This window comes from Protomyctophum bolini (genome assembly GCF_963924005.1).
Source record: "Protomyctophum bolini genome assembly, chromosome: 2".
In the NCBI taxonomy this organism is placed as follows: Eukaryota; Metazoa; Chordata; class Actinopteri; order Myctophiformes; family Myctophidae; genus Protomyctophum; species Protomyctophum bolini.
In genome coordinates, this window is record NC_137863.1 from 8,815,379 (window position 1) to 8,867,686 (window position 52,308).

The following is a 52,308-nucleotide window of genomic DNA, read 5'->3' on the forward strand; positions in this document are numbered from 1 at the left end:
GAAAAGAAATGAGTTGCTTGTGTTGAACAAAGATCAAAGTGATAACCCATCATCATCAGTGTTGTAAAAACTAACATTTCCGATCCCAATCTACCATAATCAACCAAATCCTCTCTTGGTAAGTAAAGGTTTCCATTGTCATCTTTATTTATCTATAGTTCACTGTCATCTGCAGATTCTCCAAAGCCACAAATCCAGATATTAGGCTAATTACAGAAATCCCAGATGTCTTGGAGTAAAGTGAGTTATACGTTCCAATATTTGACCCTCACTGAAAAAAACATTTTATAGACATAAACCACACATCAAGGTAGTGATGTAGGCACACTTATGGTGACAATTTCCTTGGATCAACACAGCTATTAAGGTATAGTGAAATTTACCACTCACACACTTCAAACGTTGGTTATGAGAAGGTATCATAAACCTGGGATCAGTGTGCAATCCACTGTGTCAGAACCAATGACATGTATCAGATCAGGCGTTGGCACACTGTGTCAGGTACTGTCAAAGTACAGTGAAGCGCAGTCTGCAGAGGTAGCGGAATGCCGTGTTCTTAGAACTGAGCTATTGCATTAGAAACATCAACAGAATTCTGCAGCCAGCTTCAAAGTGGTGTGCTTTCACATTGAATCAATCCCTTCTTCCATTAGATTAGATGACCTTACCAAAGCTACATTGCACTAACGTTTCTTTATGGTTTCTCTAATCCTTCGCTCTGGTTTTGGTTCCCCCTGTGAAGCCACTTCAAACAGCTGCTGCCATGGCATATCCCTTTGTGCTCTAAAACGGCAAATATGTGTCTCTCCCTAAAATGTTTCAGATGCGAATGTTCCTGCAGTCCCAGGGGCAGAGCAACACACCAACAACACAGAAGAGAGAGAGAGAGAGAGGGAGAGAGGGAGAGAGAGAGAGAGAGTGAGTGAGTATCAGGGGGACAAAAGAGTCAATGGAGGTCGGACATCTACTGTACTGCTGTCACCCGAAGGAGTTAACAAGGAGGTCTGATTCGACCTGCCGGAGGGAGAGAGGACTTCTGGCATGGCCTGACTTTGAATGAGTGACGAGGGTTGAAGGAGATGACAGTGAGAGAGAGAGAGAGAGAGAGAGAGAGAGAGAGAGAGAGAGAGAGAGAGAGATAGAGACTGAGTGAGAGATGCTACAGCAGTAAATCAGTGTGGTAATAATGAGAAATTTGAGGGGGAGGGGATCACAAAGGTTTAGAAACATGTGTTTCAGTTTGTAAATAAAACAGTAAATTGCTATGGATATTGCTGAATATCTGTGGGCTTTGTACTTCTCTTTGCGGAAGTTCCTCCGAAATCATTCCGAAACAGCCTTCTGAAAATGCCAGAGCATCTTTTTAATGTCAGATAGACCATCTGGTTCTCTACTAATTCAAGATGGTAGCTTTTCATTCTTTCTTTTTCTACTTTTTTTTGCCACTCTTTTTTTTTGTAGTCTGAAAGCTTTGCAATTTGCATAATTAAAGCGAATGCCGATTGTTTATATGTTTTATTCTGAGCCGTCTAATTTCAGAGACATACGGCAAAGTTGTGAATCCAAAGGAGCAATATTGTTCATGTTCACCCATTTTTAACTTGTGACAAATATTGTATACAGTAAATATATCTACTAACACTTCAAAGTAAATGTTCCCATGTGTCATACAGTATAGGTAACCTTCAAAGGAAAAGAATAAAAACAGCTATTAATGCTTCTATTTATATGGCATGTAAGTTTGATGAGAGGCAGGTGAACTGCAGAAAAGTACTTGAACATCAGAATGTAATATATTTGAAACATAATATAATCCGCATATAATTGATATTTTGATAGTTCCGACCTCTGTCAATGAACATTTGACAAAAGTCTAAAGTGGTTGAATAAATAAGTATTTATTTCCTTGTAATGTGAAGAAAATGTTGCATTTCAGTGTTTACATCAACTTTGTATTCTTTAATATTTGATCCCTCCCTTCCAGTGTCAACCTGTCTGCCAGACTGTCAGTTAGGAGGTAGATTACTTCCTTCCTTGATTTGGGTAGAAAAAGAGTCACATAATTCAATAAAACAGGACCCCTCCCCCTCTTTACATACCACACAAAAACACACACGTTTTACAGCCTAGTGTATAAAGTTAATAGGACGCATTTGGTTCCAAAGCCCACAGCTTGCTCAGTGGAAACTAACTTGGATTGTTTTTCAGTTTCTTAATGTTAAGGTTTATAATGGCTTGATAAAAAATGTTACTATGGTGATTTAACCACAACATTGTAATTACCTTGATGCAATGCAACTCCGAGGGCTTGCAAACAAGCCTGTGTAATGTCATTAAGATATAAGTACCACAAAAAATGTCCTTTAAAAAATAAAAAGGTTATAAGATGAGGGAAAGCAAGAGGGAAAAAAAATAATGATAGTGGTTTATAAAAGGATCAAAGTTAATGTTACCTCTACTAAATAATGAATTCTGGAAGAGTGCCAGCCCTAGTTTCCATAGTCTATACCAATGTACGTTATAGTTTTCCTTAACATCAGAATGTTTTTAAAAAACTGACGCAATATTTTTATACCCACAGTGTCTTCTAACGGAATCTCTCAAACGAAAAACGAGTTCTAATGCAACAAATATTCATATATGCGGACATAATTCAGCCACATATTTTTCGCATCAACTTCAAAGTCCTTCCATCAGGCAGCTGCCTTAACAAAATCATACACCAAAACTCCCTGCACCCCCACATTCTCTTTGAGGGACAGAATAAAAATGTGGACGGATTGAATAATTGACAAACTTCAAAGTGCAGGTTATTGCCGAGCATTTACTGTTATGACTGCTATGCTATGGGGTGTTTTTCCTTTAAAAACGTATGCCGGGTGGCTGGGAAAGGGGCTTCCTTCCCTCCCATTGCAAATCCCTCTCTAATGCCCAACACTGACCCTCTTCACCCAGGCTTAGTAGGAATGAAAATGTATAACACCTTCAAAACACTATCTGTTCCCTTGGTAGTTTCTCATGATATGGCAAAGTAGTAGGCACTAGAATGGAAATAGTCATTTATAGTCTGGGATTGATGTGGGACCATCAGCAACATCATAAATTAGTCCATACATGTATTTCAAGTATTTAACCAAGGAGATATGGCTCTAAAACAGATCATTTTCTTTCCAGAAAACATTATTGCCCTTTATATTGTTTGTTTTTAGACTGCGTTACATTACAATAATATGCAACCAATACACAGGCTCGTCATAAAAGATATTTTATTCTCTCAGACACATACCTGTACAAACACATACATTCATACATTCACTCACTCAAGTGTTTATGGGGATATACACAGTGCTGCACGTCATAATTTTACATGATGGATATGGTAGCGCAAACTCCGCAAAGAAAAACAAACATTTAAAAAGAACACTATTAAATTAATCTCCTTAGGCAACATTGTAATTAACACAAATGGTTTGGATCAGGAGAAAACGACAAGAAAAGGTCATGATTCCTTAACATGCACATCATTAGAAGCACTGCTGTTGTGTAACCAAGATACACTTGATGGACACAAACAAGGGTTGGTTTTCACATCACGTCACATCAATGCCCACCATTTTCTTCCACAACTGATGTAAAAATAATAATAATAATAATACAAGAACATGTACTGGTAAAATGTGCATTCAAACGAGTATGTACGGTACTGTAAAAAGTGCAGGTGGATTTGATTTGGATCTGTAGCTCAAAACTCTTTCAGACTGAGGTTAAACAACCTTGAGTGACCTTCCCTCTTCACATAGTTCACTCAATGATCAGGAAAATGAGTGGTGTTGGAAACACAAGTGTAGGAAACATACATTATTGTAGTAGGGTAATTATCACCTTGTTTCAATACAAATGTATTGGCATATTTACCGTGGTGAAATATAGCTCAAGTGATTGAAAAAGAAAATATGATTTTCTTTTCTGAGTTTTATGTGTCATATGAAAGTAAATGAAATAATAGTGTTAGTAGTACTCATGTTAATTGATACAACAGAAACATCTCAACTCATTTTAAAGCATCAAGTCATTAGAAATACTGCACCAGATCATTGGTAAAGGGACACCATCTTGTGACCACAGTGTGAAACTGCAGTATCCATCTTGTATACCATTAAACACTGGAAAATGCCCTCAACACAAAGTGGAATACTATCAAGAATGTAAAGAAATCGTAAGGGTATAGTAGTTATGCCTGAATGACAACACATCACACTCAAGAATTCATAAAATGTATATGATTACATGAGAGACGAAAAAATCCATGAAAGATTAAAAACAGGGCTGAACTTGTCTGTAAATTGTCCTGACAAGCAGAAGATAAACCCTGCACACACTAAAACAAATCCTGGGCAGGAAGGAAGGCAAGTGCATGCCTGAGGTTCGGGGGACAAACCATTGCACCCTTTCTTTGTGCCTCACCTGCTACTGCCCTTTTATTTTGTTCACGTCCACCCACAATTTAGATCATCATTGGCCCTATAGAACACGCACAGAAACCCTCAGGAACCCTGTTCAATGAGTCGTCTGTAGTAGACCAGGCCCAGTGGCAGAATGGTACTGTATACTATCATCATGCCTTTAGAAGTCGCTGAGGATGCTGATGTCGGCGAACTCTTTGCGATAGCGGTGTGAGTAAAGAGCCAGAATGAAGGCCCACTTCAGGCTCATGAAGCTCCACACACAGGATAGATATAGGCTCCGAGGGTCTGTCAGGCCTGCGGGGTGGGGCAGACATAAGATTACACCCGTCAGCAAACCATCTTCACTAATGTCGACTATGTAAGACAGATCCCGGACCATAGCCGGGATTTTAGAAGGTACACATTTTGAGAGCAATAGTCCAACACTTGCCTGGCAGCTCCAGCATCCTTCTCTCCCAATGTTGTAACCCTCATCCCTCCTCTATACGTCAACCTCTATCACCAAACCTTCTAACCTGGGCCTCTAAAGCAGGGGTTTTCAACAGGTGGTCCGTGGACCACTGGTGGTCTGTGGAAGAATTGCAAGTGGTCCCTGACCATTCATTTAGTAATGTAGGATTTGTTGATTTAAAGAAATTGCTTTCCACTAGTTGGTCCTAGTGACCTAGAATAACCGTCCATGTAGTAATTTACGGACAAGTTGGAGTTCAAGAATTTCAACAAAAAAAAGAGAGTTGGAATCTCAAGAGGGGAAGTGCACCGGATTGTCTGGTTGAGTCATTATTATTAGGAAATGATTAGTAGTCAATGGACCAGTGGGATGTATACACATGGGATGCAGAGCAACTTAGCAAGTGTTACAAAAGCACTAATCTTAGCCCATATCCCCACCCAACACAACAGTGGTCGACTCCCAAGGTTGATCTTAGTCAGGTGGTGGTCCCTCGTTCACAATCAGTTGAAAACACCTGCTCTAACATAAGTCATTTCTGATCCAGTCAATCCTTGTCACTCCTACATGAGAACCGTAGCATCCTCAATGCTGTATAGCTGAATTGAGGATGCACATCAATAACACCTCAATATTTCACTCCAAGCTTTTACTCCACACCACGTTCATATCCCCCCACCACCCCAGGTTGGTTCTTAGTCAGGGTGGTGGTCCCTGGTTCATAATCAGTTGAAAACCTCTGCTTTAGATAGTTGACGCTAGGTATTAAACCCTTTCATCTCCGCCACCTCTACTCACTACTACTTATTTCACTGTCCTCTCTTTTGTTCAGACCCTACTCCGAGTCCTCCTTACTTTCATTCCTAGTCTAAAGCATACCCCAATGCTTTAGAGACCAGACTCTCTTCCAGAGTTAACTTAGCACAGCAAAACAAGTTTGCACCACACCTAATCGCAATTATAATAGTCATAATCTTATCCAACAGTTGTTGTTTTTTAAATAGCAGATCTACAAGCTAACAACTATCAGTTAGTTCCGCTCATTTTACATTTTAGTAAATAAAGTATAATAGCAAATGTCTGAGTTATTTCTTTGTATATTTAAGTTTTTGTCATAGCTGCCTTGTGCATTTGTGATTATGAAGCCTAAAAACCAAAGAGAAATATTTCTTATTTCTTATTTGTATTCCCATGTTCCAATGCCAAAAACACAATTCAATTGTTAATTGCAATTATTAATGGGACAATTAATCGTCAACTTAGATTTGTAATCATGACAGCTCTAACCACAAACTTATTTCTTTCTCAGGCAGTACATGTTGTACTGCTGTGAACTCCACTGGGTTTGTTTATAATGTGCCATGGAAGGACCCCAGGACCTAATCAGAGCCAGTGCAGGATATTGGCTAAATTACACATGAAAGCAGGTACTATGGGGGGGGGGTACTGCTAACATTTCACCAGTGGCGTCAACTCCGTGGGTGCTCAGGAGCAGAAGCACCCACTGGCAAAATAATAAGCCAATAATAATAAGTTGCGGGCGGGTGGGCACCTTAAAATATATAGGCTACTCTAAGGTGGGCACCCACTGTCGTTATAGGAACCTTCCGCCACTGCATTTCACTACATACTGTTGGAGATTTGCCTCTACTGCACTCACATTTCTAGTACTCTCTAGTCCATCGTCTCCTCCTGAAGGTTCCATTTCTAAAGTTAGCTGTAGCTGTGTTTAAATATATACATTTCCTTATAAATGGCAGCAGCTTCCTTCTAAATGACAGGAGGCTAGAGCAGAGCTGCCGTCTTGGAATCTGGAGGATCCAGGTTTGATCCCCGGGTCCTCCTAGCCAAGTGTCGAAGTGTCCTTGACTCTGAACCCCAACTGCTCCTGATGAGCAGGTTGCGGTTGCAGTTTTCTCCGCCATCAGTGTGAATGTGAAGTACATTGAAAATGGCTTCGGACTAAGGACATAGCAGTGGCGGCCGTTTTCTGGTTCCATCATTATTCTTTTTTAAATAATAATATTGAATTATGATATACTATATTAAATAAATACCCTTTGTTTTGCGGTTTTCTCAGTCACGGTGTGACACACCATACTTTTCCAAACAATTCAATTATGCACATCTTCAGAGTCAAACAAACTTTGACCCTAGTGAAGATGCACCATGCATCCAACCAAACATATTGCAATACACAAAATTATACAAAAGGTGATTGGTATAATTTACTACATCAGTACTTCTGTGCGTATTCATAGTAAAGACAAATACTACAGTCCATGTACTATATTGTTTTACCACTTTCAACATGGCGTGCTTATTTTGGGCATGTCGTAAGCGGAAGTTTATTCCCCCCCCCCCCCCCCCCCACACACACACACACACACACACACACACACACACCATTTTTAAATAGAAGATCTACAAGCTCGTAATTGTGAACTTGTAGATTAGCCATTTTAACTGATTTAAGCAAATCGACCCTGTACATACAATGGAGAACAAAGTACATGGCCATCAGAAGGCATGTGATTGGTGCTCGGTACTCACTCTCCTTGTTGGAAATGGCAACGGACAGGAAGGTGATGAACGCTACGACCGCCAACAGTGAGAAGGAAATCCCAATGAAGAGGAAGAACTTGAGGCCCTTCAGCCAAGTCCTCCAGTAGTCCTGCAGGTACATGACGTGGGTGATCAAAGACCAGAGTGCCAAGACACCTGAGGAGAAAGCACACACACACACACACACACACACACACACACACACACACACACACACACACAAGATCGATTACAAACCCATGCTGTGTGCAGGATAATTAAATGTTCCATTGCCATTATCACAGGATATAAAGGAAAGAACATGAATGCAAAATAAACACACACACACACACACACACACACACACACACACACACACACTAAGTGCTTAAGCAGAATTAGGCTTTCTGTCACTTTCAATACACTCACTGCAGTAGCCCTAGAACGGCTCTTGTTGTTACATACAGTATGTACAGTATTTCACATACAGAGCCATAGTACACCCTCCTTTATTTGTGGTAGAACTCTAACATATGCGGCATAAATGTGATAAATGCTCCGTTTGTACTCACCCATTAAATAATTCCAAAGACGTGGTGTGAAAAATGGTCCTCTAGTTTTATATCCATGTGAAAGTTCTGGCACAAAACGTGTATTTAGTGAATTATCTCCACTTTTTCAAGAGATGCACACGGACATCTTTCTCTCCGGGCGAGGGGGGCCGGAACGATCGATGAACTGATTTTACAAATACGTCTGTGTTTACCACAGACGTCATCACCAATTGACCAGGGAAACGCAAAAGTTTGCGGTCACACAATTGGCAGGTGCTTTGCGATAGGTGCTGGTTAATTAATCACACCACCTGCCAATTGTGTGACTGCAAACTTTTGTGTTTAAAATGTAAAATGTACTAAGTATACCGGTAATTAAATGATCACAGGCATTCTAGGTCTATCACTGCAGTATATATTTGTCTATCCTGCACACAGGCAGACTTACACAATGTGTGTGTGTGTGTGTGTGTGTGTGTGTGTGTGTGTGTGTGTGTGTGTGTGTGTGTGTGTGTGTGTGTGTGTGTGTGTGTGTGTGTGTGTGTGTGTGTGTGTGTGTGTGTGTGTGTTGCAAGCCTGCACAAAAAGTCTGACAAAGCATGTTGTCAACTTGTCAAGTGCTGAGTCAATGGCTCAAGTTGTTTGCCACAAGTTCTACTTTTGCTAGTACTTTTGTGAATGACATGGTGAAAATTAACCGTTGATTTCAACACCTCGTATTGCTTCCTGCATCTCATCAAAGAAGCCACAGAAGCCATGTACATTGCAGGATGACTGCCCACCGTTCTCAGAACATAAACAAACGTCAACTTAAAAAACTACAAGGGATGTCATAACATATTAAACATAAGGTTAGTCATACAGCAAGATGTCAGGGACCAGGGTGTTAAAAAAAACAACAACTGTACTTCCTCCTTATTTCCATTAATCACCTGATGCTGACCTTGCCACAGTAATACCCCCTTCTTTACCAAATCAAATGCAGAGTCATTCCAGCATAGAGGTCATTCTTGAGGAAATAACAATAACCAGCTGTCAGTACTGGAACCCCCAGACATACATGAACATTAGTGCTTGTTCATCATAGCTCTAATGCCTCTAGTATGCAAAGGCATTAGATTTGAGCTATGGACCAGAACTACATGAACATCAGTTTCCTGAACACCCTTAGACACATGATGAAACTTCAGGCTGGCAACAAACAAATTCATCCTGGAGAAATTGTTTAGAAATTATAAGTAATGTTATTTGGCTACATAATAGCCAAATAACACAAAATATGTGTCCCAATGCTCAGTGTATGTAGTTGTAGATCATTAAAATGACTGCTTTCCAGTTTTGAATTCACAGATTGGCTGTTAATTTCATGTTAAGGTTTTATAAACTAACATTATAGTAGAATCTGACCAAGTAAAAGAGTAGAGGTTGCAAAATAAAATAAACTCGCTAACCTCAAGGTAGTCAGTGGTTCAAAGTTCACGTCCATAAATTCATTAGGCCTACTTTAGAACTATTGCATAACTGCAGCCTGCAGGGTAGGTAAACTGAAGATACACAAGGAGAATTAACATCTGGATGATTTTCAGTCCCCGTTATATTCCACCTAGTCTCGGTCCCAGCCTTAGTATTCCACCATATTCATAGTCATAGATCATAGTGTTACATTCACCGCAGCTAGGTAGTCTAGGGTTCATCTGCGGTAACCTTTTGTGCAATGAAAATCAATCCTCTGAATATGCAATTAAGTTACAACTACAACAGTTTCGGTTTGCATTGTATCATGATCTGGGTTGCCACCTCGTGAATTGATCATATGATGACCTCGTCAGATCAATACGAATGTATTTCTTTAAAGGACACTGTGTTACTGGTGTTGCATTGTTTACTTCACCTGATAGTCCTCCCATCGCTGCGGTCCATGGCTGGTTGTAGGCGACGTTCCAGACCAGAAAGGCAGAGAACCCCATGAGGATGCCGAACGACGCATAACCGATACTAATGTAGGTTTTATTCACCCCCATTGTCACACCTGGGAACAAGTGTTGACTAGACAAGACGATGTAGCTGTTATATCAGCAGCGCAACCAAACCACTGTTGCAGACAGTGTTGTTGAACTCAAATGGCCCTCGACGGGCGACCACAGAGGCTGGAGCTTATTGTTCTTCGAGGCGAGATATTTGTTGAAAAACGGAAAATATATTTACAGCGGTTATGTGCTGCTGTACATGACAGAGCATTCCTAACGTCTCAAACAATCGAAAAATAACATTGCTCCACCACCACCACTTGCCAGCCTTATCGAATGACAGCCAAAGAAACCGTCCTGATTAGCGTACACGCTGTGACCACAGCGACTACTACAGGGGAGGGGTCTATATAGCCCCACTGGTGGGCGGTGGACATGCAACGAAGTAGGCTACAGTATCAGTTTGAGTATCAGTCAGTCTATGTCTATGTCTATGGTATCAGTATTTTAATTGAGTTACGGTTGGCATTTGTAATCTCAAATGTTGGGATACATCTTGCTTTCTCTCTACTACATTTACAAGGCAAATTGCCTTGTATTTGTATTAGTATTTTGGACTCCACTCCACTGCATTTCTAGGAAAGACTACATAATTTATGCATTATCAGTTTCAGAACACACATATTTCAAGTGACACGTGTCATGGTGCGTTTGCAAGTTGTGAAAAAGAAAACCAGAAAAAATATGTTTGGATATTTTTTTGGGGGGAAAAAAAGACAGGTCTACTCTGTAATTTGAACTTTTTAATACTTAAGTACTTTTAAAAGCATATGCTTTTGTTTTGAATACTTGATTATTTTTAAAGTTAATGGCCTACTCCAGTACTTTAACTCAAGTCCAAGAGAAACGTTAATTTACTTGAGCTGTTGAGTAATCTGACCAAGTAGGCCTACTGAGTAGCCTCCTTTCCTTTTTCCACCACTGGTTATTCCAAGCTTTAATTTCAAGGAATTAAATTAAATGGAACCAAATGGACCGAAGGGTCCATACATGGCAGGTTAAGATATGGTCGAGAACCAGTGAGTGTGGTACAGGTACATGACCCTTTCACAATTCTAAAACTCGGCAGACCTGTTAAAAAATATAATTTAATATTTTATCATGACACACAGTTGGGTTCTTTCAACATCATTGGCTGACTATTCACGATTATAAATACTGCATAAAAATGTATCTGAAAAGGCTCACTGTCAGAAGGCAGTACTGTTGCTTTGGCTAGGCTCAATGTTTTTTTTATAATTGAAAATGGATCTTCTTACCACTCTTCTCTTACCTGTCCTGTAAACATCTTGTTTCACGCTTACTGCTGTTGCTATGACATACAGGGATCAATAAAGGTCTGTCTGTCTGTCTGTCTAGTTTAGAGCATAATAGCACACAGAATTATAAATCTTATGTACAAGAAATAAAGGAAATCTTTATTAAATTATTACATTAGTCCTCCAATACAACATGCACCTCAAGGCACGGAATACCTTACTCAAGTCAATCAAATAAATGTATTAAAGTTGCACTCAAGTTGCCAATTGAAAAAACAAAAAAACAAACATGTTTTTTGTGTATGTGTGATTTCACAAATAATTAAACTCCTAATGGAGAACTACATACTAGTACTAGCAGACTCAAAACTCTAACAACTTGGCAAGTAATGATGAAAAAAGAAGTCGTCTAATTTTGGTTTCATGATCTTGAAAACGGACTTGTTTCGGTAGATACGCTGGACCAGGATGTCATCCTCTGCGTACACAACCATATCACACCACTCAGTGCCTGTCACCATCATCTCCCCCTGCATCTGATAGTAGTGAGCATGGTTCTTCTTCAACTCCAAGATGCCATACTGGAAGTCCAGGAACTTGCATTCCACAAAACTTCGTACTTTGGGGCATTTGATAAACACAAGGCCATAACTTGGGGTCTCGGTGGGGTCGTAGATCATCCCATCTGGGATCGCCGCCAGCCACGGAGCGTCTGGGTGGACGACCAAACCACAGGGAGACCAGTTGACAAACATTTGTCTGCAGTATTCCCGGAGAGCTTCAGGCCTGACTTTTGCATCTCTATTCAACACTGTTGACTCGCGAGCTCCTTTCCGTATCTTAGAAGCCAAGTGTCTTGCAAGACTCTTTTTCCCTTTCAATTGGCAGATCTCCATGAAACGGCTAGTCAAACGAAACTTCCTCAGCTCCTCCACTGTCCCCGTCAGTCCCCGAGTGGAAAGCTCCAAATTGTGTGATCCATCCCAGGTGATTTCCAGGGACTTCATGTGCTCTTGGCTCTGGTTACTGAGGACAGGGGGGGACAATGCTGGCCCCAGTTTGTGCAACGCCAATGGAAGAGATGGTGGAGGGGGGGCATCATCATGAGGACTGTAATCTCTGATTGATGGCAGAGGATAATGGTAGGATAGAGGGCAGCCTTGAGGGACTTTTCCAATAGCACTGTCCACCAATGGCACATCATCATCCTTCAACCCCATTTTGGCTATAAGAGGTTTCTTCTCATCAGGGATGTCCTTGAAGGCTTCAACGAGCCTTGAATAAAAAGTCTTGTCGAAATGCACTACACCATCCAGAGGTTTCACTGTGGTCCTGTAGGAAGGCAATACACAAAAATTAAGATATATATATATATATATATATATATATTTATTTTGCTTTTTGCCTTCATTGATAGTTTAAGTCCACCACCCTTTAAATGTCAAATGTTGGTTTTCTAGTCCTACCTTGGAAGCTGTAGGATGGTTTTCTGCATAGGTTTCCTTGCTTTTTTCTTTGTTCTTGGTTTCAACCTTCCACCCTATGAAGAAAAACTAATTTGAATACGGTACTTTAACATGTGTAGCACAGGCTGATTGTATGAATAAAACATCCCATTCCAAGGTTGTACAGATCAATGGCCAACTGCTTGTCCAACTGCTATAAGCCTGTCATGATAGTCAATATGTACCAAAAACAAACGACCACATAAATCATAATTCAACTCGTGGCCGTAGGTTGCGCTCAATATCGAGCTAAACAAGATAAACATTTAATCAGAGTTCTAGAACCACGTTACAAAGTGCCAAGCAAATCGTATTGGAGCACAAGCGTGTTACCTGAGTTATGCATAAGAAATAAAGGAAAGAGAAGTTAGTGAAGGGCTGTACTCTGGCAAGCCGTTTTAACATCTAAGACTAGATAAAGTGGCCCTCTGGGCACAGGTCTCCACCAGGCCAGGTCAGGGTGTGGCCTCCTGGTGGCGCTATAATAGGCCAATGTGAAAAGGGTGCCATTTCTTCTTACGCCTTGGATGTCAATTTGATGATTTGAGGCATTTTGTTCCAAAAATGTGTTTGGAAAAATCCACCTGTTGGTGGCGCTATAACAGGCCAATGTGAAAAGGGTGGAATATACTCCTCAGCCTAGTAGGAAAGTAGGAAAGATTTCACAAATTGCACGCTGCATTCATGATTTGAGGCTTTTTGTTAAAAACGGGCCAATCCTACAGACTTTGAAAGCCAATGTTAGCCAATTAGGATGGGATATGAAATATCGGACGGATCCGTCTTGAACACATGACTATAGAGATACTGTGTAACGATTTGCAGGATTTTTGGACAGAATCTGGAGGAGTAATATAAAAAAAAAATGTTTTACAAAAGTCGGCCTCCTGGTGGCGCTATAACAGGCCGTTCTGGAGAGGTTCTGCAGAGGTTCATCGTTGGCATCCAGGGAGTGTGCGTGCAAAATTTGGTATCGACCGGGTTAACGGTGCCGGAGATTAGCTGGTAACAGACAGACGGACGGATGGACGCACGCACGGACAGACGGAGTGCAAAACATACTATCTCCCGTGCAGGTAGATAAAAGATGTAAAAATAGTAAAAAGGTGCTCGTGGATCAATCGGCATAACACATCAATGTGGTCTTCTGCTGCTGCTGCTGCTCTAGTGCTCCGTTTCAAGGTTCGACATGTTGTGCATTCAGAGATGCTCTTCTGCATTCCTTGGTTGTAACGAGTAGTTATTCGGGTTACTTTCTGTTGTCTTTCTGACAGGTCGAACCAGTCAGGCCATTATCCTCTGACGTCACCTCTGCCCATCATATTTTCTCTTTTTGTAGACAATTCTGTGTAAACTGGTTGTGTGTGGAAAATCCCAGTAATTTCTGAAACACTGTTTGGCATCACCAGCCATACCAGATTCAGTTAGTTGAATCAACTTTTTCCCCATTCTGATGCTCAAGTTTGAACTGCAGAAGATCGTCTTGAGACTCTTGACCATGTCTACATGCATAAATGCACCAAGTTGCTGCCATGTGATTTGCTGATTATACATGTGCGTTAAAGGTATATTCAGTGATTTCACTTAATTCAAACATCACTTTTTTTTTTACTATAGAGTGTGCTGACCAAATAAGGAGTCCCCTGTCCCCAGTTAACCCCTGGGGTAAAAAAATACGTAGGTTTCATTTTTTGAAAAATGTATTAGAGGATGCACTGTAGTGCGTGCATGTGCACATCTTGTTACCGGGCGGTCCTTTAATCCATTTAGGCCTGAGTTAAAAACATTCACTTTGAAAGAATATATATTCAAAGATTTGCGCCACATTTATACGAATTTTCAAAAATAGCAGACCTACAAGCTCGTAGTGCGCCACTCGGTGGCGCGCTATGAGCTTGTAGATCTGCTATTTCTCAATAGCTAAATTATAACATAATGTATGTAACACCAAAAGGGGTTCCCGCTCAAAATGGGTTAAGGAGCAGTTGGACAAATTCACCTAATAAAGTGGCCAGTGTGGTACAATATTGCCAAAGCATTAACCCGGTCGATGCCAAATTTTGCACACACACTCCCTGGATGCCAACGATGAACTGGTGGAGACCTGGGCCCAGAGGGGCACTTTATCTAATTTTCAATATGTACTTTGCTCAGTCAATCAAATCATCGCTATGGGGTCATCAGCCAATGTTCTGTTTATAGAAAACCTCAAAGCTGGTAATAGGAGGGGCTAGCGCCCCTCAAAAACGATTGTATACTTGGCAAGTAAATAGGCTAAAACAACAGCCAAGATTTAACTGAACTTGAACTTAAATTAACTTTGCAAATATGTCAAACTAACAAGATTATACTACGAACATACCTTTTTCTTCAAGCTCTGTCCACATTCCTTACACTGCGAACATTGCTGTGGGTGATCATCGGCGTCACTATCATCACACTCCATGATGTCTGACATAGTGGATATGGACCCATCATTCATACGCGACTCCACCTTTAGAACAGGTAAGGAATCACCATCCTCCTTTGGTGGATCTATGAGGGAAGTTGTGGCAGCTTCATCCTCAATCTTTACTATGATGGCGGTTGTGGCAAAGTCATCCTCAACCTTCAGTGGCTGTGATGAATTGAACAAGGTGGACCCTGTTGTAAACAAGTGTAATGCTTAATTGGGTCGTCCACTCACAGTCAACAGTCTTTGTATTGAGTTTGTGCTTGAAATGTACTGTAATTCTGCAAACTGTTAATAAATATTTCAATCAATCAATCAATGTATGATGGAGGTTGCAGCAGTGTTACCTTCAACCTTTATTATGATAGGTGTTGTGGCGTCTCTATCACTGATCTCATATGTTTCCGGTTCCTCTTTTACATGACAAGTCTCTGGTGTGGTTGATGCCTCCGAACCTTGGTCTATTGATGAACACAGAACACAGTATTAGACAGAATACTCATACATAAAAAAGTCAAGAGTCTGAATTTAGACTTTGCCTGACAAATTTTGACAATGTTATCATCACAATGTAATTAAAGCTAACACTAGTGTAGTGCAGAGACTAGCCCCTCTCGGAACCCTACGTAAAGTTTGTTTACACTAAAGTGTAGTGTAAACAAGTTGTAAGTAATTCAAGCTCTAGTGTTATCACATCTTGAGTACATAAATTACAAATAGCTCAAAACAAAGCTGCCAGATTAGCTCTCCAGTGTTCCAACAGGACACACATTGCAGAAATGCACAGAAATCTATCATGGCTTACTGTTGAGAATAGATTACATTCACGTATTCTTACGTTTTTCAGAAATGTATTAATGGACAAAAAAACCACAGTATTTCTTTGAACAGGTAGCACATGTAAGAGACGAACAACACCATATGACTAGACAAGCCAGTTCGGGTGTTTTGGTGGCACCTAAACCAAGAACAAATATTCTTAAATCTTCTATTATCTATAGAGCAGTAATAGGTTGGAATGCACTACCAAAGCGTATAACCAATACAAATACAAAATTCATTCAAGTTAAAAGAACACCTTATGTAAACCATACTGCAGTAACCCTGGGAAAATAATAATTCAAATGTATAATGTGTTGAAAGTGATTTTTTTGCTATGTTTTTTTATTTCTTATTTTATATTTTATTTTACTATGTTTTATTTTGAGTTAGTGTTTGTAAACAATTGTAAGTATTGCCTTTGTTAAATGTTTGTCTGTGTCGGACCCCAGGAAGAAATGGGGATCCTTATAAACAATAAACAAGAGTGTAAACAAATGTTACGTATGGTTCCGAGAGGGGCTATGTAGAGACTAGCCTCCTGCTAGCTCTGGTACTGAATACATAATAGCCTACGATGCGCGAGGATGTCACTTTTTGTTGGTAAAAAAAGGACACCAATACCATCGTACTGCGGAGGTTAGGTTTTTACGGTACAGGTACAACTACAAACCTATGCGACATAGTCTGATCTCGGCCTTTGGATTCATGAACACAGAACGCAGAGTCTCCTTCAAACGTTTGTTTTCTTCGCGATACTCTTCAACAATGTTTTCAACTTGTGCAAACAGCTCTATTGCAGTTGCTGTCATTCGTTCTGTAAAAAGGCTCTTGAGCGTTTCAAGGTTGCTGTTCTCCATTTTGATGTTTGTTAATTTGCTATAGTTTGCTTGCAAGAGGCTTTGAGTTTGAGGGTATTCTCTTCTTGCGTAAAGCGTAAAAGCGCGCGGTCTCTGTAGAATGAAAAAGAAAAACCTGAGTAAACATCACGTGACGTTGGTAAACTTCCGTCTTCCTGATGTGATTTCCGGAAAACTAGACACATTGCTACCTCCTACAGGTCTGGAGTGTTAGTTTGTGACTGACATGTATCAACCATACTACTAAGGTACTACATAATGAATTAAAGCACTGCTTTCACTGTCCTTGGCTCGTTTTCAGTGGGATTCAGTATGTGTTAATACTTATGTGGGCTTACTTGCTGTGTCCTATGCCACCACAATGAGGAACGCGCTACCAACAGTAATTAAGACATCCCTTGACTCCTTTAAAACCACTCACTGGCCCCCATGAATTATGAATCCCGCACCCACCCGCCCTCTTTCCCCCTCACTATGTTTTTTTTCTCCTCTCTTTGATGATTTCCTGTTTTGGCTATATAGAAGTATATATTTGTACGTCTCTAAATGTTTTGATGAATTGAAAACGGTGGACCCTGTTGTAAACAAGTGTAATGCTTAATCATGGATCGTCCACAAAGTAACAGTTTTTGTATTGACTTGTGCTTTCATTTGAAATGTACCCATTCTGCATACTGTGTCAGAGTCCATCTGGATGGTTTCCATATTTTTGCCTAGGCCCTAGTCCCTTGCCAGTCCGCGGTGCCCCATGCAGTCTAGTCTAGTCACTGTGTGCCTATGCCCAGGAAGCAAAGCACTTCCTGGGCACACCGCTTTGGATGTTAGTAGGGCTTTCCCGTCTTTTCCCTTTCCTACTGCCTGTGCCACCCGGCTGCTATACTTTTGCACTCATATCATATGTTACGACTCACGTTCCCTTCCACCACCACGAGCTGGTTCCCTTACTGCCTTCTCAATTCTATATGGACCAACAGCTTCACCACCAGATCTGACCAGGGACCAGGCTCCCAGCTTTCCTTCCTTCAGGGTCATCAGCACAGATGTAGAGTCTCGGTCTGAGCATACTGTATATCTCCCTGGCTTCACCTTCTCCCCCCAGTGCTCTGTTGTGAAGACACCCCCACAGATTGTTGGGTCAGTGACATACACCAAAACACATTTTGTTTTTAGATTTTACTCAGCATTTTGTTGTATCTGTGCCTAAAATCATATGGTGACATGAAAATAATTGTTTATAAAATAAGTTACTCACTTTATCAAAGTCCTTTATCATAACTAACCTGTGATCAACTATAGTTTTGTGAAAATGAATTAAATGTCAAAATCAACACTCATGCTGTCAGTCTTTATTGTGACAAAACTTTCTATAAAATGACACAAATATTTGTGACTCTTCCTGATACTATTTTCTATGTAATCCATAAACATTTTTGGATTTCATAATTAGTAGAGAATATTAAAGATATGCTTTTTCATTATTTGGAACGTCACACAAAATGATTTAGTGTCACACCGTATGATCATACAGATGTCAAAGCAAACTATGTAAAGATTTTTTTAACCTACCTATTGGCGAGACTGGACTTAGATCTGGGGCTGGACCAAGGTCTATGATTATCTCTCCATAATATATTGAGTTATCTGGGGATGGAGTCAAGTTCAGTAATTGTTTTAAATTCCTCCTTTTTGTTCTGTACTTTAGTTGGGCATTTCTCCATGACTCCCTCAGCTTCTCTCTCTGTGATGGCGGAAGACTCTTTATTCTGAATTGTGAGATTTCTCCCTTATGTTTCTTTTCTTGGTATCTGTTCAAAGGCAAAGAGAATAGTGTGAATATTTTAACAGTGGTGAGCCAATCGTGCCAGCAAGTGTTCATTTCTGGGCTGAACATAAGCAGAAAATACATTTCATTTCAATTAATGTTTATTAATCAATACATAATTATTCCCCACCCATAGTCTATTCTCTTCATTTCATAACTACCGGTATGGTATGTTCCTCTTAGGGTGTAAGCACACTTGGGCGTCAATGTGTGGCAAAAAGCAGCTCGTGGCAGTTTCCTGGTTTTTAGACAGCTGGTGGATGGAAATTAAGCTCCACCTACGCGTCAGAATGCCGCGTCGGCCAGATTCCCGGAAACGCTTGCCCCGGCGGCATTCTGCCGCGTAGGTGGAGCTTAATTTCCATCCACCAGCGGTCTAAAAACCCGGAAGAGAGAGATTTTGGTCTTCGTGATGCTAAAGTATCTGTAGCACTGCCTACAGAGATCGAGTCCAATGACTAGAACTCTCAGTAAATCTGCCCCAAGGCCTTTTGAATCAACAATGAAAAACACTCCCTCAGACCTTCCTAATGGTCAGCGAATGGAAACAAATAGTTCTTGTTTACAGTACTTTTCCTTTCTGCGCCTCAGCAACTCCTCTCTCTTTGCTTGATCCGAGTTCAGTCTCTCCCTGTATCTCCTTGTCCTCTCTGCACTTGTCATCTTTCTATGTCTCAAGCTGACAAAAGAAAATGGAATGTATAGTTTAAGACATAGACAAAAAATTGTTTAGACTGAAACAGTATTCTAAGGTTTCTGTGAAGGGGTTTCCGGTCTGTCCGATGAATTTGAAATATCTATCACTGAATAAAACTAATTTAAACACAATATATTTTGGATAATACAGATTGTGAAAATCTGTGAAAATGTTTAAAATAAATGTTTAAATGGACAAAAGAAACATGGGACTTTGTTGTTTATTGTTATATCTGTAGGAAAATACAGTTTGTATCATAATATGATACAAACTGTCACACCATATTATGGTGTGACAATCAAGTCATATGGCGTGACAGACAGACTCACAGACATGTCACACTATGATAAAGTGTCACACCATATTATGTTTTCTGCACTTAGCATAACCTTGAGGCTACTAGCTATACATTAGCATGCTAACAACATGCTAGCTATAAAGCAACATATATTTACATGTAATTATGACCACATTTTTTAATGAAAAAGGTGTCACACCAACAGACTGGAAGAGGCACTTTGGTCAGAGTTCCAACAAGATCGTATTTCATGAAAATGGTAAAATGAACTCACCTCAGACACCTGTCATGCTCTTTTATTGCAAGTACTAAACAGCCTTACTGAAGAAGGACCTCTCTATCCCAATGGGTGTCCAAACAATTTCCTGTTGAAATTTCCCAAAATAGTGTCACACAATATTATGATTTGGGGATCAGAAATTATGCAAGCAGACATTATGCTTGGAGTTTGAAAAGATTAGGCTCACAAATAGACATCCTTCTTGCCCTGGTGAAGACAGGTTAGGTCTTTTTAATTTAATAAAGGCTATCCTCCTCATTTTAACCTTGAGTGCCCGGATCATTTCTTTTTTTCTTCACAAATAGACATCTTCTCACATCTATATTATATTTATGGATTATTATTTTTTTATATATAATTTTAGAATTTCTTTCTAAGTTTTATTCAAGTTCCTACTTTGAGAAACAAGGCTGAGACAGTCACACCATATGAGTTTAGCTATGTTTGGTTGAAAATTCTGAAGAATGAGGAATGAAATGTTTTAATCTTGAGTAAATTCAGATAAAGCATAATGTCCTGCACAATATTCAGAAGGTTTTTGACAAATACATTTTTTACTGAGGACAGCAAAACTGCTATGTCACCCACAGGAGTGAACAGAACACACACACACCAAACAAGCCCTGGCTTAATAAGGCATGTGTTATCCTTTTTAATCGTACCACTTTACTATTTGCAGATTCAATTGTTCATAAAAAAAATATGCAATCAATCGATCAATCACCTTCTCCTTATCTGGCTTCTCCTGGCCAGGGTCAGAGCCATAGTTAATTGGCAGTGCGCATGCGCTGTACGCCAAGGCACGGTTGTGTGTGTCGTTCCCTTTGAGTGACAGACAGCTGTGACTGTGTGGGCTGTGTCAATGAGTGTTGTCGCTGTGACTGTAGTGACTGTCTGTGAGGTTGTCGTCAGTCAACTGAACGGACGGAGCCCAGGAACAGACACAAATAGAGCACTGATCTATCGCTGGCAGCTTAATGGTTGTTGGAGCATTTAGCAGCTCACTACCAACTACCAACTACTAGGATCAAACATTAGTAATAATAGTATGTGTGGTGCTACTGTAGAAACGAGTACTGTTGCTTATAACACTTTTAGCTAGATGGCTGGCTAGCGAACGTTACTTAGCAAACTAGCTAGCTAGTTAGTGTTTACAGCCACAACGATTCGTTTTGTTTCTTGGGTGACAACGTTTTTAAAGTCCCTTGGCTTTACTTTACAATAAATACACAATGGACGACATAACCCCATCGACATCCCATACATTTGAATCAGAGGTAAGTCGTTATTATTTGGTAACTACTACCTTTCTCACGGTGCAGCAGCTAACTGTTGCTGTTATGCTGGTTCATATGTTGACAATGTTTTTGTTTATACGTGGCTCACAAGAAACTGATTGTGAACTAACGTCTGCATCGGTCGTTATACCATAGTAATAGTTCATTTTGTTGGAAGAGGTTTACTGTACTGCTGCTAATGCTAATGATCGGTAAAGCTAGCTTCGTGTTAAAGAAAACAATCCACCGTCGTCGTGTGGCTAACAAGCTAACAGCTAGCCAGTTTTAAATGTCACATCGATGGCGTTTGGTTTACTAAGCATTATGTTTGTGTGCTCTAATTTGCTTTGTTGAATTTAACCAATAATAACAGCGTTAACCATAGTTGCATCAACAGATTAGCCCTGCTCGGTACAGTTACAGTAGACAGTACAGCATTATAGTTATCGTCTTGGGAAAGACAACAACCTACACGGTATTTCGTAATCATTGCTTGTCTCCTTTCAGCTAATTTCTTATTTTTTTTGATGGGGGAAGGGGTTTATTCACAAGCGATTCCTAATTCAGTATTATTAAATGCTAATCATTTTTTTTAAGGTTTCCAGGTTTGGGTGGTTGAATAATATTTATGGGCAACCGACGCTACTGTTGTTGGCTTACTTTTACACTTAGTGTAGCTTTTGCTAAACAGCTGGCAGAGGCTGTTAATCTCGGATGGTGCTTTAAAAAAATATATATATATATTTATCGTTACATCAAACCTGAAGGCATGTTGTATTTCTTCGGTGTATGAAAATATATGCTTTTGTGATAATTGTTGCAGGGATTTAGTCCTCCGTACAGGAGAAGGAGGACAGTAGAAGACTTTAACAAGTTCTGCACATTTGTCCTGGCCTATGCTGGCTACATCCCTTATCCTCAAGAGGTGAGTGAATGTTGATGGCGAACTGCACCAATCTTGATCATGTCTGTAAGCAGCCATTTGTTCAATCACTCTACTGTATACTTGTATACATGTAAAAAAAAAAAAAAAACGCTGTAGTATAACGCTGTAGTACTGTACTGTACTGTACTGTACTGTACTGTACTGTACTGTACTGTACTGTATAAACCGTGTGTGTGTGTGTGTGTGTGTGTGTGTGTGTGTGTGTGTGTGTGTGTGTGTGAGAGAAATTAAATGTCCACATGGCTTGTAAAAACATCACACTATGTCCAATGAATCAAATAAAGTATTGAGCTGGAAATGGAAACTAAAATGTGTATTTCAAAATTAAGTCAAATTAAGGTGTGATAGATTATTTTGACATACAAAAGCTACTGGTAAGTCTGCATTTCAAATGATTGACTTGAGAGTCAGTATGAATGTACTGTTCTAATCAAGACCCTCATCTACAGGTGCAGTGTCATAGTTGTTTTGCTGTCTTTGTTTAACTAATCAATCTCATTCTTTTGTACCTTCAGTGAATTGTTCAGACTCAGCAAAGTGGGTTTGCCGCTGTTGTAGTCATTGCAATATCTGTGGATTTCATTTATTCTTTGGGGGGGGGGGGGGGTTATTTTTGTTAACACATAAGATAGATAGGCAAACACTGAGGTTATCTGAAAAACGGGTTATTTGAAGCCTGTGCTCTGGTCCAGTTCCACAATGCATTTGTTGGGATGTTCTAGTCCCTTTATTTTCCCTTTAGTGATAATCCACAAGAATGACAAGATGGTCAACATACTGTTACATCTGTGTACACATGATGATGACCATGGGTGTAACACTGAGCAGTGCATGGCCTCTAGTCTGGTGTGTTGTGATGTCATGATGGTCTGTTTAATCCACAGAGCTTGGGCAGCCTGCTACGCCTTCGCTAGCCCACAGGCTGCTGTGTGTCCGTCCCTCCTGGAGGGACTTTTCCCCTAACCCAGCCCTCTATCCCTGGGTAAGAGGGCCTAGCCCCACTCTCTATTCATCACTGCACTTGTCCCTTCCATTTGGGCCCTCAAGTACCTTCCTGCTTTACTATGATAATCACTCTAGAGCAGGTTTACATGAGCCCTGATATTATGAGACAAGTGAGCAATGAGTTGGTAGGGGCGGAAAATGGAGTAAGACCCCCTACCTGTGCACTCTAACAACACATTCCAGTGCCAATATCAGCCTTTGGCCAGGAGCCTTCATGCAGTTCTCACCCTTTTCAGTCAGAGGTTTACATGTCCTGTGGTCTCTGCTAGTCATCTGTGTGTGTGGGGTTTGGGTTCTCTTACCTACCATGCCCACCAAACTACCATATTCCATAAGTCTTTTATAGGGCAGTGCAGTGTAACCTAAATTATTATATAATAAGGGAGTTATGGGCTTATTGTTGCTGTTTATTTGATAGGGTAAAACCCGTGAGGCGTGAACTAGAATTTTTACAGGTATTTTGGATGGAGAGACCTGTTGATCAACACCATTTAAATTCCATATAGACAGTGTCTAATAACCACTTGTGTATCTCCAGGGCTCTCCGCTTCGGAGCAGCTCGAGTCCCCCCAACAGTACAGGCAGCACAGCAGACAGTGATGGCTGGACTCCAGGACCACCACCCCCCTCCTGCTCCCCGCGGCCTCCTAAAGCCCCCCAGGACAGAAGCAGGAAACGTCCACAGCCAGGAGCCATGTTATCAGGGCATACTAAAAAAGATGTGAGTTGATATGACTTGTAATTAAACCATCCAGTCTGGATTAGATCAAAAAGTTATGTCTTTGTCTGTTGCAGGTGGTACTGTGAAGGCCAGGGTAGTGTTTTGGTAACTCGCAATCACAGTGCTTACAACTGCATGCCATCCGTGCCGAACCGCTTCAATATATAAATACCCGAATTAAAACCACTTTATTATGCCAGTTTGATAAAACATTTTATTGGCTCACACGTCACCCAAAAGCAATCAAACAAACCAAAACATGTAATGAGTTGAACTACATCTGAATTGGGGTTTGGTGCATGATGATCCGCATTTTTGCCATGATTTAACCAGATCCGACTAGGCTACTCGATGCATGCAATATTTCAGTATTACCCTTTCATCTGGGTATATTTAGCTCTGCGATTCTTGGGAGATACTGACAGCAACAACTTGCGCATTCCTTTTCCTCAGCAGCACAGTCATGCAATCAGCAGCCTTCACTCGGATGAACACAGGAAAGCCGAAAAGCTGAAAAAGAAGAAGAGGAGGAAGGAGCGGGAAAACGAAGCACTGCAGGCGTGCTCGACAGTCACGGAGCACCAGTATCCACTCTCTGTTAGCAGCCGACCAATCAAAGAAGAGCCCGACGATGACATCGTCATTCCCCTCCCACCCACGCCTCAGCGTCTGCCTAGCCCTGCGCGCTGCAAGGAGGAGCCAACGGACCAGCTTCCACGCTACGACGGCCAGGACCTAGAAGAAGGGGCGGTGAAGGTGGAGAAGGTAGAAGGCTTATCGGGGAACCGGCTGGTGTACCGTCAGGGCAAACAGGTCGTGTTCCGGGACGAAGACGGATCCGGAGAGGACGAGGACATTATGGTAGACTCTGGTAAGGCTGATTATATCTATTTTCATGGTAGAGCAGGAAATGTCAGCAAATTTTCTTGTGGAAATTCTGTACAGTACAAGAAACTCTTTCGGCGTGACATTTGTTAACAATGTCTGGTGGGCTTGACAAAGTGTAGCGTGATCGCCAACTGAAACCAAATAGAAAATGTAATGTCTAATGTGTTTACAACAAAATGAGAAGTGACGTGTTTGACTGCCGGGGAGCATAGATAATTTAATGATCCAAAACATAGAAAATTAGTTGCATTCCTAATCTCTGTCTGCTCTGTCTCTCCTCCTCAGACGACGACTCGTGGGACCTGGTGACGTGTTTCTGCATGAAGCCTTTCGCGGGCCGGGCCATGATCGAGTGTGACAAGTGTCACACCTGGATCCACCTGTCATGTGCCAAGATCCGCAAGAGCCACGTCCCGGAGACATACGTGTGCCAGAGCTGCAGAGAGATGCACGGACCCCCAGACGCCCGGCGCTCACACCGCTCACGCTTTGGTCCTCGCAAGCATCTGCTAGACAGCTAGACTGACCCCAGCCCGAACCCCTGAACACTGACCCTCCCCCCCTCCCCCTCCACTCCGCTTTCTCCCCCACCTGTTGGACTGACATCCCCCGTAACACGTCCTGTGTGCCCTGCCCTGTGGCCTCCACGGCTGTGCCCTGGACCATTGTGATGGCCATGGACATTTTGTTGGACCTGTCCCATGTCCCCCTTGTTTGCAACCAATTTGAGTGCTATTTCAAGGCTAATTTATATGCCGTCACTCAACCCTCTGTAGATGAAATGACAAATTTATACTAGAGCAATTACATATTTTCAACTGAAAAAAGGTGTTGATGTGACACATTCACACCCTTTTCCGGTTGAAAATGCATAATTAGTCTTAATTATAGTATAAATGAGCTACTCGATATGCAGACGTTTTGTTCCGGCTTCCCTTCAGACTCAATCACTGAATGGACTGCTATCTCCAGGTGGCAGTAGCACATCTGCTTAATCCCTGTCTGTGCCCAAGTATCTCCTTTGAACACTGGAAACATTTTAACTGCCAGAGACGGTACTCTGACAACTGCCAGCCCACAGATTTGTCGGCAAGGTGTTTTGTTTTATTTTGATTATTCTGACATTTTTATCCTGGGCATGTGTCTTTGTAAGCTGGATTTATTTTAATTTTTTTTTACACATTCACAACCAAGTTACAATAAGCTCTCTCCTCGGTGCTTCTGACGGTGCTTTAGTGTTAAGCCCATAGAACAAAAGCATATAAGTGATTATCCTAACCTGATTCATCTACATCGTTCTGTTTTTGTTATCTACAACATTGTAACACAATATCACTGTAGCTGTAAATCAATACAACTGTATTGAGACCTTTTATTTCACTACTTGTCTTCCTGCCGCTGCCACTCCTTTGAATCAAGTTGCCGTTCACTCAGCAGCGAAACTGCCCTTATTGTATTTGCAATGGATTCCTTTTCTGAAAATTGTTGGTTTCACAATCAAGAAATGAGGCCAGATTCAGACCAGAGTTTGTCTTTAACCCATTCTGACCTGAGATCAGATTCTAAAAATGTCAGTCGTTCTTCGATAAAAAAAAAATAGCAGACCTACAAGCTCGTAGCGCGCCTAGATCTGCTATTTTTCAATAGCTAAAGCACGACATGACGCTGACACCAAAATGGGTTCCCGTTCAGAATGGGTTAAATGGTTCTCAAAGGGGGATTTTCAGTACTCCGGTCCAATTTTTCCTGGAATATGTGACAAAGGAGGCATTGCATTGTTATTGAATTGATGCTGTTGTAGTCAGATAGAACTTTTTTTTCCTACAAAACATGAATCACAATTGTCTCAAATCTGTTCACGTTCAAGGCTCAAGCCAATGTTTATTTTAAAAGACAGATCTGTACTTGCAGAGGATAATATATTGTTTGGACATCCTGTTTAAGCACAACATTTAAATCCAATTCAAAAGGTTGTTGCATCCAGTTACCTGGAAGTGTTTGAACATATTCTGAACAGGACTGGGTTAAACTGTGTGTGTGTGTACGTTGGCAATGCATGACATGTGCTGCTATTATTGTCCATCCTTCCCTGGTCTATGGTTTCTCAGGAGTCTTGAACGTTTGAGGCAAGGACAGAGACAAAGTAGCAGACTCAAAATGATATTGCTAGTCTCTGTATTACATGGAAGAACAGATGTAGCCTTAATCATTTTGCTCAACTTTTCATATGTAAGTATTCACTCATTCAGTGTGTTCATTTAAAGTTGTCATGTTTCAGGGCACCTTTTTTTTCTTAAACGTGTATTTCTATTTCCTATTGATATAAAAGCCATAGATCACACATGTGACACCACCACAGGATCAATGACTTGACCTGGCAATAACTATTTCCTCATACACGAATAAATGGTCCCTCAAAATTCTTAAATTGTAAAGCTGATATCAGCACTGCTGTCTTCTGGTATGTTTGAAATGCCGGTTCATATACCAAGCCATCTTGAGGTGGAAAGTCTTTGAGGAATTTCAATGCACTTGAAGACATGACTGAAGTTACAGTAGGTTTTGATGTCTGAAAATGTCAAACTCAATTTGAGGCATTAATGTAACATTTGAATACAAGAATGTATCCACATTCTGGTCCTGGATTGTCCCATCCTCTTGAGAAAGCGTTGTCTGTACTGTGGTGCAAACTGTTTCTGTGAAACTATTGTAAACTATTGTAAATAAAGAGCTACAATTTTAACCCATATCTCTTGGGTATTTTCTTCTAAGCATCAAAATTCATCCTTTTTAGAATGTCATTTGAGGATTTGAAAAAAATCCGCAATTACCATTTCCGCAATTTCCATTTCCGCAATTTGACAAAAACGATGGGTTATAGCCCATATCGTACGGCATACTATAGCGCGCAGTTTTTCATCATTTTTGAAGATTTGAAAAAAATGACGAAATGACAAAAACGATGGGTTATAGCCCATGTTTTTTGAAATTTTGAAAAAAAAAGTTATCCTCGTTTCTCATCATTTTGGACCATGGGCTATAGCCCATATCGTACGGCATACTATAGCGCGCCGTTTTTCATCATTTTTGAAAAAAAATGGGGGAAAAAATCCGCAATTTCCATTTCCGCAATTTCCGCAATTACCATTTCCGCAATTTCCTTACTCTTACTGATTGGCTCCGGTGTATCGTCATATCTTTAACAATGGGATAGAGACCACAGGCTGCTTGACTTTTCTTACAGCTCATGTTTATTGTCATCTTTACAGGACGCGAGAGGGAGTCTCCTTCAGTGTTGCTTACATCAGTTGGCTGAACTTGGCTCAGTGCAGGAATGTAACAATAGGTAACAGTTGGTTAAATTTTCTCAGTGCCACCAGAACAGGGTTAACCAAAGGACTACAGTCAATGGTCAAAACCAGAGCAAACCACTAGCCAAATCCCACAAACTGGATCAGTTCAGGAGGGAAAGACGGGTCAGGTGGCCACAAATACCAAAGAAAAATCAACAGCTCTCACAACTTAAACGAAGCCTGGGAGTTCTGACATGACTTCAGAACCAATTTAACAGAAACAAAAGTGCAAAAAAAAGAGTACCGGTACATTTCAAAATTAGCTCCAATATTAGCCTACATCTGCCATTACCTCAAAAAGTGCTTCATAAAATTATGCTCATTTGTCTCAATGATCCAGATTAAGATCCGAATCTGATCTAATAGTAGGACTTTGAATATGGCTCAACCATAAGTGAGTAGACTGCCAAATGTAGATGATCTGTTAAAACGTTTAAAGTTGGCAGCTATACAGTAGGCTGCTATATAAGAGAAGTCATGTGCCACACGCAATTTAGATTTCACAATTACAAATAATAAAATAAACAGGGAACAACAAAAGTAAAGGCATGGCAGTTTAAGTGATTCAACGACAAAATAAATTCTTACAAATACTATGTATGTACAGTATGTATGTATCAGTAAAATGCTCTTATTAGGTCTCATGTCGGTTCCATCGATTCGAGAGGCTACCACCAGTCAGCGATACAGCACTTCAACAGCAGCATAAGCCTTCAGGTTTCAATCCTTCACTATAGCTTATCAAGCTTACATTCTTTCCTGAACATACTGTACACATTGCCAGTGTTGAGTGTCAGTTTGCACTGTCTTGCACACTGGCACCCATGTGAGCAGCAGACATGTCACTTCAAGGCAGCATAAATTAGGTAGTAGGCCAGTGGTTCTCGTAAATAGCCATTCCAATTCATTTATATTTAGCTGGGGACCCCCTGGAACCCCCTTAAGGACCCCTGTGAGTCAACAGACCCCAGTTTGAGAACCACTGGTGTAGGTATTGGTATGCTACAATGCTTCATTTTATCATGCAATCTGGCAAGGAGATGCTGGCTCTCAATGATTAGCATGTTCAAGGCATTGTGTAATAGTATGCTAGTTGCCACAGTACCTTTCTAACACAACTGGCTGATACAGGATAAACATTGCACTTTTCATGTGAGAAGACTATTTCAGAAATAATTTGTTCATACAAAACATGTCTTAACTTACTGGTAATGTAACACTTTTAACTTATTTTCAGTGGGAAGAGTCATCACAATGGTTGTCAGTGAGGAGTCGGGCTGTAAAGACATTTATATGACAGACACATCAGGACAGCCATGTTGGCTGTAGCGGAATTGGGGCCACCGTAGGTGAAACTTTCTAGAAAGGCCCGGGCCAGGGCTGACTCCTGTACTGACTGACCCCTGGGAGGCGGCACACAGGAAAGAGAGGAGTAGAGGATCTCAAAACGGATTCACTAAGACCAGGTGGGGAAAAAGTCAAGAGGAGAGGAAGCGCACTTTGGCCGTTTCCCCCTCCATTCCTAACCTTGTGTCCTTCAGTATACCGACTGTTGTCCTCTGGCGTTCCAACATCGATGGGGCTCCTACGACTCCGAGTCAATTCTGTGAGCTGAGAGAGAGTGAGAGACGGACAAAGATGAGAATTCCAGACCAGATAGAAGGAATGGAGGCAGAAGTCATTCTAGAACTGAGAACAAATGCGACCAGAGTGCTCTTAGATTTCAAAGTACTCACAAAAGTGCTCACAAAATCAAAACATAATCATAACATTAATTATTATACTAGACAATACTTAAACATGGTGATCTGATGACACGATGTGTAATTGGATTTGCAGTGGCTTCATACTGACATTGTTTGGGTATCCGTAAGGGCTCGAGATCTGCAGAGATGACCTGGTGCATGACGCCTCTGAACTGGTACAGTAACTTGAGACTCTTTTCCTCTCCTACACACGGGTCATAGAAACCTGGCAACCTCGCCTACAAACAGATATATAAACCTCAGTTAACGCAGCCACAGGTTAATGTGCCACACACACACACACACACACACACACACACACATACACACACACCTTGGATGCTTCAGCGAGGATGAGTTTGGAGTCCTTGACCAAGCACTGCAGAGGAACTGTGACATCAATGACCTGGGCTTTCTCCTGCTTCTGACTGGTGTCTGTCACAAACTTACCATACCAGGCATTCAGGATAATCAGTCCTAAAAAGGCATAAAGTTACATTATTCACAGACAGATCTTGATAGCATATGATGCGCAAGCATGTGTGTGCACCACCGAAATGTGGAACGCCCTACCAACAGTCATTAAGACATGTGAATCCCTTGACTCCTTCAAAGCCACTCTCAAAGGGCACCTACGGACGGCTGCAATTAGAAACTGGCCCCCGTAAAATCGGAATCCCCCCCCCCTTTTTTTCCCCCCTCACTGTATATGTTTCTTTTCACCTCCTTTATGATTAATTCCTGTTCTGTTCTGTTCTTTGAGTATATAGAAGTGTCTATTTGTACGTCTCTAAATGTAAACAAGTGTAATGCTTTATTGGGTCGTCCACTCAGTTAAGTCTTTGTATTGAGTTGTGCTTGAAATGTACTGTAATTCTGCAAACTGTTAATACATATTTCAATCAATCAAGTGTGTGTGTGTGTGTGTGTGTGTGTGTGTGTGTGTGTGTGTGTGTGTGTGTTGGGGGGGGGGGTCATGCTACTGTAAACCTTCAACACTATGTCAAAGCGATACTTATACTTTTGCTACAATGAGATAATTTGTTCATTCTGTTTCAGATTCAGCCAGCTGATGGCTGCTCAGATGTCATGACGAGTGCTTGCTTTGGGGGAGATGTTAAGATGTCTTGCGAAAGGCTCATACATACTCCAAAAACTGGAGTATGTATGAGACCTTTTTTGTTGCACGGCTTGCACGCTGACAGAACCCCACATCTGACTCAAGATCGGGCTTCATTCGCTGAGGTTTTGCTCGCTGTGTGAGACAGGCACTGTGAGAAGATATGGCCACGATTCTAGGGCTTGCCGATGCCTCCCTGAGCGTTTCTAAATATCTAGCACGTCTAATATTTATTTGGCTTGCCTGCAACAAAAAATTTATTGCAATTTAAAAATATCTCCATTGAGATCTAAAAACATTACAAAATAGAATGAGAGAGTGAGCAAAAGTGCGCGAGGGGGGGCTGTTTATTTAAAATGTCTTGAATCAGCAGAATGGAAATATATATTACAGTAAAATCGAGACTAGTAAAATTGAAAAACAGAACGGGGGTGCCCGTTTTTCAGGCAAGGGAGGCCATGCCTGGGTCCCTTTGAGCCCCCCCCCCCCCCCTCCTTTAGGGCCAGGAGCCAGGAGGTGAAGCGGTGACCTTCTGCTTATCAAATCTGTTCTAGGACAGTTTGGTGGCAAAATGGCAACAGTTCTGTTCCCAAACCTGGTGTGAGTCACTCACCCATCTTTGACTCTTCCCCCTCTATGACTCTCCTCACAGACTCCTGCATCAGTAGAACCTGACAAACAGCAAAAGAGATGGTAAGGGTTTTGAGATAAGATGAGAAGTGAGTGTGTGTGTGTGTGTGTGTGTGTGTGTGTGTGTGTGTGTGTGTGTGTGTGTGTGTGTGTGTGTGTGTGTGTGTGTGTGTGTGTGTGTGTGTGTGTGTGTGTGTGTGTGTGTGTGTGTGTGTGTGTGAGAGAGAGAGAACTCACAGCTGATTCAGCTTCCTGTTTCTTCTTGGCGATATCTGTGGCTGAATTAATTCGCTGTAGCTCCAACTCCCTGAAAAATACAGACACAGTCAAAGCAGATATTATATAAATACTGTTACAACCTTGTACTTTCCGGTATGCTTTGCTTTGTCTTATTTTCTGTTTTATTTTGGAGTGGTTGATGTGTTGTAGAGACACAAGGACAGTAATGTTTGGATTACATTGGGTGTTTGAATACTCTGGGTTAGACTATATAATCCTGACTGTGTAAACGTGGCTACTGGCTACAGACAGTAGTCATTTTATGCTTATACTTACAGTATATAGTAGTACTTTGCCTGGGGTTCATCTCTGTCTGCATTACACTGAACTTGACTTATACTTTCAAATCACTTAATCCCATTGCAAATTGAATAATTGAATTGTTCTTTCAAACAGCGTGCGATAAAGCTTATGAGATGTACTGACTGTTGTTTCTGTGCATGTGTGTATGGGATGATGACCAGTCTGTGGATAGCCATGTAGAGCAGCAGGGGGCCCACAGTGGCATAGAACACTGCACTGGGCAGCAGCTGATCCGTCAGGTGGATTGGGAACAGGTATGTTTGGCTGGCTCGTGCCAACCTGTAGTGTCACACACACACACACACACACACACACACACACACACACACACACACACACACACACACGCACACACACATTAGGGGAACACACTCTACAGATACAGACCACGATGATGAAATACTGACTCCATGTTCTGCGTTGTTGAATACCTGATCTTAAGGGTGACTCCCTGAGGGACGCCTACGCTGACCGTGGCTGACAGAACGCTGTGGCGACTGATCTTCCGCTCGGCACCGTATTCCACCACCGTACCGAACCAGCCTGTCCTATGAACCCACGGCAAGAGGGAGACCATTAACACTGCCAGGGAACAAGGCATTACATTACAGAACTAAATGGAGAGAATGAACATGAAACACAGTACAGCTTCATTTAAAGCGTTGTTCTTTTGCTGCATTGCTGGTTCATCTATACAGAGAACAATGAAGAAGTTCAGAAATCATTGAAAATTCTATTTGGATTAATTAGGCATGGTTCTGTTGTACTAAAAGAGAGAAGCTCTACAGTTGACACAGACAGACATACTTGACAGATCCTTTGACCTTGGTCTGGTCATCATCCTGGAACTTGTACTGGTAGCTCATCATCAAGTAGGAATGAGGAACCCCTAGCTGGAAGGAGGCAGGACAAGAGAAATAGCACAGAGATATGAAAAGGGCAAAATGCAATGTAATGCCCATCATTACAAAAGTAAATGTACTTTGTCACTGTCCTCCACTGTTTAGATGTCAACGGACGCATGGATAGGTGGAGAGCTCTGATCGTCCATCAAAGCAATGAAAGCAGAGGAAGTGTGTGCTTTTCCGTGGTTGGGATCTGGACTCAGTAGGTGAATCTTTAGGACGTGATGACGAGCTATGAGTCAAACCAATGTCTTTTCTCCCCAAATCTGAAGTCTGCTCTACATTTTAATTTTGAAATTGAATTATCTAGAATAGATAGAAGGCTGAACCAACAAGGTTTTTGTCAATTTTATTTGGTTACCAAATGCATAAAAAGACACAAAAGAGATATAGTTTTGCTCACCGTCATCTAACAATTTACCCAAAGGCGACATCTGATATATAGCAGATGGGTATATATTTTGTACAGCACTGAAGCAGCGGCAACATAACTGTGTGTGTGTGTGTGTGTGTGTGTGTGTGTGTGTGTGTGTGTGTGTGTGTGTAGCGGCGGCAGCAGTGTCTGAGGGGTAGAGTGGCCGCTTGGAGCTCCCCCAGAGAACTAAAGACCTGGAGGCGTGATCAATGCCATTTGGCTATTCTGAGTGGCCAAAGAGCATTGATCACGCCTCCAGGTCTTTACTTTACTCAAGTTAGGTAATAAGACCTGGTACTTAAGACACGCAAAATACAGCCCGAAGAGTCCTTGAGCAAGACACTGAACCCCTACTTGCTCCCGATGGGCAGGTTGGTACCTGCAGGGCCAGGGTGAAGTGACTGGTCTTGGTGTCTCGGACCACACTGGTGGTCATGGCGCTGTTGGGTCCCCAGCGCCACTGCAGATAGCCCATGGTGTTCTGGTCCAGGTGGCGAGCCGTCATCAGGGAACAGCTGGGACGCAAACCACGAGGCGAGAACTGCACGCCACACTGTGCCGTCAGAAAACTACACAACACGACAGAGAGCAGTGGGAGGAAGAGAGGAGAAAGAGGAATTAGAAGAAAGTGGCAGACTAGATTACAGTTCTATACCAAGTGTTTGATGATACAGTTACAAAGTGGTAATACAGTCTGATGTTTCTCATATGAAAGAACTGGGTCTTACCACCGAGGCGTTATGTTGCGAAATACCTTCAACCCAAACAACGGTCCTAGTATGTCTCCTGCACCAAACTCCAGCTGCGCGAGCGCACACACACACACACACACACACACACACACACACACCCCATTATGCATCAGTTTAAATCAAAAGCTTTTATAGGTAATTATGTTGTTAGCCTGATGTATGCTCTTTGACTAGCATGCCAGCATTATGGAACACAAGATGACGCCGTTTATACAATACCTAGAGCTAATTTTCACTATTCGTCACTATAGTGTGTGTGTGTGTGTGTGTGTGTGTGTGTGTGTGTGTGTGTGTGTGTGTGTGTCAGTGTGTGTATATACCTCTCCCCAGCCCTTGGCTGATGTGACCCTGCGTACAGTCATGTTGATGTTGCCTCCTCCATTCCCATTGTGAGTGGAAAGAGAACCCGACAGCACCGATGTGTCTGTGTTCGTCAACGGAGCCTGAAGGAACACAGGAGCTCAGCTCTAGTACCTTTTAAAAGTCTCTGGGTGCAGGACGCATGCAGGTCAAAGCACTAAATGCACACACAAGGGTCCGTTTTGTGTTAGTGTGCACGTGTACCTCTATGGACTGGGAGATGTGCATCTTGTTGATCTCAATATGAGGGAAGCCTCCTCCTGGCACCTCCTCAAAGTCCTCTTCATAACGATCAAACAGGTCGGTCGCATCAATGCCCACACTTATGGTTCCCTGAACGCAGGGTGGAGGGTTTTTAAGTGATTAGTGTGACAAATCAAAATTATCAAATGAGTGGAAAACTATAAGAATTATGACATTATGGGCATTACCTTGCACCACCCCTTAACCTTATCCATAAACTTTAAAAATAGTTCAAATAGCCGATCTACAAGCTCACAATGTCTCGATGTAGATCGGCTAGTTGAACTATTTTTAAATGTTTTTCAAAATAGTAAAAAATGGCAAATACGTTTAGGGATAAGGGGTGGCGCAAGATGGAGCCCTATATCTTCAAAGCAGTAACACTGCTGTGCTACTGTAGTTACAAAGCATCTTATTTCATAATTTGTCTTTTCTCATGCCACTGGAATATGGTGAGTTGTGGAGGAAGGAATTGGACAGAATAGGACTTCATAGTCATCTACCGTGGCATCGCCATCAGCGAAGATAACCACTGACAAACACACAGCACAAGGAAGCTATGTCATCTTCGACATCGATGGATTGAGTGTGTACCGGTATCTGTGTGTGTGTGTGTGTGTGTGTGTGTGTGTGTGTGTGTGTGTAACCTTAGGATTAGTTCTTTGTTGTAATCTCCTCTCTTCTCGTTCTCTCTCCAGTCTTTCGTACTCCTCACGAATTTCAGCCGGTGTTCTCTTCCTCTCAACCACCTACGGTATACAGTGAACAATTTACAATTACAACTCAGTTACAACTCAGCTACTGGACCGTAAGTGGTCCAGTAGCATCTTAGCATCTGTGGACAAGCAAACAGTATATGTCTATCTAAATAACACACTGTACATAAATAAACATGTAACCAACATACATCCGCACAGTATAAGTGGTGTCTATCGAAATAGGCAACAAGCAGTAATACAAGGACTTAGGTCTTTCTGTAGCTTGGGCGCCAGGAGGGAGAAGAGTCTACCGTACTGTTAGGGGGATGGGAATAGCATCACAGGGGATTGGGTTTGGGATGAAGTGACTGCTCGACGTACCTCCCAGCCCTCCACCTCCAGCCCTTTCTTCCCGAAGAGGTCATAGATGGCCCTGGACTGAGGATCGGTCAATACTAGAAGGAAGAAATAGAAACGTATCTCTAATGTATGTACTCATTTTTATGCATGCATGTGTACGTAAATATATTATGTATCTACTGTATGTTTGTGTGTATATACTGCATATATTCCGATATGCTAAATGCCTAAAATGTAATTGTAAATTGTGTATGTATGAATGAATGTGTATGTGTGTGTGTGTGTGTGTGTGTGTCCTACATTAAAGAAAACAGTCCATTAGTCAGACGGAAAGAACATCTGTCCCACATGCTTCTCCTCAGTGGCTTGAGCAATTGATATGAGATGACCTGCCTCACAGCTGCGCAGAAAAACGTCTCTCTCCGTCAATGAAAATGAGTGGAGCTGCACCGCGTGTGCGTGCGTGTGCATGCATGTGTACGTGTGTGAGTTACAGTCAGGTAAGTTCGGAAAATTACATCACTTTTATTTCAGCAGAAAGACGCTGTAGGCAGCGCTTTTCAGTCATATAAGGTGCCTGTGTGTGTATGCCATATCACAATATACAAATATCCAAAATCCCAGATATCTAGTCTCATATCACAAATCACAATATCAATATAATATTGATATATTGCCCAGCTCTGTATGTACTGCATGTGTCCATCTAGCTCTCGTCCATAGCTCTAATGCGTTTAATTTAGAGCTATGTTACTCTCAACTTCTGCTGCTCGCATGAATGCAGACCAGCCTCTCCTCTTTAGCGTAAATAAAAATAATGTTTTTGCTACTCACCAAAACAAAGGCGGGTCGTGTCAGACTCATTAGAAAGCCTACTTTCCTTTAGCCTGGGCACCATTTCATTTCGGTATATGATCCGGGCTTACGTCATGTTGTAGGCAATGGTTTGCCTACAACAAACAGGAAGCTGTTTGTTGCTTCCTGTTTGAATAAAAGCAATAAAAGCTCTCGTAAGCGAGAGCTTTTATTGAGAGGGAAAAGGAAGTTGTCGCCGCCTGTTCATCCTGTCTGGCGACTACAAAACAATACTACAACATGACGTAACCACATCATCCGGCCCCAGCCCGGATCATACGGACTTTTGAAACAGAGACCAGGCTTTCCTCCGAGGCGGTGGAAAGCCTGGTGAGGCGAGGTTAACTTTCCTTAGTGAGCCCCCCACCACACGTATAAACTGTACTTTTTGGCCAAAAGGGGATTTAGTTTCCACCGGGAAAAATATACTTTTAGTTACTCCACTGCGCCTTCTACCGATATTGCCCAGAGAATTGCCCCATAGAGAATATTTTTCATCTGGTGAAAATAAATCCCTTTCTGGCCAAAAAGTACCGTTTATACGTGTGGTGGGGGGCTCAGAGTGCGTCCACTAAGGAAAGTAGGCTTTCTAATGACACAACCCGCCTTTGTTTTGGTGAATAGCAAAAACGTTATTTTTATTTACGCTAAAGAGGTGAGGCTGGTCTGCATTCATGCGAGCGGCGGAAGTTGAGAGTAACATAGCTCTAAATGAAACGCATTAGAGCTATGGACCAGAGCTAGTGTCCATCCATACCTTCATAAGCCTGGTGCACCTGGGTGAAGAGCTGTTCTGCCTGTCCTTTAAGCTCCGGATCTCGATGTTTGTCAGGGTGGTAGAGCATGCAAAGCCTCCGGTAGGAAGCCTTCAGCTCCTCCTGAGTGGCCTGTCACATGAATAAGGAAGAAGCATTTAGAGAACTTTCACGTGATACGAGAAGGGTACACCTGGTATAGTAGTGGTAGCTGACCAGACTGTACATCAGCAACATAATCACAACATCCCCGATTTTATTGGCTGGTCATTCCCCTCTTTGTCATCTCTCAATGTCTTGTGTCTCTCTCTAGTCTACACTGTGTCTGCATAAAACCATGGGGTAAAGGGAAATCAATGAACCATGACATGTGGACTAACTCTAACATTACTAGATCCTTGCTACAAGCTCTCTTTTATTGGTACAGCCATGCAACCTGTCCGGTTGCATCAGATCTTGGATTACTCAAATGAGTCATGCATTAAGGCTTGCTTAGTAGGTGTACATACAAGCAAACATAATGCATACGATTAAACTAAACATGGGCTATAAGGTCCCTGCAATTTAGTATTTCAGCAGATGTGGATCATGCATATAGTTAATATGAAGGGTGAAGGCTGTTCACCTCAAGGTAAGTAACTAGAATCAAAGGTCAGCTTGGTCAAGCACAAACAAAACCAGTGTAAATCATGTGAATCCTCCCAATATCAACTGAATCATCAACTGTCTGAATCACTGACGCTGATATGAACGAATACTGGCTGTATGCTAGCTAGCTATAATAATCCCTTTAGTACTATGAACCACTCAGTCTCATCCCAATGGCAGGAGGAGATCATTACTCAACAGTGGAATGATGCGCCGGTGTCCCCGGCCCTGGCAACCGATTCGCCAACGCAATTCAATCTCAGCAAAGCCAACTGCAAGAGCTAAGGGTACCGTTATCAGTCAGATCCAATGCAAACAGAGAATAATCCATACCTCTCTTCTGACATTGAGCAGAGAATAGTAATCTTGATTATCCACCTCACAATCATCTTCTAAGGACGCCGCCATGTTTGCCTTCTAGCCGTGTTCCGCCCACTTCTCCGGGGATCTGTCCCGTTGGTTTGGCGCTTGGCCAATGGAAAGGGAAGATGCTGTGAATGGCTATCTATGGGAGGATGGAAGAATTATTACTCCATAATTACCATCAAAAGTAAATATTATAAGTAAATATATGCATCGAAATGATTGTAGCCTAGCATAAAAAATGGGCAAGCGTCAGGGTCATTAAATAGATTATTTAGAGCACTAAATAAATAAAAAAGAAAGGAGGGGAAAATATAACATCATCATAAATGCATCTGTTAAAAACAAATGCATGCATTTCACACACAACACAAATGAAAGAAAGATACCCTTTTTATTTTTGTATTTATGTTTAAGGAAATAATAAATAATAACGTCGCAAGTCTTGCTATTGCACAGTTTATATAGGCTATGACTTAATTTGGCCAATGCTTTTTCTTCCTCTGACTAATTAGTGTATCATGACGAACACAAGGTGGCGCTGTTTACACAGTATCTAGAGCTGGAAAGCCCACATGAACTAATAGGTCCTGCAGTGCAGACTGTGTGAGTGAGTGAGTGAGTGAGTGAGTGAGTGAGTGAGTGAGTGAGTGAGTGAGTGAGTGAGTGAGAGAGAGAGTGAGTGAGTGAGTGAGAGTGTGCTACCATGTACCAGAGCCATAGAGTATAGACAGAGTTTTATTTTATTTTCCTATAATGATATGCCCAACATTGGGGTGTCAGTGGTTTAGCTATAGTGCTATACTAATACCTGTAGACTGGGACGGCCGGACGGGACGTTATGGCAGTCCTGAGACATACAGGCATTAAATGTGGCATGGTCCAAGCATATTCCATGTTTTCGATTTCAATAATGGGTCTTAATTCAGTACAGACCTTTTACAGTCTATGGTACAGACAGTGCTTCCATCATACATTGTTGCCGGAACAAAAGGGCTACTTGAGGGAAGAGTTTAAGTTCTACCAGATAAATAGTGTTTTCTTGTTTGTCAACTTTAATAGTTGTGGTTTCCATTAAGGTGAACACAGGTACTGTAGTCTCGATATTGTTGAGAAAGTCTAAGGTATGCAGATGGAACAATGTCAAAACAGATTATTTATTATAGATGACGAGTGATTAATGTGTTGTGAGAGGATAGATTAATCATACTATGATCAAGCCAAATCTTCCTTGTGGAAAATTAAGTTGACCTTGAATGAAGGGAGTGGCAGGGGAAAAGCATGCAGTCTCACAATAGTTTGATACAAAGGTGCCTAACTTTGATCAGTTCAGTTGTGAGGTTGAGCTCTTATGGTGAGGCTGTGGATCAAGGGTTTCCATGGATTCTGATTGTGTGGAGTGTATACATTTTGAAACACTTTCTCTCAACTGACAGAAATCAGCTTTACTTGTCCAGTTCCGCCCTCCTCTGCCTTGGTGCTCCTTCTCAAACAGACATGCCATGTCTTTTCCTGCAACAGTTTTCTCTGTGATCACACAGTGTTGACTTTAATTGTTTCATTGCCTGATACACCTCATACACTCCTTTAATCCATTGTCATTTTCTGTGAATATTGTCTTGGTGTCCTCACCTCACATGATGCAATCATGTACGGGTGTCGGGTAGGCCTACCACATACAATACTACAAGTCTACAAATCTCCTGCAACATATTAATGAGCATGTTTCCCCGACTTTATGAGTATTCAGACACATTTTTTTAAGATTAAGATTTTAAATTAAGAAAATATGTTTTTACATTATAATGAAAAAGTATATATTTAGTTCAAAAGAGTGCCACGGACATAGAAAAATCTTGCCACAGACATGTTTGCCCATGTACAGCCATGTTGACAGTCTGACATTTGGGCTAAAAGGATGACACAAAAATGTCTTGGGAACTTGTTTAAGTATTCAATTCATCAACATTGCATAAAAATAACAACAAAATACAATTTCATCAACAAACGTAAAACACTAGTAGAAAACGGGAAAAGAGGGAAAAATGGCAGCAGTGAGTGCCACCTCCTTTCTATAATAATGTGTTGCAACCAGAGGAATTCCTCTGGTTTCCTTGTCTTTAAAGACATATAGAAAAATAACATACAAAATTTAAATGGGAGTATAGATTAGTAGTTAGGTAGAATATAATTTCAGGATATCAGGATTTCAAGGCATACATTAAATAATGATGTAGGCTACTTACATTTTATGTGAAACACCCATAGAGGACATAAGACAATGTACGTACCGGTAGTTACAGGACAAGAGGTACATACAAAAATATGCAGATTAGTATGCCTGTATCAAAAGTAAGACATTTTATAATCCTACTACAGAAAGTATAGGGGACCGTTATAAACCGCATACCGTGAATTAAGTTATTTAATGCTCAAATTCACTTCAAGCCTAATCAATCTGGAACAGCATGGCAGTATACTAGTGCAAGTAAGGGACCAAGGTTTCCTCAAACTTACATACAGAGCCTCTCAAGGTGATTCTACTTCTTTCTAATTTAATAAAGTGGAGCACATCTCTAATCCAGTGAAGACAGGATGAGGGACTTCCAGCAGAGGACTTTCATTTCATCAAAATTAAACGCCTAGCTAAGAGAGTGGTAAAGGCCACCAAGTGAGTTTTGTGTTTCGGTGGTGACAGAGAAGGGGGAGAAAATCCCCAAATAGCCATCATTGCAGTTTTGTTTCAAATGGTATTTCAACACTCTCTGAGATAGAAAAGATCTCAGTCCAATATCTACGCAGGGAAGCTTGGCATAACCAAAACATATGTATGTAGGGGGCCGAGCAACACAGGGTCAACGTGCATATATTTTGGATAGCCTCAATTTTGTCAAATCTACACGACAATAATAATAATAAAACTTTATTTGTATAGCACCTTTCATGACATAAAATGCAGCTCAAAGTGCTTTACAGAGCAATGAAGAAAGAAAGAAAAGAAAAGCAAGGCATTAAACATGAAAAATAATAGCAGTAATGCAATACAGTGAGCTGTTTCACCGTATTATTTAGTTGCCATTCTTTTAGGCAAAGCAAGCATGAGGCCAGCAGTGGAAGACCTTGTGGAGTGTAGATAGGATGGTGCGAGACCATTGAGAGCTTTATAAAGAAGTAAAATTATTAAAAAATCAAACAACTGGAAACCAATGCAGTGAAGCTAAAACTGGAGTAATATGTTCTTTCATCTTAGTTTTAGTTAAAACTCTGGCTGCCGCATTTTGGACAAGTTGTAATCTGGCAGTCCAGAAAAACGTGCATTGCTGTAATCAAGCCGAGAAAAAACAAAGACGTGGATCAGCGTTTTTGCATTGGCCAATGACAAATAGGCTCTGATTCGTGCAATATTTCTAAGATGAAAAAAGGCAATCTTGGTAACATGATTCATGTGTGAATTAAAATTCAATTCAGAATCAATAATGACCCCCAAGTTCTTTACTGTACTGTTACTTTCTACAGTCAGGTTGCCAAGTCTGATTATTGATTCTTTCTGCTCACTAGAACTGATTATGAGAACTTCTGTCTTATCCTTATTTAGCTTGAGAAAGTTCTCACTCATCCGGCATTTGATGCTGGATGAGTTACAGTAATTGGAGTTAAATGGATAATAGAATTTTACATTGGATGTGCCTTGCACAAATAGAATAAGTATTAACTTGATGCAGAATATCATCCCTCACATCGTCCGATATTTCAGAATATCAAATTCATGCAGGATACAGAAGAGGGGTGACCAAAGTTTACATTGTGAAAAGTATAATATGTGCAGAATGATGTACAGAGAGGGAAATGTTTTCCGGATCTCTCTGCATATCCTGCATATCTGCCAACTGAATGCAATGGAGGGGGCCTGTTTTATACGTTGTTGTGTGATAGTGTCGCACAGCGAAAATAGCTGGCAGGACAGATTTTAAATTAGTAAGAGAGCTGCAGTATTCCAAGAGAGCTGCTGCTGCTCTGAGCCATATGGGGCACCCGGTGGGTCAGGGATTTGCGTCATCTCTTTTGAAATGAGTGTGAATGGCCGGCTCACTGTGATGATGTATTAATCCGCAGTGCATTGGTAATGGACAAACAGAAAGTGCTTCAAAGTGTGGGAGATTGACAGGGTTTTTAAAAGAGGTACAACATGATTTGTTGCTGCACAGGTGTCTGCATGGTGTGAGAACATAATGGTGGTAGTGGTGTGTTATGAAAAGTAATGAAGTTTAATTGGACTTTTGAAATAGAAATCAGTATAAAAACAGACTTTTACACTATACAGGTAGGTATATAGTCTAAACTACAAGCCCTTTGTTTGCAATTGATGTTTTTACACAGTTTGTACCATCCTAATGTTATGTAAGAGACCCCCCATATACTGTTCATTGTGCTGTGTTATAAAGGCTGTATGCCTCCAGTGCTGCAGCTTGGTGTCTAGGTGCCAATGTTCCTGCTGTCCCTGGAAAGCAGTCCAAACAGCCGGAAGAACATGGGGAGGATGTTTTTTGCTTAATTAATTGAACCTTGGTTCAGTTTAGGTCCCAAGCAGCGCCCACAGACATTTCAGTGAGTTGACATGCAGTACTTGGAAGCTTACATAACATCAACAACAGTGACTATAGCTCTTGCCGCACTTGATCGTAGCCTTGGCCTTCTGGTACTCATCCATGGTGAATCCACTGTGATCTTAAGATACTGTTTCAAAGGTCCAGTTATTAAAAAGTCCCTGCATTGGTTGCTTATACATTCTAGAATAGATTTTAAAATTAGTTTACTTGAATGGGAATGCACCTGCCTGTTTCTCAGCAATGCTTCCTAAGTATGTGCCCGGCAGACCCCTTACCCTTAGACCTCTAGTGCTGCATGGTCTCTTAGAGATTCCAGAGACCCCTAACACAAAAGAAAGCTGCCTGTATGCCCCTCATGTGCTGTGGAACAGCTTGCCGAGGGATCAACGGTTCTCTGAATCTGTTGACATTTTTAAACCAAGTGTTACTGTTAACACACACCTCTTTACTTGCGCGAGAAGAGCGCGCGAGTAATGTGGTTTATCTGGGGCTTCGATGCGTATGCCGTGGTACATATATTGATTTTGAGAGTGACGTAATAAAGATATGTATCAATGCCGGGGTACGTATAACTAGTACTACTAAATTGAGCACGGATTTCTTCTTATTTTTGAACGCACTTCTTTACACCTGCAAAAGTGTGATGTGACTCAGCATGATGACATACAGAATTGTGCATTTCTTTCAGATACATTTCAAATTATATTTAAGATGAAAGCACAAAACAACGTTACAAATTCTTCTTTTTAAAGTTCTCTGCCATTTTTATCAAACACAAAGACGCATCAAAAGCGCTGTTGCGCAATGTTTGCAACTTGTGACGCCCTCAAAATGTCACAAGGGAAGGTTGTCATGTAAGGGGACAGACTGACCTCTCTCGTTCTCCCTCTAATTGTTGTTTGGGACAAAGGAGAGGCCTTCTCTCAACAGACTGACTGGGAAGAAAGTAACTGACCCACTCACTCTGTCCAGCTCGAGCTCCAGGAACAGTGGGTGGCTTGTTCTGTGTGCAGTCGATGTTGTTCAGATTGGGTTTGTTCTTGCACTGCTCTTATGACCTTTGCAAATGCCTGGATGCAATTTGCGTCATCAAATCAAAGACACAATTGAGAAATGTTTGGAATCAGTATTTGACTTTTGTTCTTTTGTACTGTTCACTTCACAGTGCACATCAAACCAAGACTGGACCACATACATTGTTTGTTTATGCGAGATAGCATGTACTGTGCAAATTCTGAAAATGTGCATACCACATTCAATACAGTATGTTGGTCATTTTGAAATGACTGAAGTCGCGTCAGTCATTTCTGAGTCGCGTCATGTCTTCCTGACAGCACCTCTCAATTAAAGTATCCTCCTGTTTTCTTCAAGGTTGAATACAGTACAGTACACTACATTACAGACAGATAGGTTCATTATAAGAGAATGGAGCATGACATTAGCAGGTGGGCTTGTGCAGCCATAGGACCATAATGAAAACACAAACCCATTATATTTATTACTTTCTATGTGATCACGAGTAAAGGACAGGAGTTATGTTTACCTAAAATACTATGTACAAAGAGGCTCTACGCACACCAAAGTCCTTGTGGCGGTGCCGGCGCACGGGAGAAAACTCTAGAGGAGATCTTGAATAAACAAGAAGGTGGCCGCACACACCAATAGCTATAGTACCAATATTTATTAGGACAGCAGGTAAAACAGGAATATCCATAAAATACTATATCAACAATAGTTAGGCGTTCTTGTCTTTAATATAGTGTGCCTCCAGTCTACTCTACATTCTCTTCTCTTTTTCATTCAACATTTTGAATCAAGGAACATATACACTTCAAAGGCCAGATTCTCCTTCCATGGGTTTGTCTATTGGTATCTGATGTGGTGCTTGCCCGTCTATTGTCTAGTAGTCTATCTTCTCTACTATGGTATTCTTCTTATGTAATTCTAATCCCCATATTCTGATTAGGTGTAACAAGTGGTAGGCCTACAGGCCTCAAGCTGTTTTCACTGTCCGTAGCCCAACTGATCAATATTTTTGCATATAGCACAATAAGGGGAAATCATTACAAAACAACCTCTGAGTAATTTGGTAAATTAATTGTGCCTGTATATTTGCCTTCTCACACTCATTTCTTCCCGATCAGCATCTTTATCATCATGCTATAGCATAATTATAGCAAGTTTTGGAAGTTTAAAGGCCTCAACAAACGGAAATGCTGTTTTCATAAAAGCCAAATCAGAATCATCACTACCTTTATAGTAACCTCTCCACTTGTTATGTGACTTCAGGCATGAGAGGTTTCCACAGGAAACCTCTGGGTGGATCTTTGTTGGTTGTAAAGTGTCTTGAGACAACTTGTGATTTCATTTGACACTTTAATAAAATTGAATTGAATTGAAACCTTCTGATGGCTGCAAGTACTGTAGCTCTCCATCTGACTTGCCTGTCTCCATTCTATGTTAACCCATTAAAAACCAGGACAGCATCTGCATCATTTTAGATATACAGTAACATAGGTTTTTCAGAAAACTATACAAAACAGATATACAAGCTCACAGCATGCTGCGTGCCTGTACATCTGCTATTTTTGAGCGGTGCCTCCGCTCCATTACGCAGCTATGGGTGTCCCTACCTATGTGTGTCCCTGTGTCTCTGTGTCTCTGTATCTGACCGAGCACGGAAAGCTGCAATACGGTAACTCTGACATTTCTCGAGTGTTTCGGACGTGGGAATTAAGGCTCGCCAGAACAGGGCAGGCCCCCTGGGCGTGTTCCTGGGGGTCTGGATGTTCCGGGGACCCCCACGCGGTAACTATGTCATTTCTCGACCGTTTCGGACGTGGGAAGGCTCGCCTGAACCGAGCTACTATTTAGGGGGTCCTCATTGGCCCAAAAACGTTTGAGAACTACTGATTTAGAATGTAATGCATTTGTATAGAATCGGCCTCAGGTCTGCAACAATCAATTATTTTCTTAGTGACTATTCTATTGATAACTTTTCTTGATTAATCTAATAATCAAATAATTAAGAAGCACATTCTATAATTTGTTTTATTTCATAATTATCAGCAATGATTATCTGATAGATTTTCTTATAATACAAGTGTCATGCAAAAATATGAGCTACAAGCTCACATTGTGTTGCATCACGGTGCAATTAATTAATTAAATAATGCATTAAATTAAAACTGTTAATGCATCAAAACTGTTGCATCTGTCCCTTACATCTGTGCATGTGGTCCAATATGGGCACCCTGATAACGTACCGTTATCACTAAAACATTATAAAACAATAACAATTACCTTATGTAAAGCGACTTTGGGTACCTGAAAAGCGATATATAAATCTGAGCTATTATTATTATTAACCAACGTTTTGGTCCAACCAATCCATTTTCTTTTGCAATAGAGTACTTGTGACATTTGCCTTTCCCTTATAATCATAATCATAGTCTCTGGCCAGGTTGAAAGGTTAATATGCTGCTTACCCTCAACTGTGAATACAGTATGTTACAGTATATTCACAGCAGTGTCTAAGCAATACAGAGATTAGCTTTCCCACATAGCATCCTTGTCAGTTGGAATGGCCAAACAAACATGACATCACAACATTACTTGAATATCCCAGAGGTCAGCAGGCAACACGTACACTGGAATGCTTTAAGAGGTCCACAGACTTCCAGTACCTTCCACAAGAAGACATCTGAGATGGCTGGTAGTGAAAGCAAAACTCTTGACAGGCTGTCCATTATTCATATCGGTGATGACAGGTCTTGCTGAGAGAATGACCAAATTATACCAATGTGTTAAGTCAATGGAAAAACAATGAAATGTGATCAGTGTAGGCCTATACTGTATTAGGTGGTTACATAAGCTGGCAATGACAGTAAAGAAGACAACACTATCCGATTGGGCTCTGCTGAACCAGCAATAGTTTAAATAGACTACAGATTGATGACACCAAAGCAAAAAAGAAGTGCCATAAATAACACATAACTATGTTCTGTTGGGTTGCAGGTCTTATTTGTTAGGTTGGCAAACGTGGCTGTGGATGTAGGCAGACTACAAGTAATAGGCCTACCTAACAAAGTACAAATTATTACCCATACTCCAAACAACCACTGATCATCATGTCCTTTGGATTACTCTTCTTAATCTTCACCAAGGCTCCTGTGGCTGTGTGTACATGATTCTATTCCACTGTTGCTCTCCTCAGGGCTAGTGTTGTTTTTGTGCCCACAACTCTCATGTGGTAGAACAGTGGTTCCCAAAGTGGGCCCCAGGGTCCTTGAGGGAGTTCCAGGGGGTCCCCAGCTAAATGATAGTTTGGAACCAAATGGACCCTTGTGGGTCTGTAACTCTGAGAGTGGACAAATGGAACCACCCATTACACTCTCAGAGTAAAATTAAAGGACCACTTCACCACTTTTCAACATCTCTTCATATAATTGGTCCTCACTATAATGTTCATGATAAAATACCACATTTCTTTTCCTACTCAGTCTGTGTCTCATAGGAGGGCTGTGGGCAGTTCAGAAACCTGTTCACCAGTGACATCATTGTTAGGCAGATTTCTTTTCCACAAAATATTTCGATTTTTGAGGGGCTCATATACAGGTTTAATGTTTGTTTTAAAAACGCCTTTGACAATTAAGGGAAAATTTACGTTATATTGTCCCTCATTACGTCATATTGTCTATTTATTGTTAATGGCATAATGTTTGTGTTTGCACCGATTGGTTTACATCACCATTACATCCCCTAATCAACATGTAATAGCCTTGCCGAGCCATGAGGCCCATAGGGCAGGAGCCTATCCTGTTTCTGTAGCGTGCCGTGAGGCAGCTTGATGTACAAGTACACCCCCTGGACATGACACTAGTATGTCGCAGGGACTTACCCCCAATCCAACCCTTGATGCGGAGTGTCAAGCAGGGAGGCACTGGGTCCCATTTTTAGAGTCTTTGGTATGACCCGGCCGAGGATTGAAGAACCCCAACCTCCCAGTCTCAGGGCGGACACTCTAACCACAAGGCCAATGAGCTGGCCACATGTCTAATCAACATGGGTTAGACTTTAATATTAGTGCCCCTCAATTCACACAGGTGTGATTTTTATTATCGCGAGAACGATGGCTTCCATTTTCACATTGCAACTTTTCAGGAATAGAAAGCCTGCAGTTAGCAATTAGCTTGGATTCCCCATCGATGATGTCACTGGTGGACGGGTTTCTGAACTGCCCACAGCCCTCCTATATATCAGACACAGACCGAGTAGAAAAACAATGTGGCATTTTATCATGAACATTAGTGAGGACCAATTACATGAAGGTAGGTTGAAAAGTGGTGAAGTGGTCCTTTAACATTGATTTTACAAAATAAATTGGGGGTCCCAGAGATATAAATGCCATTAAATGGGTGTCCGTAGACTAAATGGATGTCAAACTGGGGGTCCTTGAAATTACACGGGTTGAGAATCAGAGCCGTAAATATCTTCTCTCATGGAGGTCCCTTGCATTATCTCTTCAAATGGGGGTCTGCGGGCTAATTAGTGTCAATTTGGGGGTCCGTGGCATGAAAAGGTTTTGGAACCACTGTGGTAGAAAACACATGCGTCTGAAAGTCAGAGCCCCATCGCTCATCCACCATTGGTGCAGCACTGCACTTTTGGCCTCTGATCTGGTGATGCTTCTTCCTCTTAAGTTTTTCCCACACTATGCCTCGACTTGGCTTCACCCCTCCCTCCTCCAACACTTGCAGCTCAGCGTGGTGAGTCACTTGTGTCCGGTTAATCTCACAACCCTCTGATGCGACACGCGAGAGCTCTGATTATGTATGTTCGCACACACTGCCCATTTCCGCTGCCATTATGCTAAATGAGATTTAAAGACTTTATAGCAGATTGGAAAACCACCAAGGGGGCAGTGTGTGAGGTGAGTCTACTGTCATTTATATCACTGACTGGACATGGCCTTTAATGGCACCGCTCAGGCCTACCCACTTTAAGACGTCACAGTTTAGTATTTGGTATGAAAACAACCATACCTCAGTGGTGATGCTGTTATTGGCTGGGTTTCCCAAAGGAAATACCCATAGTGAGTTGGTGTGTGGTTCTTCTCAACAACACCCCCTTTCACTGTGAACATAGATATTCCGTGCATAGATGTGCCACCTAAATGCCTAAATTGTCATTGTAAATCGTATCAACGGCTTTTGACCAGGACAATTTCCATTTGTCACGTATCCAACCGTTGGATAGTTGGCCTCTTCAGTGTCATGGACCGCGTGCGTGGTTCCTAAATCACTGTATGGAATTTGTGACCACGACTACCTTGATCTCAAGGCCATGATGAATCATATCAGTTCAGCGCTAGTCCTGCCATGCAGCACTTTGCCTGGTTGTAAAGAGAAGCATGACGCACTAAGGTCAAAGAGATGGAGTGACTATTAACGCCTATGCCAGAGAAAGCCGTTGAGGAGAGAAACAGCATCTGATATTTGTCTTTAACAGGGCACTGGGCATGGGGCTGTGAGGGTGACCCTGGCACAATCCTGGATTTCTGCCAACAGCATTCCTCCAACTGTCTCTCCTTCCTCCAACACTCTATCCTTCCCTTTCCCTTTCTCTCTCTCTCTCTCTCTCTGTCATCCAGCCAGTTTCATTAGAAGCCCCATTGTTGAGGGATTACTGAGCTTATATTTAACCTCAGTTCTCATTGTGTTGGATTTCCAGAGCAGTTGTGAGTGCCGGAGTCTTATATAGGATTGATAATCTATTTGGCGTCTGGCTGACTTCTCTCTGTCATCCCCCTCGCTCCCTCCTCGGCCCCTACTGTATATATTTCATGTCCAAAATAGGGACGCCAGGTTGAACGTGCATGGTTAAGATGCATTGCATTAGAAAAGCTGAACAGGAACCACAGATTTCAATTAAACCTTCTCAGCATTTCTATTTGTTATTATTTTCTATACTTGCTTGAGGTGGAAAAACCTTGTGTGCAAAAATTATGGAATGATGGAAATAATAAAGCACAGTGACCCTTCATGCTGTCTTCATTTTTTTCTTGCATGCATGTGTTTGGTAAGTATATTAAGTATATGCATTAGTGATGCAAATTGATGGAATTGCACACACTTTGAATATGATTTTTCATAGTTCTAAAAGGCACAGACTCCACAATAAATGTATTTGTATTGAAATGTAAAAATGAAATGAGTATGTCTCATATCAGACTCTATGTCGCACCACATATTCATTCAGTTGGACCTCTCGGTTTGTTTGTCTCACACACATTTTCTTCCCCTCTCTCTATATTTATTATTGCAGAGCCCAATTTATTCCCTAAGGATCGTATGCAGAGCATGGAGAACACACTCAGGTACAGTTCAGTGTGGCATGAGGCAAGTCGAGGTGTGCCTTGGGACTTTTTCACGAGCGAGCGTGCGTGTGTGCTTTAGTGCCCGACTTGTTTGCAGCTAAGCGGGCAAACTCATTAACACATGAACGTGTTAATGAAACACATTCATTAAGTTTATCGTCCATAGGGTGGATGTTTGAACTGTAATCTTTTCAGTGGGTGCGAACAGGGTACAGAACTGGCAGAGACAAAGGTGGAGAGATAACAGTGAGTGGATACATTTTCTTATTGGGTACCGTTAACCTCTAGTCTAGCTGGTGGAATAATAGTAAAATGACCCACTTTCACTTTTTTGGGCATGTCATTATAGGTGAGAATTTTCCAAGATGTCTCTTTTTTGATGTATAAAGTAGGGCATACATTGTTAAACAGTATTTAGCTGGGGACCCCCTGGTATCCTCTCAAAGACAGCTGGGGGTCCCCTGGCCCCAGTTTGAGTACCACTGACCTAGAGACCACACGGCATGTTGACATTATGTTGTGCCCTCACCTTCACTTTCTCTATACCCTCCATTCTTATACCTCCCCATATAATGTGCATATCTCTATGTCTCGGCTAGTCTTATGTAACTGTGACTTTAGGCAGTGGTGTTTAGGCAGATCCAGATAATGTAACATCCATCCAGCCTGTATAATCATGGAGACAGACCTCAGTCCTCAGCGGACATAGAAAAGGGCCTGTGTTGCACAGGCCAGCACTCACTGTTCTGTAAGTGAAACTCCCCAGGGGAGCTGGTGTGGAGCATCCTTCTGGCCTGTTTGATACGGTAAAGTAAAGTACAGTACATTATGCTGGCCCTGAAAAGGGCTTCTCATAACAAACTTAAACATATAGATGAAAGGCTTATTCGTTTTTTCCTTTTTGTACACCATGTTAAAAGATGTTGTACAGTAATATTGTTTTGTTAAAAAGTATTAAATAGCTCTATGTTCTGGTAGTAACTTTTACAGTATAGTGTTTGTTCTAGTATTTACCAAGAATACAGTTTTTTTAACAAAACAAAAATATCATCACTTACAGCACCTGTAATTAGAAATAAGCACCCTTGGCAAAATGTATGAATGTGTCTCTGAGTGCTACTGTGGCCAAGTATGATATACGACGATGTGACATTAAAGATACAAGTACACTGAGCAGTGAGCACCAATTGAGGGTTTCCAGTAGACAGACAAATGAGTCACACCAAATCAGCTCCCCAAAATGGGTGAGTTTATTGCACCTTCTTCTACACAGTGGTATAAACTCACCCGCTAGTGTCTCTTCTGTTTGAAGTTGATGAGCTGTTTGTTGCAAGTTCTTTGCAACAGCTCATCAACTTCAAACAGAAGAGACACTAGCATAACATGCGATTATCGCAATAACCAGGGTTTCCAATCACAAGGCCACACCCTTAGAAAGGACACAGATAACACCACAAGGCAGGCCCTGGACTACAATCCACAGGGGAAGAGGAAACAGGGTAGGCCAAGAAACACCTGGAGACGTTCCACTCTCCAGGACCTAAAGGACATTGGAATGAGCTGGCAGGAAGCAAAAGCGCAGGCCCAGAAGAGAGTGAGATGGAGAGCTCTGGTGGACGCCCTATGCCCCTCGACGGGGTAAAGAGGTTTAAGTAAGTAAGTAGTACA

General features: G+C 41.4%; 4 protein-coding genes across 5 annotated transcripts; 1 reads left to right on the forward strand and 3 right to left on the reverse strand.

Moving 5' to 3' along the window:
* Nucleotides 1–3,249: 3,249 nt before the first annotated feature.
* slc48a1b (solute carrier family 48 member 1b) lies at nt 3,250–10,339 on the reverse strand. The gene is made up of 3 exons (XM_080782370.1): nt 9,907–10,339; nt 7,471–7,638; nt 3,250–4,760 (listed from the first exon to the last, which is right to left on the reverse strand). The coding sequence occupies exons 1-3, from the start codon at nt 10,034–10,036 to the stop codon at nt 4,624–4,626; spliced, it is 435 nt and encodes a 144-aa protein (XP_080638496.1). The 5' UTR covers nt 10,037–10,339; the 3' UTR covers nt 3,250–4,623.
* A 1,115-nt stretch (nt 10,340–11,454) lies between these two features.
* LOC308328416 (uncharacterized protein) lies at nt 11,455–17,016 on the reverse strand. Its single transcript, XM_080782230.1, has 5 exons — nt 16,751–17,016; nt 15,606–15,719; nt 15,169–15,449; nt 12,768–12,841; nt 11,455–12,633 (listed from the first exon to the last, which is right to left on the reverse strand). Exons 1-5 carry the CDS (start codon nt 16,935–16,937, stop codon nt 11,673–11,675), a joined length of 1,617 nt encoding a protein of 538 aa, XP_080638356.1. The 5' UTR covers nt 16,938–17,016; the 3' UTR covers nt 11,455–11,672.
* A 3,885-nt stretch (nt 17,017–20,901) lies between these two features.
* On the forward strand, nt 20,902–27,614 carry phf13 (PHD finger protein 13). 2 transcript variants are annotated; one of them, XM_080782302.1, is made up of 5 exons: nt 20,902–21,311; nt 22,135–22,236; nt 23,801–23,983; nt 24,437–24,854; nt 25,157–27,614. In XM_080782302.1, the coding sequence occupies exons 1-5, from the start codon at nt 21,267–21,269 to the stop codon at nt 25,390–25,392; spliced, it is 984 nt and encodes a 327-aa protein (XP_080638428.1). In that variant the 5' UTR covers nt 20,902–21,266; the 3' UTR covers nt 25,393–27,614. The 2 variants fall into 2 exon arrangements, with proteins under 2 accessions (XP_080638428.1, XP_080638429.1); XM_080782303.1 differs by having other exon boundaries at nt 24,440–24,854.
* Nucleotides 27,615–28,206: 592 nt separating this feature from the next.
* dnajc11b (DnaJ (Hsp40) homolog, subfamily C, member 11b) lies at nt 28,207–38,706 on the reverse strand. The gene is made up of 16 exons (XM_080782214.1): nt 38,626–38,706; nt 37,647–37,776; nt 36,056–36,129; nt 35,624–35,725; nt 34,938–35,066; nt 34,694–34,816; nt 34,350–34,423; nt 34,001–34,190; nt 33,109–33,194; nt 32,733–32,849; nt 32,425–32,580; nt 31,957–32,026; nt 31,703–31,760; nt 30,304–30,446; nt 30,079–30,208; nt 28,207–29,835 (listed from the first exon to the last, which is right to left on the reverse strand). Exons 1-16 carry the CDS (start codon nt 38,698–38,700, stop codon nt 29,810–29,812), a joined length of 1,683 nt encoding a protein of 560 aa, XP_080638340.1. The 5' UTR covers nt 38,701–38,706; the 3' UTR covers nt 28,207–29,809.
* Between the last annotated feature and the right edge of the window lie 13,602 nt (nt 38,707–52,308).

Coding starts and splice junctions, on each gene's coding strand:
- slc48a1b (XM_080782370.1), bottom strand. CDS start 10,036: ATGGGGGTGAATAAAACCTACATTAGTATCGGTTATGCGTCGTTCGGC. Junction 7,639..9,906: donor AGCGATGGGAGGACTATCAG/GTGAAGTAAACA, acceptor CTTTCTCCTCAG/GTGTCTTGGCACTCTGGTCT. Junction 4,761..7,470: donor TGCCATTTCCAACAAGGAGA/GTGAGTACCGAG, acceptor CCCACCCCGCAG/GCCTGACAGACCCTCGGAGC.
- phf13 (XM_080782302.1), top strand. CDS start 21,267: ATGGACGACATAACCCCATCGACATCCCATACATTTGAATCAGAG. Junction 21,312..22,134: donor CCCATACATTTGAATCAGAG/GTAAGTCGTTAT, acceptor TAATTGTTGCAG/GGATTTAGTCCTCCGTACAG. Junction 22,237..23,800: donor ACATCCCTTATCCTCAAGAG/GTGAGTGAATGT, acceptor GTGTATCTCCAG/GGCTCTCCGCTTCGGAGCAG.
- LOC308328416 (XM_080782230.1), bottom strand. CDS start 16,937: ATGGAGAACAGCAACCTTGAAACGCTCAAGAGCCTTTTTACAGAACGA. Junction 12,842..15,168: donor GACAGAGCTTGAAGAAAAAG/GTATGTTCGTAG, acceptor TTTTCTTCATAG/GGTGGAAGGTTGAAACCAAG. Junction 12,634..12,767: donor ACCATCCTACAGCTTCCAAG/GTAGGACTAGAA, acceptor GCCTTCCTACAG/GACCACAGTGAAACCTCTGG.
- dnajc11b (XM_080782214.1), bottom strand. CDS start 38,700: ATGGCGGCGTCCTTAGAAGATGATTGTGAGGTGGATAATCAAGATTAC. Junction 35,726..36,055: donor TGGAGGTGGAGGGCTGGGAG/GTACGTCGAGCA, acceptor TGTATACCGTAG/GTGGTTGAGAGGAAGAGAAC. Junction 30,447..31,702: donor GGGGGAAGAGTCAAAGATGG/GTGAGTGACTCA, acceptor ATGCCTTTTTAG/GACTGATTATCCTGAATGCC.